General features: G+C 35.0%; 10 protein-coding genes and 1 non-coding gene across 16 annotated transcripts; 4 read left to right on the plus strand and 7 right to left on the minus strand.

Moving 5' to 3' along the window:
* Nucleotides 1–1444: 1444 nt before the first annotated feature.
* On the plus strand, nucleotides 1445–4896 carry arr-1 (Beta-arrestin arr-1). Its single transcript, NM_075782.8, has 10 exons — nucleotides 1445–1502; nucleotides 1571–1662; nucleotides 1979–2262; nucleotides 2346–2446; nucleotides 2498–2642; nucleotides 2693–2850; nucleotides 3212–3355; nucleotides 4228–4381; nucleotides 4449–4528; nucleotides 4583–4896. Exons 1-10 carry the CDS (start codon nucleotides 1471–1473, stop codon nucleotides 4698–4700), a joined length of 1308 nt encoding a protein of 435 aa, NP_508183.1. The 5' UTR covers nucleotides 1445–1470; the 3' UTR covers nucleotides 4701–4896.
* Nucleotides 4897–5637: 741 nt separating this feature from the next.
* On the plus strand, nucleotides 5638–8425 carry apm-3 (MHD domain-containing protein). The gene is made up of 10 exons (NM_075783.7): nucleotides 5638–5694; nucleotides 5754–5832; nucleotides 5891–5996; nucleotides 6063–6175; nucleotides 6223–6504; nucleotides 6943–7056; nucleotides 7101–7174; nucleotides 7226–7328; nucleotides 7381–7626; nucleotides 8187–8425. The coding sequence occupies exons 1-10, from the start codon at nucleotides 5660–5662 to the stop codon at nucleotides 8277–8279; spliced, it is 1245 nt and encodes a 414-aa protein (NP_508184.2). The 5' UTR covers nucleotides 5638–5659; the 3' UTR covers nucleotides 8280–8425.
* Nucleotides 8426–8543: 118 nt separating this feature from the next.
* chil-10 (GH18 domain-containing protein) lies at nucleotides 8544–11231 on the plus strand. Its single transcript, NM_075784.8, has 7 exons — nucleotides 8544–8790; nucleotides 8835–9131; nucleotides 9833–10005; nucleotides 10055–10121; nucleotides 10198–10254; nucleotides 10401–10510; nucleotides 10933–11231. Exons 1-7 carry the CDS (start codon nucleotides 8590–8592, stop codon nucleotides 11141–11143), a joined length of 1116 nt encoding a protein of 371 aa, NP_508185.2. The 5' UTR covers nucleotides 8544–8589; the 3' UTR covers nucleotides 11144–11231.
* Nucleotides 11115–13934, minus strand: ncs-1 (Neuronal calcium sensor 1). Its single transcript, NM_075785.4, has 6 exons — nucleotides 13802–13934; nucleotides 13685–13758; nucleotides 12649–12738; nucleotides 12503–12581; nucleotides 12281–12447; nucleotides 11115–11425 (listed from the first exon to the last, which is right to left on the minus strand). Exons 1-6 carry the CDS (start codon nucleotides 13863–13865, stop codon nucleotides 11324–11326), a joined length of 576 nt encoding a protein of 191 aa, NP_508186.1. The 5' UTR covers nucleotides 13866–13934; the 3' UTR covers nucleotides 11115–11323.
* Nucleotides 13935–19736: 5802 nt separating this feature from the next.
* On the minus strand, nucleotides 19737–20933 carry C44C1.6 (Neuropeptide-Like Protein). Its single transcript, NM_171621.7, has 2 exons — nucleotides 20702–20933; nucleotides 19737–20042 (listed from the first exon to the last, which is right to left on the minus strand). The coding sequence occupies exons 1-2, from the start codon at nucleotides 20802–20804 to the stop codon at nucleotides 19894–19896; spliced, it is 252 nt and encodes an 83-aa protein (NP_741713.1). The 5' UTR covers nucleotides 20805–20933; the 3' UTR covers nucleotides 19737–19893.
* A 312-nt stretch (nucleotides 20934–21245) lies between these two features.
* Nucleotides 21246–25511, minus strand: vps-45 (Vacuolar protein sorting-associated protein 45). The gene is made up of 11 exons (NM_171622.6): nucleotides 25323–25511; nucleotides 24733–24931; nucleotides 24621–24685; nucleotides 24271–24446; nucleotides 23205–23700; nucleotides 23068–23157; nucleotides 22454–22546; nucleotides 22298–22404; nucleotides 21824–21946; nucleotides 21628–21777; nucleotides 21246–21438 (listed from the first exon to the last, which is right to left on the minus strand). Exons 1-11 carry the CDS (start codon nucleotides 25413–25415, stop codon nucleotides 21387–21389), a joined length of 1644 nt encoding a protein of 547 aa, NP_741714.1. The 5' UTR covers nucleotides 25416–25511; the 3' UTR covers nucleotides 21246–21386.
* On the minus strand, nucleotides 25404–25424 carry 21ur-15445. The gene has a single exon (NR_070370.1).
* Nucleotides 25512–26187: 676 nt separating the features above from the next.
* abhd-3.2 lies at nucleotides 26188–28671 on the minus strand (the record flags this gene model as incomplete). Of its 2 annotated transcripts, NM_001029287.7 has the most annotated exons (7): nucleotides 26188–26566; nucleotides 26830–26896; nucleotides 26945–27092; nucleotides 27381–27554; nucleotides 27605–27934; nucleotides 28375–28541; nucleotides 28588–28671. In NM_001029287.7, 7 exons carry the CDS (start codon nucleotides 28663–28665, stop codon nucleotides 26403–26405), a joined length of 1128 nt encoding a protein of 375 aa, NP_001024458.1. The 2 variants fall into 2 exon arrangements, with proteins under 2 accessions (NP_001024458.1, NP_001024459.1); NM_001029288.5 differs by lacking the exons at nucleotides 26188–26566; nucleotides 26830–26896; nucleotides 26945–27092 and having other exon boundaries at nucleotides 27377–27554; nucleotides 28588–28665.
* Nucleotides 28672–31438: 2767 nt separating this feature from the next.
* Nucleotides 31439–33693, plus strand: C44C1.1 (G protein-coupled receptor). The gene is made up of 6 exons (NM_075788.5): nucleotides 31439–31559; nucleotides 32004–32141; nucleotides 32187–32255; nucleotides 32307–32388; nucleotides 32442–32560; nucleotides 33290–33693. Exons 1-6 carry the CDS (start codon nucleotides 31458–31460, stop codon nucleotides 33596–33598), a joined length of 819 nt encoding a protein of 272 aa, NP_508189.2. The 5' UTR covers nucleotides 31439–31457; the 3' UTR covers nucleotides 33599–33693.
* Nucleotides 33694–34565: 872 nt separating this feature from the next.
* On the minus strand, nucleotides 34566–42119 carry dgk-1 (Diacylglycerol kinase; the record flags this gene model as incomplete). Of its 5 annotated transcripts, none has more annotated exons than NM_001392723.1 (17): nucleotides 34566–35501; nucleotides 35855–35953; nucleotides 36001–36084; nucleotides 36490–36636; nucleotides 36683–36808; nucleotides 36853–37185; nucleotides 37903–38312; nucleotides 38364–38511; nucleotides 38879–39222; nucleotides 39272–39395; nucleotides 39596–39714; nucleotides 40144–40303; nucleotides 40349–40480; nucleotides 40977–41065; nucleotides 41119–41301; nucleotides 41742–41898; nucleotides 41977–42119. In NM_001392723.1, 16 exons carry the CDS (start codon nucleotides 41896–41898, stop codon nucleotides 35298–35300), a joined length of 2859 nt encoding a protein of 952 aa, NP_001379646.1. The 5 variants fall into 5 exon arrangements, with proteins under 5 accessions (NP_001379646.1, NP_001367480.1, NP_001367484.1 ...); NM_001380901.2 differs by having other exon boundaries at nucleotides 34568–35501; nucleotides 40150–40303; NM_001380904.1 differs by lacking the exons at nucleotides 39596–39714; nucleotides 41977–42119 and having other exon boundaries at nucleotides 35298–35501; nucleotides 40124–40303.
* Nucleotides 42002–42037, minus strand: C09E10.3 (uncharacterized protein; the record flags this gene model as incomplete). The annotated part of the gene is made up of 1 exon (NM_001361782.1): nucleotides 42002–42037. One exon carries the CDS (start codon nucleotides 42035–42037, stop codon nucleotides 42002–42004), a length of 36 nt encoding a protein of 11 aa, NP_001348791.1.
* Nucleotides 42120–52920: the final 10801 nt, after the last annotated feature.

Here is a 52920-nt window from a genome sequence, read left to right on the forward strand (position 1 = left end):
TTCAAAAAGGAAGTTATAAAGAAAATGTTCGATGTAGAAAAGCAATGTCAAAAACAGCTCAATAACAATGCCAAAATCAATAAACAAACCGGTTAAGGTGGTATTGAGCAACAAAAAAAAGAAGCGAGAAAAGTAAAGTTAATAGGCTGTTTTTCGCGTATTCTCTCTTTCTCTCTTTGCCTATTTTTCCAAACAGAGATACAACGAGAGAATGAGAGACGACACAATTGTGACATAGACACACACACATACACAATGAGATATTACAAGGGATAGAGAAGGGAGGAAGAGGGGTTTATGGGTGCATTGGTGGGTGCTCTCTCCCTCTCTTCATCTCACTCTCTGTGCGGTGTCTCAATCCGCCCGATCATCCTCACCGGTTTCGAGAAGGAGGCGTACGCAATGTGTCGTCGTTTGTGGCGCAATTGCGGACGCCCCCGACCGCATCATTTGTTTTCAAATGAGGACTCCTGGCCAAACATACATGCTAATTTTTTGCTCTCCATCTCTCTCTCACTGCACACATTTTTTCGCTTAGACTTGTGGTTTTTGAAAGTTTTAATTAAGAAAAATAACTTGAAAGTACTAGAAAGTTTAGAATGTAAGCTTCAGAACCTAATTAATAACTAATAGCTATATCGATTCATGTCACATTTTTGTTGGCACAGAGAAATTGGAAACCAGATAATAACGAGATTGGGAGTAGGAAAAATTGAAACCTATGTGTACATATGTACAATACCTAAGAAGGTATTCAATTTAACTCAATTAAGATAATTTTAATAACTAATTTTGGTTTTATTATAAGAGTAGCCAGTATGAAAAGGTCAAAACCTCAGCTAAAAGTTAATCTAAATTCATTCAGATCAACTAATCTAGGTATTTTACACCTGTTATTAAGGAGTAAATTATTTTCAAGTTTTATGCCGCTCTCGAAATTAAATCTTATATTCAGCTGTGAAACACTTGCCATATTTTTTGCACTGACCAACATGAGCAGCATTAAAATAGCACTGACCAACTTGAGCATCATTAAAATAGCACTGACCAAGTTTTCAATGTATTAGTCAACTTTTCCGCCACATACAAATTTTACAGTGAACAATAAACATATGAATCTTCGATCTTTTTTTTATTATTATTATTTTCAATAAAAAATAGTTGGAACGTTTTAATAGGTTCAAATGGTTCGCTTCATATTTTAATTAAATTATTTTTATTACGTCAGCAACTGGCAACACAGCTACTGCTATCGACTCCATATCCTTTGTCTTAAATAATTCTTGCTTCCTCCAATTTTATCCTCGAATCCAGAATTCAATTCGTAACGCGTATGATTTATTCAAAGTTTGACGCTTATTCTCGCTACGTTTTTCTCTTTTTCTCTCTTTTTTTTGCCTAGGTGTCATTCATTTCTCAATTTCGTTCACTTTTCAATTTTCAGCTCGATTGCTAGTTTACTAGTCAACAATGGTAGATGAGGACAAAAAATCGGGCACAAGGTTGGTGGAACTGGGAAAATAATTTTTTTTTAACTTTAAACGTATATAAAAAAAGACAAATTTTGCAGAGTGTTCAAAAAGACGAGCCCAAATGGAAAAATAACCACATATCTTGGCAAAAGAGATTTTATCGACCGCGGTGACTATGTCGACTTGATAGGTGAGAATAAGGGCACCGAGCCACAGAATGTGGGCTTTATACTGACTGGTTTATCGCGTGATTTGGTTTAGAGCGTTGATTGGTTTTTTGCGCGTTTTCTGAGTATGGAAGTCGGTTGGCAGAAACCTCGCAAATTTTCTATTCGACGTACAAAATAAGGAAAACGCTTTTATTGGTCATAGCACTGACAAAAAATGTTATAGCACTGACCAAAAATGTTATAGCACTGACAACATAGAAATGAACGCAATTACTGAATAGTGCGACTAAGACGGGAGTAGTCAAAAAATTTTACCCTATTAAGAATTAATTTTAGATGGAATGGTTTTGATCGACGAGGAGTACATCAAAGACAACAGAAAAGTGACAGCCCATCTGCTAGCAGCTTTCCGATATGGCCGAGAAGACCTCGACGTGTTAGGGCTCACATTTCGAAAGGATTTGATATCAGAGACATTCCAAGTGTATCCACAGACTGATAAATCAATTTCTCGACCGTTGTCTAGACTGCAAGAACGGCTGAAGCGAAAACTTGGTGCAAACGCGTTTCCATTTTGGTTTGAGGTTGCGCCAAAAAGTGCAAGTAGTGTTACTCTACAGGTTGGTTTTGTTTTTTTGTGGCCTGTTTTTTCTTATGAATTCAATGTTATGAATTTAGTAGTTAAAGCCTATCAAAATTTCAGCCAGCCCCCGGAGACACCGGCAAGCCATGTGGAGTGGACTACGAGCTGAAAACATTTGTGGCAGTAACTGACGGAAGTAGTGGAGAGAAGCCGAAAAAGAGGTAAGTATTTAGAATAATATATGGATTACAACAACGGAAATTAATTTTTAGCGCACTTAGCAACACTGTCCGTCTTGCCATCAGAAAACTGACCTACGCACCATTTGAATCCCGTCCCCAGCCAATGGTCGATGTATCCAAGTACTTTATGATGTCCTCAGGACTTCTCCATATGGAGGTCTCCCTGGATAAAGAGGTACCTCGAATTATTTTAATTCAATGTTAAGATAAACGTTCAAATTTTAGATGTACTACCACGGCGAGTCGATTTCAGTTAATGTGCACATCCAGAACAACAGCAACAAGACGGTCAAGAAGCTGAAGATTTACATCATTCAAGTTGCTGATATTTGTCTCTTCACAACTGCTTCGTATTCCTGCGAGGTTGCCAGGATTGAGAGCAAGTAAGATTTTTGTTTTACTATAATACATTTGATTCGAAAAAGTAGTACATCAGTTCGCATTCTGCCCTACTAGCGCTACACTACTCTTACAACATTCTAGTTTTCCACAGTTCACTGTCATTTCTAGAACGGAGGTACAGGAGATGCACAATTGATTGTTTCTTGTTCCCATGTAGCAAAATTTGACGTTTTAATACTTCAATTCTCTTCGTATCCCCTAAAAAAAGTTTCAGTAATTTTCATTTTTCTACGCCTCATTTTTTGTACAAAACAATTCATACATAAGTGTCCATCTCTATTTTAATATTCAATTCCTCATTCCACAATCTATTTTTGTCCTCTAATCCAATATTTATTTCAGCGAAGGATTTCCAGTCGGACCAGGCGGCACTCTTTCAAAGGTCTTCGCAGTGTGTCCTCTATTGAGCAACAACAAGGACAAGCGAGGGCTCGCATTGGATGGACAACTCAAGCATGAGGACACTAATTTAGCTTCAAGCACAATGTGAGTATAAAGTCGATAGGAAAGGGAAAGAGAGGGCGCGCAAACATATATATATATCGGGATGCCGAGAGAAGAAAATGGGGGGAAAGGGAAAAGAGAGGGTAAACTTCCGCCATTTCCTTACTCAGAAGGTTCAATTTCCCCCCGTCTCCTTCTACAAACGAATTTCGCCAGTTCTCCATCTACTTAGATACACTTTTTATGTTAAGCAAAAGAGTTCAGGAGAGTGGGGAACGAATTGAGATGTTTAATTGGATAACGTTTTGGAAAGAGGAATGTATGTTTGGAATGCATATCTGCTCACTAATGGAGAACCGGGGGGTTTTTATGAACAAAAAAATTGTCGATTATTTTCAATGGAAATTTCAAAGGATATTCAGAAACAGTTGGATAGGATGTGAGACATTTATTTATCTTTTTTTAATATTTAATTAGCACACTAAAGAACCACTAAGAAATGCTATATGTACATTGAAACGATACTGCATAGTTCAACGAACTATTTACAAGTTGGCTGCCGAGACCAGGCTACCGGCAAATGGGCAATTTATAAGTTACAGAACAAATATATCGTCAATGTTAAGTTTAAGAAAACCAAAAAATCCTTCCAATTTAAAGGATTGATTTGAAAAAGGAAACTAGAAATTTTCTACAATATGTATCAAGCTTGCTTACCATTCGACAATTCAAATTATGATAAATTTTGTTGGTATTCACTAGCCAGGCGATATGCGTGTATATACAAAAAATTTTAGTTCAAAAATGTGTTATAGCATGATTCTTAGTTAACAATTGTACGTCAAAATCCAAGACAACAATGATATGAGTTTGAGCAAAAATATTTTGGCAATCAAATAATTAATTTTTTGCAGATTGGACTCTAAAACATCAAAGGAAAGTCTTGGAATTGTAGTTCAATACAGAGTGAAAGTTCGCGCAGTTCTTGGACCACTAAACGGAGAACTGTTCGCCGAGCTGCCGTTCACATTAACACACTCGAAGCCTCCAGAGAGCCCCGAGAGAACGGTAGGTTTTAATTTTCAAAATAATTTTTTTACGAATCAAATTTTGAATCCATATTATTCAATTTCAGGATCGTGGCCTTCCATCAATCGAAGCAACAAATGGCTCCGAACCAGTCGATATTGATCTCATCCAACTACACGAAGAATTGTAAGTTTTTGATTAGAGTTGAATGATTCAATTTAATACACAATGATTTTTCAGAGAGCCCCGCTACGACGACGATCTAATCTTTGAGGATTTTGCCAGAATGCGTCTCCACGGAAACGATAGTGAAGACCAGCCATCGCCAAGCGCCAACTTGCCGCCAAGCCTTCTATGAATCTGTACAATTTATCACATGATATTGTGTCACTCTGTCATTCAACTTTTCTACGTCTTTTCCACCTTTTCCCCATTTTTCATTGTTTCTTTGTAAGTACATCTTTTTGTCTATGCTTCAAGTCAATTTTTCTGTCAAATTGTCACCTTTTTCGTTTTCTTTCATTTCATTTTTTCTCATATAAATCTATTTTGCCAATTTATTTTTAAAAATCAGATTCAAAGGTTTCAAATAATATTTCAATTGTTGTTGTTAATTATTGGAATGCTATCAGAAACCTTCTATGTAATTTTCAGATTGTGGGTCTGAATTCAACGATAATCTAGAAAAAAAAACTAAAACATCTATAAAAATACAAAAAATCATTTAATTGACTAAATAATATGTGTATGAAATCAATTTACAACTTGAAAAAACTTATGAGAAAATTTGAAAGCAAGTAAGTTGAAGATTTGTTTTTAATTGGCCAGTGCATTCAGAACTTTGATCAGTGCATTCCGAACTTTCGTCAGTTCATTCAGAAGTTTGGTCAGTGCATTCAGAAGTTTGGTCAGTGCATTCAGAAGTTTGGCCCTGGGAATTTTCAAATTCGATTAGTCCATTTTCAAATTCGGTCAGTGCATTTTTCAAATTCGATATGTGCGTTTTCAAATTAGGTCAGTGCATTGTCAAATTCGGTCAGTGCATTGTCAAATTCGGTCAGTGCATCATGTTTCCAAGTGAAACAAAGAAAATCGATGATGCCCAACGCCGGACATACAACGCGATTAGATATAGTAGTGGACCTCTCCTCTTCACGCATTTGACCCGTCCTCATTCTCGTCCTGTTCTCTTTTCTTTATTTCCCTTGCCGAACGACACTCCGAAATAACTCCCTGCGCGTTGTTTATTAGCTGTTATCTACTGGAGGAGAAGGTTCATCTCGTCAAAACAAACTACTTATTTATTGGATTTTAGTTATGCTGAACAGTCTATTTTTTGTAAATAGTAGTGGGTGAGTGATTTTTGATTTGAAATTATAAAATTTTTTTGTATTACTTTTCAAAATTTCAGTGATGTATTACTTGAAAAGCATTGGAAATCTGTTATTCATCGATCAATTTGCGATTATTTCTTTGATATTCAGAAAAAGGTTAGCTTCTAAATTTTGTTAAATTAAACTGGTCTGACCAAATTCCATACATTTTCAGAGCATTCACCCCGAAGATGTGCCTCCAATAATTTCAACTCCACATCATTATTTGATAAACGTATATCAGAACAACTTATTTCTAGTCGCAGTTATCACAGTTGAAAGTGAGTATTTTTTCGGAAAAAAAAATCAAAAACCTGACCACACGATCCTACTTAATTTTTTTCCAGCACCTCCCCTCATGGTCATCGAATTTTTACACAGAGTAATTCAAACCTTCACACAATACTTTGATGAATTTTCGGATTCTTCTATGAAAGAAAATTGCGTGATGGTTTTTGAGGTGAGCTTTATAACTTCAAAATTGAGGCTTAACATTCCGATTTCCAGTTGCTCGATGAAATGCTGGACAACGGCTTTCCACTGGTGACGGAAATGAACATCCTTCAAGATTTGATCAAGCCGCCCAACTTTCTGCGCAATATTGCTAATCAGGTCACCGGCCGTACAAACCTTTCTGAAACCCTGCCAACGGGGCAGCTATCAAATATTCCATGGAGGCGACAAGGAGTGAAGTACACAAATAATGAAGCGTATTTTGATGTGATTGAGGAAATTGACGTGATTGTTGATAAGCAAGGATCCACTGTTTTTGCCGAGATTCAGGGATATGTGAGTTTTGAGTATTTGAAACAAAAAATCAAATTATGCCTTCATATTGAACATACTATTTTGTCCTGTTTATTAAAACATTTTTGTAGAACCAGAGGTTTGCGGACCTTTGTAGTAGTATTATATGCCAAAATCTTTTAAACTTCAAAACTTAAAACGTATTTTGCGGAAATAAAGCGATTATGGCTACTGATAATCTCTATCAATTTGTAATTGTAGTGAATATCGGATTGCAAAATTGTTTAGTTCTGTGCACCTCTAAAGATTTAAATACAAAATTATAAATAAACCAAATGAAAATATTTTAATAATATAATACTTCACACCACCAAATTTGGGTGCTGACGTTTTGAACTAGCATGTGTTCTGGAGGTAAAAATTCTGAAAAATATTTGGAAATATTAAGAATATATTCATCTTATCCTTGACAAATTTCAGGTTGACGTTTGCTGTAAACTGTCCGGAATGCCTGATCTCACAATGACCCTTATCAACCCAAGACTTCTAGATGATGTATCCTTCCATCCATGTGTCAGATACAAGCGCTGGGAGGTAAACCGCTCATAACATTTATATCTTAATCACAATTTTTTCAGAACGAGAAGGTTCTTTCATTTGTTCCTCCAGATGGCAACTTTCGTCTGTTGTCCTATCATATTGCTGCACAAAAGTAATGATTTTCATTCTACAGATAAAATTTCTATAACTTAATTAATTTCAGTATGGTTGCCATTCCAATCTACGTTAGACAAGTGATCTCCTTGAAACCAAATGCTGGAAAACTTGACCTCACAGTTGGACCAAAGCTAAGCATGGGTAAAGTGGTGAGTTTTCGAAGATCTAAATCACAATCCCTCTAACAAAAACGATGTTAAGCTGGAAGACGTTGTTCTTGAAATCACAATGCCAAAATGTGTACAAAACTGCAATTTGGTGGCGAGTCACGGAAGAATCGCGTTCGACCCGACGACTAAACTATTGCAATGGACCATTGGAAAAATTGAAGTCGGAAAACCATCAACACTCAAAGGATCAGTTGCTGTGAGCGGAACTACTGTTGCAGAGAATCCACCAATTTCACTGAAATTCAAAATTAACCAGTTGGTTCTGTCCGGATTAAAGGTTAGCTTTATCAGCTTGAAGTGAATACCCCTATACTTGCAAAGTAAAAACATGCAAGTTTATAAAAAAACAAATCAAGTAATCAAATTTTTAATATGACTAGGAAAACTCTTGGTAGTGGTCCTAAAAATCGTCAGATATCAATTTGAATGACCAGGAATTATACGGAAAAATCATCCAGGAAATGTAAATTCTTTTTAAAATTATATTTGTCTATCAGCGCTGTGCGGCTGTTTATCCGACTTTTTGGAGAAGTGAGATAGAATTTTAGTGAGATAAAGTTTTAAAATTTGGAAACTTTCATTCTTGCCCAGTCTCACAAAAAGTATATTAGTAGAATTCAGAAATTGTCTATGTTTTTTAAAAACTTGGGTAGAATAATATGACCGTTCGACCGTTCTCCAAGTGATCAACAATCCTGTACCTTATTGGTTGCGGTGTTACCTAACCGACTTTAAAATTTTTTTCTATACATACATTTTAGTTAAAAAAAAGTCATATTTTCAAAACTATCTTCAAAATAAGCATGCTGAAACGCACAGACATCAATTTGTTTCCAGGTCAATCGTTTGGATATGTACGGCGAAAAGTACAAGCCGTTCAAGGGTGTGAAATATATAACGAAAGCCGGTAAATTCACAATTCGCACTTAGTCTTCCATCAACATTCTCTGTATCTCATCTTGGTCTCAACACTGCTCTTTCAACCAGTTTACTTAATTTATAAAATGGCATTACTCTTCTATTTTAAGGACTTTTTAGTTTATTGATTGTTCTTAAAATAAAATTGTTTTATTGTTTGCAAATCTTATCGATATTTCTATAATTGCACGTTTTTGTTGTTTGGTTTTGAATGCCAGGTTTATTTACTTTTTTTAATTTTTTTTTTTTAATGTTTAAGTCTAAATTGTGCCGTAGCTTTCAGGATAAAACGTATCGGGTATCATAGCAAAGTTAACAAAAAATGATTATTATACTTGCCACGTGGATATTGATATCTGGAGTCAGTGCTCAAGCCACTGGAAAAGAGCTTATCGAAACACTGAAATTCAAGCCAGAATCAATTTCCAAAGCGTCGATTATAAGAGAGCACGAGCAACTCAACGATCAGTTCCACATTCCGGACAACCGAGAAGGGCTCACTCAGCTGGCGTATATTACACCGGTTATTGAAATTTTACATAACAAAATAACTGTATTGTGTTTCAGTGGAACCGGCATGGCTACGAGTTGGCGGAGAAAACAGCTCACAAGCTGACTCACGTCTCTCCGGTTTGGTTTCAAGCCAAGGCATTCAGTGAAAACGGGAAATTGGATGGCTGCAAGATTGAAGGAACACATGAAATTAACCGAGATTGGATTGAAAAGCTCCGTGAAAAAAACGAAAACATCGCGATTGTGCCTCGAATTCTGTTTGATGGTTGGAGTGCTCAGGAGATGAAGAACTTGTTGATGGATGCAAAAGTTGCAAGACATTGTTTCGAGGATATCGCCAATTTTTACAGCGTTAGTTCCATTTGAAATAAAGAATTACCGTATATTCTCTATTAGTGCGGCATGCCGCACTAATTTCCGAGCCTTCCACGACTTGCGCACTATTAGAGACTGCCGGACTACTGGAGACTGCCGTACTAATTTTCGATAACTAATTTTCACTTTGAGGTTACTACTTTCGAGAGTAGTAACCTCAAAATTCCCTCATAAAAGCTCATATTTTATGTGAAAAGTAATGAAAATTGTGTATTTTGCCACCAAAGACTCTGAAATGCAATGTTTACGTGAAAATTTATGAGAAATTATTGAAGAATGAACAAGGATACCATTGTAGAATCCGAATATTTGAGGTGGCTTTCGCAACCAAAAAGAAGGGGTGCCGCACTATTAGAGACTGCCGGACTACTGGAGACTGCCGCACTAATTTTCGAAAGGGCAGTAGAGATGCCGCACTAATAGAGAATATACGGTAAATGATTGTCTGTCATTCAAGCTGAAGGGTCTGTAGCTGAAGCTTCCACTGGGCTAATGTTAAGCCTCGCTTGAAACTTGGACTGCGGCCGGTAATCCAGTCGTGGATTGCTCCACTTCTCAGTTATGGACAAGTGGACCCATCGGGATAAAGGGCTTGAACTTGACTCAACGACATAAAAATACCGTCTAGACTATCCCCGTCAGAAACACAAACATAAAAATCACCATCATTTTTCCAGAGAAACCAGTTTGAAGGCGCTGTCGTGGAGCTCTACATGCAAGCATTGATCTCTGTGCAGTCTCTAGAAGTAAAGGAGTTTATCATCGAAAGTATACAAGACTTGTCGAGGCAAATGAAAAAGTTGCATATGCAAGTGATTCTAACAGTTCCTGCGCCCCTGGAATGGAATAAGTAGAAATATTGGTGATAAGAAACTTGGGAAAAATTAACATATTTTCAGCCAACCCAACAATCTCGTGACTCCGGATGACTTTAAGAAGATCACAGCTGTTTCCGATTTTGTTCAGGTAAGTGGGAGGAATTTAAGTTGTGTAGTTGAAAACAACACTGTAAGAAACTTCTGTGAGATTGTCAATTTTTCAGATAATGACCTACGATTACCGGGGAAACAAACCAGCTGGTGTGGCTCCATACGACTGGGTTAGTTTTCAAAAATTTTATTCACTAAAATCCAATTTCTTGGGGTTCTTTAAGAATTCAGCAAGATTCCAGCAAACTTTTGAAAAAAACTAAGAGAGAAACACATTAGTTTCCGTGGAATTCTAAAAAAAATTATCTCATTTCAGTTTGAGAGCTGTATCTTCTACTTGGGAGGTGGCCACAAAACACTGGCGGGACTCAATTTCTACGGCTATGAGTTCTCCAAAGGCAATGTGGAAGCAATCACTGCGGATAGGTGAGAATTAAGAAAGAAAAAAGAGTTGTGCGAAAATGGAAAGTCTTATTATACTGTTGAGCTACATAGAAAAGAAAATAGAACAATGTGGAAGAGATTTGCAAGTTTAACAATTGTTCACTGGGAATTGGGATGGCAAACCGGACGTTCTTTTTTTTTAGTTCAATTTTCTAACTTTTTTTTTCACGTTCCAAATCTTCCAGATTCTGAACAAGGCCACCTTTGTAAAGTTATTGTAAAAATTGTGGAATCCGGAAAATATTTAAAAAAAAACAACTGTAATACAGAAACTGGATTGTCCAAAATTCGGTAAAGCCAAACGTTTGACATAAAATATTGCCAAAGTTCTTAAATCATTTCTTAATTTTATATATTGACAAATCAATAGTTAATTAAATTACGACAAATTAATTATCTTTCAGATACTTGACACTATTGAAATCTGAAAAATCCAAGTTGGAGTTTGACGAAAAGTCAATGGAGCACAGAGTAAAGACCTCTAATTCCATCGCCTATTTCCCATCACTCACCTCGCTGGAACTTCGCATCAATATGGCTCACCGCTACGATGTCGGAATTGCCATTTGGGATTATGGACAGGGACTCGACTATTTCACTAATTTATTGATTTAATGTTTCAACTTTTCACATTTTTCAGCCTATTTCATTTGAACATTTTAATCTATGGAATTTGATATGTAAATAAGAAGACAAATATTATACTAAAGATTCTTTCATTTTGACGAAAAAAGGGGACATAACGCTTGATGATAGTGTTTGCAATTTTGATATAAGAAAACATATTGAAATGCGTCAAGAGGAGAGACCCTCATACAATGAAAGAGCATGCACAATTGAGGGGTCAGCTTTGGCTCCTTCTTTGAATTCTTCCAATGTCAGTTGAGCATCGTTATTCTGGAAAAATTTGGAAATTATTTAATGCTCTAAAAATTTTGAAAGTGGAATTTAGTCGATACCACAAATTTGTTACTAAAATCACCAAACAACATTGTAAGATTTAAAAAAAATGGAAAAAAAACTCAGTTTTTAGTTTCAAAATTTTAAACATTTTTAGTTGCGTTTTAACTGTATAAATTTGTACATTGTAAACGTTAAACTGTGCAGAAAGTCTTGAAATGTTTAAATAATAATTTTCAAAATATCTGGCAGCTTAATACTTTGCTTAAAATGATAAAATCTCAAAAAAACAATTTGAAGTGTTTTGTTACGATGTTTGGCCATGTTAGATATATAACTTTTAAAGAAAATTCTTGTTGATGATAAGCTGTTTGAAGTTTAAAACATGTTGAAAAATTCTTTATACTTTTAATTTTTAACTTTTAATTTTAATTTAAACGGTGTTTTTTTGATTTACGAAAATCTCGAATTTTTTTCGAAAAATTTCCAGAATCTGTTCAGAAAAAGTTTTTATCGGATTTTTGAGCCAAACTAAAAATCGAAAACCGGAAAACCGAACAACGTAAAATGAAATATTTACGGTTTTTGAAAAATAAAAAATCGTCTAGCTGTAGTGTCGCCTGTGCGGAAAATCGATTGGCCAAATTCCACATTTTTTTCAATAAACTATGAAACCAGTTTTTCAAAAAAAACTGTGAAAAAAACGATGGTATTTAGGTTTTTGTTCAAAATTCCCAGTCAAACTTTGGCAAATTAAAAAAATATACAAATAGAAAGTACACTTTTTTCAAGTGAGTGAAAGCAATTTTTCACATTGAAAAAATTCTAAATATCTCGAACCCAAACTCATACCTTATCCATCATTCTAAAAATCCGATCAACTCTCTTCTCGGGCGTATTCTCTTCTTCCGGTAACTGTACACTACTTCCCACCATTTTATAAATCGAATCTACAATCGACAGCATTTCATTTCTCGTAATAAATCCATCTTGATCCAAATCATATAACTTGAACGCCCCTGAATCATATTAATTCTTGTGTTTGGTTCCCAACTTCTATAAATCTTTGCTTACAATGAAGTTTTTCGTCTAGATTTCCACGAGATGTAATGGATAAAGCTCGTATAAACTCATGAAATTCTATAGCACCATCCTGAAATCATTTTTATGAGCACATCAATCAAACAAATTGGACGGAAGTCATGCCAGGTACCACTCACCTTATTCTCATCAAAAACTTTGAAGACGAATGATGCGAAGTCTGATGGATCACCTTGTGGGAAAAATTGTTTGTAGATTTTTTGAAAGCCCTGGAAGGAAGCATTAATATGAGTAGTGCATTTTGCTAGTTATGTGGAAGATTTTATGTACTACAAACCTTCAGTTTTCCCAGGTTAACAGCCAGAATAATTATAATTTAAAATCTTCTTACAAGGAATTTACTTTAGCATACAATTACACTTTCAAATTAAATCTAAGTCATTCAAAAGGTGACTGACCTTCTATATAGACCCCTACAGAAAATTAGCTGTAGAGGAGTATATTGAACTAGAAAAAAGTAGATTTGAAAATAAGTCAGTGCAATTTTTCACTACTTCAGACGCCAGTGAAGTTGCTTTAAAAATATTTTTTGAAGATTTTTAGGGGTGATTTTCAGGGGTGAATTAAAAAAAATTATATTAAAATTTGTTCCACACACAATAGTGTGTGCCTTTTTTATTCCAATTTTCAATTAAAAACTAATAATCACCAATTCAAATTATTTTCATGCTCTATGTGATAGCAAATGAAGCAAAACATTTTTTTTGCCATAAAGTACAAATCATACCAAAAAATACTCCCACGGTTCACATATAAGTACATTTTTCAGGTTTTCATAACAGACATGCTCACATCAGAAAAATAGAAAGTGATGTTATTTGATAATTTACATTATGTGATGTTTCGATGGAAAACAGGACCAAAACATCGAAAAATGGGTCCATACACTTTACAGGCCTACGGTAAAAAAAGAAAATTTTTGTCAAATTTCTACAAAATATCAAACTCTGATATGTCACTTTTTTCTGGTACAAAACATTTCACCGTTGGTATGTACAGTTCAATCTTTAAAATTCATATAGTATTTGAATACAAACAATTTTAACATACATACTTAAAGAATAAAAGTTGTAGAATAATTATTTTTGACCGACTTTCAAAATTTTTGACTGCATTAAAACAAAATTATAATATGAAAGCTGAAAAACCACTAACCGCTTCTGTTAGCATTCCATTTGGACAATCACGTACAAATCCTTTATACCATTGCTTGATTTCTTTTTCGGTAACTGTAAATAATTTGTTCTATAATGTTGAAAAAAGTAAACTCACAATAAGTCTGCTCAGCAAGATCTCTTATTTGAGAAGATTTCAACTTGCTGTTCCCTTTGCCCATTTCTTCGCAACAATTCTAATAAAATAATTTTGATTTGCAACTTGATTCTCTCTTTTTTGTTATCTGAAAATAAAAATAGTAGCAACGTTCAAATACGGAAACTAGACAAAAAAAATAATATAGTGAAAGCAGATTGGGGGGTGTGAGAACCAATAAAATGACATTAATTGAATAAAAACGATGTGTTTCGGCGGGTTCTCAATGGTATAAAGGGGTAGAGAAGTGGTAAGAATATAAAGAAAACAAAGTGTAGGGAGCACAATCAACTAAACTCCAGGAAAAAAAGAAAACTAAATCTTCGAAAATTTACTTAGGTTTTGGAGGATAGGAGGCTTGAGTGGAATACATTTTTACCTGGAATTGAATTTTTTTTTCAGTTTCTTGGGTGTTCAAGCAACCGTAAACTGGCAAAGTATTTTAAAATAGCAGTTGTATTAATATACTCGGCAACTTAAGAACAAATAAATAACATTATATATTTTGAAAGCTGTATCAAATTTTGATATGCTTTGGTGCAATAGGAAAATAGTTGATATCTGAAAGAATATTGGTCGGTGCAGAATAAAGTGCTAAAAATGTTGGTCAGTGCAAACAAAACATTTTTGCTATTGCTTAAAAAATTTTTGGTCAGATCTAAAAATTGGTCAGTGCAAAACGGTAGTCTTGGTCAGTGCGCTAGGACTTGACTATTTTGTTCCATCATCGTAACTAACTAGTTCTTCTGCAAATCTCTGGTAAAATAAGGGCAAAAATTTGATGAGCAAAATGAAGGGGAAATATGAAGTTTATGCGAGTTATCTCTTCTTTTTTCCAGTCACTCAAGGCCATAATTCCAAACTTCCTATAGGGGAGAAGAGCCGCCTCAAACGTCACCAGTAAGCTCCGGATGCCCATCAGTTTATCCGTCAGAGGCACACAGAAATGGTGTGCGGAGCGAGGAGAGAAAAATGAGGTGCACGGCGGCCGGCAGTATATAGATATCAAAAAAAGGGGAAAACCGAATATGTGAGAAAATACATATGTACATGAGAGCAAGTGTGCACGAGATCCATAGCAACCCAATCACTGGCGTAGCTAGGATTAGCGATTTTGCTCCAAGGGGAAGGCAGAAGAAAAAAGAAGACAAAATCATGGTGCAATACAATTTCTATTTTCTCTACGACTCTCTAACTTTTCTCTCTAGATGTATATTTCATTTTTATGAATAACCACAAAATGAGTGTGCATAAAGGGGGAAAATATCTCACGCACGCGCAAACAGACATATGGTTTTGGAGGACTCTAAAAATAGAGAAAAGATAGTTGAGTTTACATGTTTTGGATTGGAAGAAAGTCGGAGCAACCGATGGAGTAAGAAGTTTTGATGAAGTAGCATTACTCGACAAAATCTTGATAAAAAGTTGAAAAATTTAGAAATTTTACGCAGAATTATTTTATTTTGAATTAAAACTGCTAAAGTAAATTATTTTTGGGTGCTAAGTCACAACTAACCAATATCAAAGCTATGAATGTTTTTGGAATTATTCAGATCTTAAACAAAACCGGAAATCAAGATGAATCTGTCATATCATTGAAAGAGAAAAAAATATTTTAAAGTTTACTATTAAGAATTATCCCCTATCACGAAATCTATTATTATTACCTGATTAGAATTTTTAGGTGACAAACCTATTTTCTGAAAACGGTCAATGACCGATTGCCGGAAATCGCCATAACCAAGCCACTGCTGGAATTTTTTTGGGTGCTTGTGTAATATACCTGGTTTTTTCCATTACAACTATGATTAAACCTATGATTTTTCATTAAAACTATGATGTGTAATTTTTTGAAAACAGCCAGTCAGTAGGAATTTGAAATTGAGAAATTCCTTGAAGAAATTCCACTAATAGTAAGATGGCAAATGAGAGGTCTTAAAACTTTCAAACACTGCAAGAAAACTTCTAGAAAAAAAGCAAAAAATTAATATCTTCCAGACTGCACATTTTGGGTCAGTGGCTAATGGCTCAGAAAACCCTCAAAAGTTCACATTGTGCATCGGAGCAACATCAATTGTTTCACGTGAATAAGAAATCAAAAAGCAGTTTTAAAGAGAGCAAAGCTCTGGAAAATGATCAAAATTTTTTTGGGGATTGATACTTTTTTAGATGTTTTTTTTTACTTTTATCTGGGTTGGGAAAAATGCATCAAACTTTGCCCAGAAGATTACCCAAATGCGTTGTGCCTACCTGATTGTGAGTGTCTACGTAACATATTATTTTTTACGATTTTATTTTTCTGATTATATTTTAATTATTGGAATACGAAAAAAAATAGAAATTACTCTGTCCTTATAAAAAAAAAACAAAAAATTGGAGCAAACGAAAACGTATTTCCTCTATTAGTAAGGTATGCAAAACTAATTTTCGGACACCTAATTTGATGCAAAACTAATGGAGGTGCAAAACTAATAACGGCGCCTTACTAATAGAGGATATACGGTATCCCAAACTTTTCGAAGCTCTGACTGAAAATTTTCAACCTACAATTTTTTTAAATCTTATAAAATTGAATAAAATCTTTAAACCAATTTTAAACGTGACTTCCAGTAAAAGATTAAATTAAAACAGCAGTAACATAGACTGAAAAGTTTTCAGGAAAACCCAGATAATTGGGAATGTTTCTTTCATCAAAAAAGAGCAAATAGATCATGTTTCCACTTAACGAAATAATGATCCACACAACTTTCGCGCAGATTTCGGCGACAGATCATGTTTCTACAAATTAAACATTTACAGAAATTCATGATTTTTCACAATACTCGGTACAAAGTAATAGTTTTTTTATTGATAGAATATACTTTCTTGAAATTTGTTCCGTGTTCCGTGTAGCAAGATTAATCAGCTATTAACGTCGCTTTTCTTTCCTCTGCTGGTCAAGGCAAATTATTGATTTTTTTCAAAAAAGGCAGAGCTAATTTGTTGATTGGTTCACAACAGGCGGAGTCAGTTGCTCATTGGTTTAGAAATAGATTGACCTAACTGCTGATTGGTTTGAAAATGAGGGAAGCTATCACTACATGGGTTGTTAACAGATCTAGTTAAAAGTAGGTGGAGCTAATTGATGATTAGTTCAAAAACAGTAAAGCTTATTGCAGATTGGTTTGAAAATTTAAGAAAAAAAAAATCAATCAATTTTCGATGTGATTCCTTTTTTGTCTTTGTAGTTTAAATTGTTTCTAATTTAACCTACTATTAGCTGAACCAATGGCAACAAAACTCCAATTAGTAAATTTGAAAATTTGAAGCAAATTTCATTTTAAATCAAAGTTAAATGAGTACTAGTAAGCCTCTGCAAAAATTAGAAAACATTTGTGACTATTCAATAAAAAACAACTGTACAACTAGATACCACCAAGCAGTGAATGAAAAATTAGGAAAAAAAGAGCATAATAATGTTAACTGACTAATAATTCATCGAAGACTTCCTATTCCAAGCATTGCAAGAACTCAGAGAGCACAACTTGAAGAAAGAATAAAAGCTTGCAAAATAAAATGTACAATTTTTGTAAAACAGAACATGGAAAACAATCTTGAAGGGAGAATGTGTGGGGGGTTTTTTTTTGAAGGATTAAATATAACTTTTTTTTAAATTAAACTTTTTCAAAAAAAACAGTTTCCGTTAAATTTCAGTTGGAGTTTTAAATATTGGTAGGAAGCGTGAAGTTTTTGAAAGCATGAATTTTAATGAAAATTTGTTCGCAGTAATGAAAAGTGTATACATTTGTAAATAGTTTGCAGGAACCAAAAAATTATACTGCATTGCAGGATTCACCGTAATAGAATTTGTGATTTGTAACATGCATCAAAAAGTTTTGGTGTTTTACAAATGACGGAACATCCGAGAAACCATAAAGTTAAAAAACTTCAGTGGGAGTACTTGAAAAATCATACAAAAATTTTTAGACGAAAAAAGAAAATCATCTTAGATTTTCAAGTTATAAATTTTGAAAATAAAAGATTTTAACGTTTTTGAATAGAAATTCCAGTAAAACGAAATTATTCTATTTCAATTTTTTTCAAAAAATTTATTTTTGATCTAACTGGATTCCGATAACACAGTCGCAACAAAAAAAACCTACAGGCTAGGTAGACCAAAAAATAAACTTTCTTACCCATGTACACTTATAATTTTTCTAGAATACAAAATCCGGAACGCTGAAAATTAGGCATTTCAGAACATCAAAACATTTCGGAAAAATTAGAATTATTTTTTTTTCTGAAAATTTCTCAATTTCAAGAACGTTTTCAATTTTGCAAATCTAGAACAACATTCATTGAGGATGCTTAAAACTTTGAAATTGAATTAAAAGTAATTTTTGAAAAAATTTCAAACTTGAAAAGAATGGGGGTTTTGAGCGTAGAAAAGCAACAAAAAAGAGAAAAAGAAGCAACGAGAAATAAGAAATAAAAAATAGGAATAGGCACATACAAGGACAGAAATAAGAATAAATTTCAAATTTCAAATTTCAAATTGCAATTCAATTCTTCACACCTCTCCTCGCTCTTCTGGGCACGGCTCTGGAGATATAGAGAAATTGAAAACTGCTCTTTGCCTGCTCACACTTAAGCATCAGCAGCACAGAGAGAAAAGAAAAGTGAGACGGAACAAATTATTCATCAGAAGTAAACACGGTTGGAAGGGGGGATAAGTTTCATCTCTTCGGGAGGCGGACATGGATGCTCCCTTCACGCCCGCTTGACCTTTGATTAAAGTGTTTGGGGTGGCGGCTCTGCACACGGTCACCGCTTCCCTTCTTAAGCTGCCCTGCGGATTTAGTATGAACAACAACGACAACAATAGTGGTTTTAGAGCTGGAGTGTGGCATCGAGAAACACTAAAATCTATGCATACTTTGATGAAAATTCAAGAGCCAGAGACTTTTGGTGTTTCGATGGTTCGAGCACTTGAAGAGACTAAACAAAAAATCCCAAATTCTAAGTTGGGACATGTGAAAGTTGAATTAAAGGTAAAGTATCGTCAGTGAGAAAATTGATTATAGCCACTTATAAGTTGTTAAAACTACCAAACAGTACAGTACAACTTTTCAAAAAATTTTAAATTGTTGGGATTTTTTATGCAGTGAGCTTCTGGTGAAAACTTTGTTTCCACTAATCAAACATTTGGAATTCGACCAGAAAATGTTTTTGAAAGGTTTTTTGTGTTTGAACACTTGAAGGGTAAAATTTCACTTTCTTAGAAAATTAGGCAAAATCAAAACTTTGCCAGAAATTTTAGAAAAATTCAAATAATTTTTATTTTTTAATCATGGTATTTGGTCACTTCTTATAGGATTACATTTTCGAGTGTCATCTAAAGTTATGACATCCCGTGATGTAAGGCGGGAACGCTTGAAGCCGAGTCCCCTTTTTCAGACCTAGTTATCATTAAATTTGTGTTTCCATTTTGATAATTTCTAAGTTTTAGTTCCAGAAAAATAAATTAATTTGTTACATATACCTCTTAACAAAATGCGCTCAAAAAGGGTTTGAATTGAAAATAAATTAATCGCACTAAAAAAAAGAAACAAGGAATGCTTGGTAAACGTGCCAAAAATCCACATGCTCTCGTTTTTCTCACATTGCTCATTTTTCTCCCGCCAGCCTGAATCCGTGAGAATCTTAATCCGTAAAATGTAATTTTGCTCTACTAGTTAAAAAATTATGGAAATTCATTGGTTGATTGTAATTACGAAAATCTGAAGTTGGGCTTGAGACTTTTTTTTTGAATTTTTAAATTCTTGCATAACCATGAAGTCATCTCGTTGTCATGGAGATACCACGAAATGGGCTCTTTTTTGTGCAATATAATAACAAAAGTCACAAGACAGAAGTTGAATGGAAAATTATTATTTGGTTGAGACAAAAGTGTGTACGGGGAAAAAGACGTAGGGAGACGCAAAAAAGACAAAATCCAAATTAAAAATTCAATAAAATTACAAAGATCACACATTTCGAAAAAATTTACAAATTGTTTCAATTCAGAGCAACTATCAGCGCTCTTTATCCTCCATTCCGAACTTTCGAACTCCGAGAGCCATGCCTCCGAACAGATTGAAATCATCATTCTCTGTGTTTTTTGATGGAATCAATTCTTTGAGGCGCTCCGAGTTGCCATGTGTTATTGCGATGACGGATGTTCCTAAAAACTCATTTAAAAACTCAATTTTTTGCGTGGGTTAATGAGGGACTGGTGTCTGAGTTTCATGAGTACATTTTTTTAACCTGGTTTTGATTGAGACGACAAAATTGATATTATCCAAATACACTGATAAAAAACATTGGCACTGACCGAGTTGAAAATTTGCACTGACCAAGCTAAATCCCTGCACTGACGAAACCAATAGAACTGACACAAATTTATCACTGCACTACAAAATAAATAGTACTTCCCAACCTCTGCACTAACCTAGAACATTATGCTATGAACAAAAAGGCTTAACATTATGCTCTAGCAAAAATTTGCTTCGGTCAAACGGCTTCCACATTAATTCGAAAAATCATCTATGCACTGACCAAAAATCTCTGCGCTGCCGATAAAATTTGCACTCACCAAATCAAATTTTGCACTTATCAAGAATATTTCGTGTATGTCTATTTAATTTTTACACTCACAAAAAAAATGTCGCACTAACTAAATTAAATTTCGCGCGGGACACGTTCTACACTGAACGTTAAAAAATTTCACAAACCGCTTGGCTAAAATTTAAAACACTCAGTTTTCATGGGCTGATTGCAAGCTTGCAATTTGATCAATGCTCAAAGTTGGTTTCAAAAACTGTAGCAGTGCATTAAACGTACCATTAATACTTCCTAGCGAAGTCTCTTCAATGGGAAAAGCCTGCGATTGGATAGCCAAAATTACGATAAAAACTACAGAGATAAGTTTGAAGTAGTAGTCCATTGTTCAAGTTGAAGTCAAGTGATAAATCACACTAAAAAGGTTTTTCGAAGGTGTTTCGCTTTAAGGTTTTGTTTCTCTTGACGAATGATATCAAGAATTTTTGTTGTCTTGGTCAGCCAGTCACGCACCACCTAACACTACAATTCACTGACAGTATAAACGAAACGGCGCCAGTTTGGTTAGCAAATTAGCGCATATATCTGTTATTCACTATTGGCAAAGGACACACACTATTTTTGGGTGTGTTTGGGTTTTCAAAACGACACGGTTTTGAAATGATAAATTCACGTATAGGAAATATTTTTGAAAAAGTGTTTCTTTGTAAATGCCTCTGGTAAATTCGGTTGATCAAAAAGCTTCCAAACATGCTTCAACTTACTCAAAAGCCAAGCGGTAGGCCTCTCCACGGCTTAACAGCGGCTGAGCCAATAGGGAGACCGTTAGTGGTGGCACTGTACACAGTACATATTCATTTTAAAAAAAGCAATTTCATAAAGAAGCTCAATATATCACAAGAAAAGATGACAATTCAATTAAATCAATAAATAGACTCTGCGAGAAGTTTTGAAACTTTTGAGATATTCAGTGAACAGCTCCCGTATTTTTGTCGACGTTGGCAAACTCTTCGAGGAATCTGTAAATTTAACTTATTTTCCATTCACTACAGAACCATAACAAATGCAATAGCCAATTGAAATTAGTATTATAGCATTAAGTATACCCATTAATCGAAAAACGACAGAATTACTGCTTAATGTCTGCCCGCTTAGCCAAAACATTTTTTACCGGGGACGTGGTTTCATTTTAAAGCCTGTATACTCACGATTTTGTATTTAGCATGCTACTCCCAGCTAGAACAACAGCAGGCCCTCCGTATCCTTGCATCCGCTTTTCATTCAAGCTTCTCACATAAGCCGCCTCCTCATATGTGGCTCCACCCACAATAAACACAATAATATTATCCATTCGGTCGCTGAAAATTGAGTAGCTTGAAGCATTATAGTAGATCTAGAACTTACCATTCATTGCTAAGAAGCGGGTAGTTGTCAAGCCTCCCACGCTGGCAAGACTCGATCATGTTCTTGAGATACGGCGAATGCTGGGTGTAAATGTTCTCAACTCCTTTGAGTCCTTTGATGAACCTGAAAATTATAGGTAGAATACCATGTACCTTTTGTAAATCTTGAGTCTTTCTTTAGTGCTACTAATGTTCAGTCAGTTTTGTCAAATTATTAGAGGTGTCAATAAATTTCTGGTCAAATGAATTAATATTTTTTGTTGCAAAACTCATTTGTAATTCTTTTATAAATAAAGCAGTTTTTAATCGCTAAATTTGCTTACTGTAGACAAAAATTAATTCGAAATTCTGATTTAGACAACTAGTAACGGATAAAATTGAACCAAATCAGAAATTGCTGAAGCCGCCAAATCAACCGAAACTAAGCCCAGATTTCAGCCCAAATATTTGATTACGCTGATTCACTGTTGCTCACCTCTTCGTAATGTCAATAGTCGATTCACCACCAAACAAATCGGCAGGTCTCCTTGAAAGTCCACCATATTTGAGCAGCGTCGACACCGTTTGATGGATTTTTGGATGCTGAAAAAGCATGAAATTTTTTTAAACCCAGAATACACCAGTTGCCTACCTGTGGTCTGAGTTGACTGATCAATGAGTTTAATTCGTTGCCGGGTGCGTTTTCGAAACGAAGAGCGTAGAGAAGCACAAGACGGATGATGTCCTGAAAATGGGTGTACTGATCGTGATAACTAAATTCAATTAAAAATATAATTATATACTTCTATGTATCATTTAACAAAATAAATTTTTTAAAAATATAGCACACACTTCAGTGTTGTGTGCCTTGAAAAAAAAAATTTGCGTATGCACTGACCAAACTTATGTTTGCACTGACTAAATGACCAGCTATTTTTCCTAGTTTGTTGAAGCTGTAGTATCTAATTTTAAAGTAGCTAATGAATTTACTTAAAATTATAGGATACAGGAAACAAAATCCTTTCCTGAGCACCACGTTGGCGAAAATATATACCGTATTTCATCTATTAGTCTTGCAGCCTCTATTAGTCTTGCACCCCTACGGACCAATTGAAAATTAGTTTTGCATGCAAGACTAATAAAGGAAATACGGTAATTGGTCATTTGCGATAACAAATCTCAGTATTTTCTCGTGTTTGTTTTGGCATTCAGAATCTAAAAATGTTCATTCCGGATTTTTTTGCGGTGTATGTTACTGTTACTCACCACTTCTCTGGTTTTCGTATTTTTCAGCAGTCCTCGAACAAGATTGATACATTTGCCATGATCCCCATCTGACACAATTGCCTGCTCTACCTGAAACCACTTTCTACGTTTTGACACGTTTTTTTAAACTGTATTACCTCTGAGACTCCTAATAAATTATGCTTCTGAACAAGATTACTAAGTTCGCCTACAAGGCTGACGTGTTTCGACACTGTTCCACTGATCTTCTTAAACTGTGGATAGTCTTCCACAAACTTTTTCATATCCTGAATCGACTCCAAATTCTTGTTAATATGCTTTTTCTCCTGAAACTCGCTGATCAACGTCTTGATATTTTGCCCGATTTCTCCAAAGTTGGCAGTAATATTTCTCGCAAAAAATTCATCGTGAAGCTCGCTGAGCACAATGTTCTGATCAGTACATGTGCATCTGTTATTTGTCAATGTGAGCATTTCATGGATCATCGCTTCATACGTCCATTGGTTGAGCAGAGGAGTCACCGCGTCCTGGGATCTTTCAATAATCAGAAGAGTGGTGTCAGCTCTAGAGTTTTCGAAAAGCCCGTTTTCCCGGCGAATGAATTGTGCTACATCATCGGCCACTTTTTTGCAACTCGGTGAAGACTTTTGGTATCTGAAAAAAAAACATTGTAAAAGTATGCAACAAAGTAGTGACAATTGCATACAGTTTTTCGCATGTAGCAGCTCCCAGATTACAATAAAAACAAAACTACAGCGTGTTATGTCTAACAATTACAAGCATTGCCAAAAATTTCTGATTGCAGCACACTTCTGCTCAAGCGATGTAGTGCCAATTTTCAGCTGCGCGATAGTTATGATATGTATGTATATGTGCAAATTAATTTATCATACAATCGTATTGTTGGGGTAAAGACTTCTTTTTGTTTAGAACAAGGAAATTGGGTACAAGACGAAAAACAAAAGCAGTCACGCAATTGGATACTACTTGTAGACCAAAGACAAAAACAAACGAATGAATTTTTTTTCTCAATCGTATATTTTAGGGATCAGTTTTAGAGAAATTGAATCAATCTTTAGAATTAAAAGCTGCGAACACTCTCTAAATTGAGATACCTTTATAAAAAAGCATGAACATGACTAATAAATAACCAAAATTTCAAAAAAAAGGTCAATGTCCGCAATCCTTTACCAATTTTCAAATTAGAAATTTCAAAACTCTCACCGAACAGCTGGAGCCTTTTTCAACTGCAACAATAGCGCAATAATTCCGCACTTGATCCTTTCAGCGGCTTCTTCTTTCAACGTGAATGATGAGTCGAAGATGTGTGTCAAGTTGAGAGTGAACAAGTCTTTACGAATAGGAACTCCATCTAGAAACACTTCTTGAACCTCACGCACCTGGAATTTGTTGAAAAATACACTATTGACATATCCTATAGCGTATTAGTATTGCTTAAAAGTTTTTTGCATCGTTAAGTTATTGTCGGAAAGCAATAAATCTTTTTCTGATTCTCATAATTTAATCACGCAGCTTGAAAATTAGTTCTGTCCATAATAAAAAGTACTACTTACAGTCTCATTTTTGTCTGCTTCAGCCAGCCGCTTCACATCATATTTGTTGATTGTGTTTGTAAAATCTGAAAAGCATATTCATTGAAAACTAGTATTTTTTCTGTAAACTCACAAAGATAGTACTGGCTGAATCTTGGCTCCTGGAGCTCTTTCACCAGTCGCTCAATATTTTTGGGTGTCGGCCGGACGAATACCACGCATTTCAAGTTTTTGATGTTTTCAGATGAGGTCTTGTTCTCAATTCTATCGAATATATAAACTTCTTTTTGCATCACCTCCGACTGCGCAAATGCGCATGACACTGTTGGAGTCTGGAAAAAAATTTAGCGTTGATTTTATTTGAAAACGTGTGAAAAAACTACTCATCATTTAAAATTGTATGTTTATATGATTTTTCATACTAATCTAAGCATTAACTTTATTAAAAATCTATAGCTGATATAAATTCATAATAAACATTTAGGCTATTGTGAATATACAATACGTTTTGCTCATTTTTGGATTTCCTCTATATTTTAAGTGTTTATTATATTTATTATTTATTATTTTGTTAGATTAAGTAATTCAAAAATAGACATAAATGTTACTGAAAAATTTGCAAAACGTGTTGTTAATTTACGTTTTAGTATAACTTTTTGACACAAGTTTTAATTATTTTTCCTAACCGAATAATTACATTTTTACACTTTCAAATCAACTCACTGTTTCCCCATCCATAAGTAGTAATTTCATCTGCGAGCCGGCAAGTTGGATCATGTCCTGTATCAATTTTCGGCTTGACTGCACGAGATCCATGGTTGATTAGTAGAAAGAGCTAGTGGCCAACGTGTATAAAAACATATGGTAAAAGAAAAGAAATGGAGAACTCTAGGCCGCGGCCGTCTCTGTCACCGCGTCGGGTGAGTGTCCAGTGCCAGCATCGATTTTGAGAGATGGCTAGGCTAGTGGAGACGTAGACGGAGGAAGGCTGTGGAGAGTGAGGAAAGATGGAAAAAGTGGAAAAGTGGAGCAGAAGTAGAGCAGGAGAATTTGCATTCTGTCGGAGAAAATCTGAAGAAAACTGAATCTTCTCCAATTTTTCATTATACTAACTTGGTCCTGAACAAAAGTCTATGAAATATGTATAAGAATTATTATCCGTATGCGTGATGTACTAGGACAACAATTATCATTTACTATATATAAAGCGCGTGTCCTTCTGTCCCTATGTAGTTTGATCTCCGATCAGAGCAACGAAATTTTGGGAAACCTTATGCTAAATGCGCAGCAGACATCGATCGAGGTCCGCGATAGACACCGTATATCTAATGTGTTTTCTCAAAAAAGTCGGGGGCCGCGCCGTAGGTGCGGTCCACGGCTGGTACTAAAATAATTAACTCGTATCAGAGCTTTTCAAAATTGTTCCCTGTACTTATGGTAGGGTTTTACCAAAGCTCCAGCTTAACGCAAACTTCACAGATTTATGACTATTCAATGCAAGGTGGCTGGTTCTAATTTGAAGGACATAACACAATTTTTCGTTCACATGAAACTGCAGCCAAATATTAATTTTACACTATTTTCAATTCGTGTTTGAAGTTTTTATTTGACAAAAAAAGAGTTTCATCTAGTCATATCTGCAACCATTAACTCTTTGCACATTTAAAAAATTAAATTAAAATCACAATAATAATAAAAAACCGGGATGTACTGAAAAACCTGATATTGTTCAAAAAGTGTAATAGTCCTAATAATACAAAAATAATACGTATAATTTGAAAACATTGCACAATCCATCAAAGCTCATGAATAATCATGGAAGATCATATTTCCCCATTGCGAGAGCAACTTTTCCACCATTCCGCGCGCATTTGGATCAGCAGACTCCATGAAAGCAGTATGTCCTCCGTGATTGGTGATAATACCGCAAACGTAGTCGCTCTCCATTATATCTAATGTAGGGATGCCTAAATAGGGGAAATGTATGAATAATTATTAAATTTGGTATTTTGTTTAAAAAATGTAATTAGAAAACTAGCTTTTCAATTACATATTTAATATATATTTCATAAAAATTCCACACGTTTTATAATTTTTTGCAACCCGCAATGTGTCGGTTGCTGTTATTACCGTAGAGCAAACACGTCTAATTATGAACTAGAGAAACGTAGCAAGCACTCATGTTTGTATATGAACATTAGTTTTCAAAGCTGTTCAAACCAAAACTTACATTCCACCGGGCTGAAATAATCATCAACAGAATTCAGTGTTACACATGGAATCTTGATTTTGTCTACCTGGAAATTGATTTTTCAAATTTTTACAAACCAAGTTTCAAATGTTACCTTTGTCGCCAAAGTAGCCTGTCTGTAATAGTCATCGCAACTCTTGAACCCATACATGGGAATCACAAAAGATCGATCAAACCCTCTAACCGTATTGCATCTGCACACTTCGTCAAAATCCACCATATCTTTGAATAGCTCGCGGTACCTGGAATTGTGGGAGCTACTTATGAACTCAGGGGTTTGGTTCATTAATAGCTTAGCAGGAAATACTAAAAATTTGGGCGTAAAGGAATTGCTTCAAATTAACGCGCAAAAACCAATCACTTAATGAGAAGCTTGCCAGCTCTTTGAGCACAGGGCCTGCTCATGTCTCCTCAAATTTTCTCAATGCCAATTTTTTATACCAACTACGTTTGTTGTTTAAAAGTCATCAGATTTAAAATATTAAAAATAAACACCTTACTAATATAAACGAAAAAACATCAAAACTTACGGTCTCACCATATCTACCAAGTTCTTTGCAATAAAGCTGTTGAAAATAAGTTGTGGAATAAAGCATTCAATAGAATCAGAAGCAACAAGGGGATCCCACGGAGAAGAAACAATCATGCCTCCGTCCAGATCTGCATTTTCTCCAGTCATCGCTAGATAGTTCCAGAGAATCATTCTGAAAATAAGCGTGTTGCTGAATCTTTTTAGCTCCTAAACTACACTCACCCTCCCATGGAAAACCCGCATCCCAGCTTCTTTGCATCCGGATATCTTTCATTAATCATCTTAGCAATGAACGCAAAATCATGTGGAGTGGCGGCATTGTACGTCCTAGTAGTTCTCAGCTTAACACCACCAAGTCCTCGTGGGTTCACGACCACACACTTCCAGCCCTTATCTCTTGCTTCTTTGACAGGATGGAGAACGTAGCTGCTGTCATGAGTACTTCCTGTGATTCCCGGCAAGAAAACGACAATTGGGGTGGTGTCATCAGCACCTTCAGGGATCAACCAGTCTATTCCAGCTGCACCACCATCGTCGAACTCTACTATTTCTCTGGAAATAGTTTGATGAAATGACAGCGTCTCCGTTTTGATATGAATTAACGTACATCAAGTTTATGAATCTATGAAACAATACATAGTTAAGATTTTCAATTATTGTTGTTTTGGCTATTAACTGTAAATATACCAGTTGAACCAACTAGATTCTAAATCGATTCAGCTATTCAAATTTTTGCTCAATTGAACTAAACTGTTTCTAAGCACTAGACTCCACAGAAATGACTATCACATTTGTTTCTAGATAAGACGTGTGTTTTAAGCTCGGTTCAATCGACTAGACAACACATTTTTGTACTGAATTTTCACACCCTTACGTCCTATATAAATTCAATTTTTGAAGTTCTGAACTCCAACTGAATATCTCAAAACTAGTAAACAAATTACGGTATATTAAATACAAAATATATACTTAACACTTAAAATTGAACAAACCTTGTAAATGGTAGCGATGGACAATCCCGGAATATCTGTCGTACTACGGTTTGAGTCGTGCCAAAGGGGCACCACCAACTAGGATGGTACTTTTGCTCCAAAATCCTTAAATTCGAATGAACCTTCTTTTGAAGCTTGGTACCAGGCTTAACATAGTGCTTCGGTATCTGCAATCTTATTCTCTTAACGGGATATTTACAATATGAAACGTACTGCTGAAATGTACCAGGAATACATCCATAAAAATATCGGAGCAACTATCACCAAAGTCAAAATCAATGGCAGAACCATATTGAGCTGAAAAAGTAAAAAACTGATTTTATAAAAATTTAAAGCAAAATTGCGCAGTTATGGTGCAAGAAAAAGCAAAAGACTCTAAAAAATGTATACTTTAGCAAATTTTTTTGATTGCATCAAACCTAAGACTGCTGAAACATTTTGGAAAAATTGTTTCCTGGGTGCATATTTTGGTTGGTAAGCCGAAAATGCTCTATTAATAAAGGTAAACAGAAAAAAGAAGTTAAAAAGTTAAATCTTTGAGAAATGTTAAATTATGAAAAAAAAAACTGAACAGAAAACCAAAAACCTTTCCGAACAGAGAAAAACCAACTTTTTTCGCTACCAATTCACAATTCAATAATTTTCAATGAAATTGATGGCGCAAAAGTTAATGGTTTCGATAAGAAAAGTTCATAGAACGAGCGGTGCAACATTAATCAGCTTTGCATGTACTTGAAGATCTGATAACAGTGCCGTTTTGTACTAAAAATGCCTTGTTATCACCGAAAAAACTCAAGGTTTTTGTCTGATAAGAGTCATCGCAATTTTTTTGACAGATCAGGCCAGTTTTAGTGAAAGCGTTTTTTTCTGCGGCGAGAACAAAGTTGAAAATTTTTTGGTTTTTTGGTAATGATAGACAGAAAAAATAACCGGAGGGCAACGAACATTTTACTATAAAAATATGAGTTCAAAAGATATTATTATACAGCTGCTTAGAAGTTTAAAAGTACACGAAATACCAAAAACTCTTTTGAATGGAAAAAGGATTTTTCAAAACAAATGTTCACAAAATCTGTAACTGAATTTTAATTAATCCATCCTTGAACTACAGAGCTGTGAAATATGTTCGATCTATTTTTTGCATTTGTCACTACATACGAAATTTGTGTATTTGCAATCAGAAAACATTTTGGAAATTTTTTTGTAAAACTTTTAAAAAAATCTAAAACATTGAAAGTTGGCAAAAACTTCATTTGAAAACATTTTGCAGGTCTTCAAAGTAATCAAAATACTCTAAAATTGTAAAAATAAAATTAAAACTGTGAAATTTTGCCTAATTTGCCGAGCGCGGCCAAATGCGCATTTCTTGAATAAAAATGAAAAAAAAAACACGATGCTATATTTTCTTTCATCAAGTATCTTATCGAAACCATTAGTTTTGGATACAATTTTTATTTAAAATTGTTCATGTGTGCAGCAAATTTGGCGAGAAGTAGATTCGGCAAACGGCAAATAAATTTGTAGCATATGCCACTACATACTCACAAATGTTTTATCAAACTACATATGTTTTGTCAGTTAATTGTATTAGTATATCATTTCTATTCCACTAAAGTTTTCAAGCTGAAATAACAAACTATTGTAATCTGTATTTAAAGTTCACGTTCAGGGTACATATTCCAACGAAAATATAAGAATTCTAATTTGCCAATTTACTGGGACTTTGTTGAAGAATAGCTGTATTTCATTTTTCATTTTAACAACAAAAGTACATATCGCTCACATCACATCAGAACAGAAGATGTTTGTCATCGAATTCCTTTCTTTCGAATCCACTTTCAATGATTGCCACAAAGATTGCGGCTTCAACAAACTTTCAGTCTGCATTTCGTACAGTTTTCCTTTGGCAAATCTTCAGATATTATAGATTGTAGTTTCGAGTTCTTTATTCAGCTTGCAAAAAACTCTAGTAATCATTAACAATCAATAGTTCGTCTTGAAATGAGAAAATCTGTCGTTTTCCCTCTTATGAAGAACATTCGTCATCTGTTTTTGCCGTTCCACTTCAAAAACCCAAAAGTATTTCAATAGACCACTTTGGTTGATGCAATAATAAAAACATGCAGAGAACTTCATTCTTACAATTTTAATCTGCTGTAACAGATTTTACTGCATTTCATTTATAAAAATTGTTGTTTATTTCGAAATTCAAATTTCCAAATTGTACCAAATGCACTGAGCCAAATTATGATCAGTTTAAGATTGCACAATACAGTAGGGATTCGAGCTAAACCATGTTCAACACTATGTGTTGCACTGACAAAATATCACATTACGTTTTATTGCACTGACCAATATTCACACTAGCACTGACAAAAGTTCACATCACGTTTTGATTGCACTGACCAATATTCACACTAGCACTGACAAAAGTTTACATCACGTTTTGATTGCACTGACCAATATTTACCCCAGCACTGACTAATTACTACATTGCACTAACAAAATTAGAACTAAATGTTTTAGTTTCACTGTTTTCTTTTAAATAATCGGCATTGTCCGTCTGTTACACTACAGTTCCTGAATGTAGGTGATACGTTCACCTTCTAACTAGTGATACAATTCCTTTCTCTTTTACCCTTGCTTTCTTCTTCAAAGTAAAAAGTATTGCCATTCTTAGACAGATTGCGATTGGTATAACTCAAGGTCGAGTCTTGCGGCGGCAAATAGTGCGTTCTTTTCTTGCGTGTCGTCTGTCGTCAAATCCATATAAACTGTGTAGATTCCATCATGCACTAGTCCCCTTCCGTCCGACACATACACACATACATCCCTACCCGAAAATAGGCCATCGGTACGGTGTACCGTCTATCTTGATTGTCTTTTCCACCTCTATTGTACGCATCCCTTTTCTCCACTTTTTTGACGTACTTCAATTTTGCCTTATAATTTTTATTGGTCTGTTCTACGACTTTTGAACACATGACAAAATTAGAAATTTATTTTTTGAAATTAAATTTTGGTTCGAAAAATTGTGAATTCACAACCTTTCCGAAAATTGCAGGTGTTAAATCAAATAAATCATGGGAGTAGTGAACTTGGCTTTAACATTTGACGCAGTTTTCGCAGCTGTTTCCGGGCTTGCACTCTACTTCTTTCCCGGAAAATTCGGAGACTTGTGTTTTGTAAGTTTATTGTAATATTTAATTTCTAAAGAGAGATTATTGTGGTCAATCTGTCAACCGAAACTGGAAAATTAATCCGGCACATGGTGGTATCTTCTACGTAGGAGAAAACAGACCACCAAATTTTTCTCGGCCACATAGAAAAAACCGTAATGTGGCGTGTTGTTTCAATGATTTTAAAATTATCTACTTGTTTCCTGATTTATTTGAAGAACAAATCTAGGTGCCTTGGAAAATTTGCTTATTTTTCTTTCTCTGTACTCTCGCAGTGTAACTTTTGAACCAAACTTTCAAACTATTAGAAAATGGTTTTTTCTCGATTTTTGGGAAAAAGTGATTTGCAAAATGGCATCAAATTTTTGCAAAATTTAATCAATTTTTGAAAAGATCATCAATTTTCCAAAGCTCTGACTCTTTACTGCAAACAAAATGGTATTTTTTCAGCAAAAAGAGACTGATGGTGTGCACTGGCATCTTATCCGTTGTATCGGAGGACAAATCTTCGCCTCCTGTCTGGTCTCCCTCAAGTTTCGAGGATCTAGTCAAACGAGCCAATCAGTTTGTCATTTTATCCGATTAATTGTGAGTAACTTCTTGATTATCAGTAATGATTTTCTAAAATTTCAGCCATCGATTCTCATTTTAATGCTGGTGCTTCAAATTCAATCGGTGACGCCAAACTTGGTGGAGCCAACGGTAAGATATCAGAGAATCTATCATTTATTTTTAAGCCATTTTCATTATTAGATTCTGAAATTTTTTAAATACCTGATGATCTCTACAATTACGCTCCATGTCACACTTCTATCATTTGCCGGATGGAAAACAGGTAACAAACATTAATTTTAACAAAACAAACATTATTATAAACTTTTTTTACAGGAACAAGATTGCTCCCAGGAAACCGATTTGGAAATTTCTTGTATCAACTAGATGCACTCGCATCAATTTGCATTGGAACTACCTGGATGACTTTCCCAAAATGGCTTCTTCATCGACAGGTACCGTAATTTTTGAAAGTTGATGTAACATTTGTGATATGTTTTGTTATAGTAAATTGAAACAGTGGAATTTGAAAAAAATTGAGATTTGGTTTTGAAACTTTAAAAAATGGAATTTTTATTTTATACTAATTTTATAATACAAATAGTTTTCACTAGTATATGTAGAAGCAGTTAAAATTGGAAACATGATAAAATTAGAGTTTTAAGGGTACATTGATTACTGTAATATTATTATTTGAAAAAAAAATTCTCACCACACGTGGGTCAATTTTCTTAAGCGATTTCTTAAAATGAAAAATTGTTTTAATGCTTTAATGAAATTTAGTATCAGAAATAAAATATTATTTGGCATTCTGAAGTTGGCTGCACGGTAGTTTCAGAATGTTGAAGTTTAGGAAAATTTTGTGCAGTTCTCCTAATTTATGTGAAACATTATTCCGTATAACGAAAATTCAATTTTTCTTTGGCACAAACAAAAAAAATTAATTGCACCCACAGACCTTCAAACAAGACAAAAAAATTTTGAAAAGAATCGGTACTGAAAATTTTTTAGCTGCAAAGATTGCTTAAATTTCAATCAGAAATCGTATCCTTTTTCTCAAAAAATGACATACTACATACTCCACCCACCACTGAGCTGTTATCAAAACTCGTATCAAAATTGGGTTTTTTAAATTTAGATAGTTTTTGAGAAAGTCCACGAAAACGTATTCAATTCCTATCCAGGTCCTTGTCGAGCTTGACGAGTCTCATGAATTCCTGGGAAGAGTCATGGGAGCTAACTTCATAGCGTCGTACATTGTCTCAACTCATGTTCTCCACTGGGAATCCGAACAAGACAGAAACGTGGCAGTTGACGGACGTGTCATTTGTTGCATTTCAATCCTTGGCGCCCAAATCTGGTCACAGACCTATGCCCACTGGTCCGGAAACCACTGGGTTGGAATTAGCCTCTTCTCCACATGGACTGTCATCTCCTTGATCTACCGCTCCTACCTAGTGTGCACCAAGAAAAGCCATAATAAAAAGGAATAATTTCTTAATTATTTTTTTTTCTAATTTGCTGGTTCTGTTTATCTCAAGCTTTCTGTGTTATTGAAGAGAAATCAATAAAAATGCATTACAATTTTATTATAGAAAACATCAAATAAAATAAATATTGAACTGTTGTAAAAAATTAAATTTACAATCAAGAATGGAGTAGCACCGGAAATGAATTTTTTTGAAATTTTCTGAAATTTTTTTCAGAAAGTGCAGATTTTTGCTGCTGAAAATTCTTTCCCGCTGGCGCTACCCCACCTTCAATTTTAAAAAAATAAAATGTGTCCAGGCTCATCAAAACGTTAATTTTGATATGAGATCTAATTTTTTAAAAAGTTAAATTCTGAAAAATGTAAAAACCAAAATAAATAAAACTAGAATCTTTTATGATTCTTTTTTGCGAGTTTCACTAAAATATTCCGTTTTTCGCTCAGAAATTCTTGTTCCGGGGATGCCAGCGGAGCTTCGTCGCATTTTGATTTACTGCTCCCTAAGTTGCTGGACCTTCTGAAATTCTGTTCCTTTTCCATTTTCACCAACAATTCCCTTACCTATGTGTTGAATTCTTGTGGTGAGACTCTTTTCTGTGTGCCGAACTTTCTCTATTATTCGGTTTGTAGAGCATTTGGGCCTGAATACATATTTTGTAGTTTTTCAACACATTTCTGAAATATAAAATTCTGGGTGTTATTATTTTTTACACAGACATTTTGTAGTAAAATGAATCTGAAGACATGTGGCACAGGGAATTCAACATTCATGAAATTTTTTTAAGGAGCAAATTAATTCCCATTTCGATGCCAGTAATTGACATTCAGAAAATATCTCTAGTTAGCCACTCATATCTCGTTAGATGTCAGTTTTTTGTTTCTTTTCCCATTTTTGATGAATTAATTTTCTAGACTCTGAAAATGCACACATTGCTCACAAACACGAAAGACAAAAAATTGACAAGAAAACATTTTTAATTTAAAAAAATTTACTAGTTGTTTCATGATGATGAAAGCTGAACTTAAATAATAACATACCAAAAGAAAAGAAGAACATCAAATTTACGACAATGCCAAGACAAATACTATAAAAAAGTTGTGTGGAAAGAGATCATGATTGCAATAATTTTGCTTGAAATAATAAAGAAAAAAAAAGTTTTTCTGCGATTTGTTTCACGAGGTTCTGAATATAAGAACAAATGGAATGGAGCAAAACGGATAAAAATTGGGACTATTTGATTTATAAATATTCAAATATTCTGATCATAATGATAAATTAACTGATTAAATTTATAAGGGCACTGACCAACTTCATAATTGCACTGACCAATATCATAATTGCACTGACTAATTTTATCAGTGCACTAACCATTTTTATCATGGCACTGACCAAAATAAGAATTGCCATGGACAAATTTATCATTGCGCTAACTAAAATTATTAACTCATTGACAGTTTTTCAAGAATTTTGAAATCATAAGTGTTAGCTTAAAAATTAATAAAACTTCCGTGGCTTTGAAAACTTAGGGTCACAACAAAAATAGTGTTGAAACTTTTAAAATGTATAATTAGATACCCGTTTTTACCCGTTTCGCCCACATTTGCCCGCAAAAAACGCAATGGACAGGATGAAAATGATTGAAAGATTGAAAGAGAGAGAGAGAGAGAGAGAGAGAGAGAGAGAGAGAAGAAAGAGTATTCATTCAGAGAAAAGCGTCGCCTTCCTCATCAGAATCCGCAGCTGTATTGTCGGGCGTCGTTTTGCCATGATTTGGGTCGCCGAGTGTTGATGGCACTCCGAGTGGTCCTGACATTGACTCGGATGTCTCCGGATGCGGATGAGTTAGAGATGTGGCATTTGTGGCGCCTCCGCGTCGCGACTTTTTTGCTTTTTTCAACATTTGTGCCTGTAATTAGACTCAATTTGTACTGCACTAAAGCGAAGCTGATAAAAATTGGGGTGGTGTCAAATGGAAGAAAAAATAATATATAAAATTCGATTACCACGATTTTAGAGCAGGGTGGTGGGGGGAAACAAATTGCGTGAATGCAGCGCAAATTAGAAAATTTAAAATATTCACAGAGTCACATCAATAAAATAAGACAATATGATGACGTCACTAGGACATGGAGCCGCAGCGAAATAATAACATGTCAAATTATAAATTGTAAAGAAACTTAGTTTTAAAACAAAATGCCCCAGGTTATTTTTTTTTGTATTTTCAATTTTTTTTTCGTTAGGAAAACTGTTTAAACGTACTTTCAAAGCTGATTTCAATATTGTGATAGTTCCCGGTGGCTGGATATGAGGTTCGCCGTCAACTTGAACCGGCCATTCTTCATGTGTAGTAATTCGGATCTGGAAAACTCAAAAAATAATATGCTGGGGAAAAGTGGAGAACTTACACTTCCACCTTGAGCTATCCTAATTCCCGCGGCGAGCTTGGATTGGATGAGTCCCAGGCGTGATACATCGGATATTCCGACCACCTGAATTTAGAGATTATTAAAGGGAATTTTTAGAGAAAGGTTAAGTAATTTAATTGTCAAAGGATATATAATAGTTATTGCTAATGACTGTCTTCTTATTTTTCCGAAAAATTTTCTAAGCCTCTGTACAATTTCACAGTCGTCTACAACAGTTGCTTTAAAGGAAATTAATAAAATTACAAAGTTTTTGATCATATCAGTTCACTTCTTTCATCCATTGGTAGGCTGTCATTTATGAATGCAACATATATGTAAATTAGAAAATTTTGATATCAGTGTAGGATTTGTGGCATTATCTCTCTGTGTGTTCCACAATGTATTTTTTGATCTACATAGTTTTAAAGCTTTTATTTCAGATATCTTCTTTTTCTTTGACACTCTAGAAATACAATCACTTCAAATTACCTCTAGCAATCCATCATAATGAGTAGGCTTTGAAAAGTTGCCCTCCTCCTTCGATGTACCCCACGGATTTGCACCACTTCCCCAACTGAGCAAGTTCAGTACAACAATCCCTTCGATGTTTGGCAATTCGATTATACGACCGTCAACCTGAAAGTTTTATAGTTTTATTTAGGTTTTTTCTGGTAGATCATACCTCTAATTCGATACGTTTCCATAAATCTTTACATGTCCTTTCGAAGAACATTTTCTGAAGTCCAATTTTTGCATATTGTGTTTTGTTAAATAGTCGAGATTGGAATTTTTCCGGATTCGCGTCTCTCTGAAAATCAGAACATTTTTTTACTGCGACCTTATTTAAAGAACCTTGTTATGAAATTTCAAGCAAACATCTGCATCAATTCCAATTCCAAAATAATTGTTCATGATAATCATTGAAGTTTGATCCTCCGGATTATTCATCGTCTGTTCGTTCATTTCCGTTTGATTTCCAGACGAAGTCGGCTGATTTCTCTCTTCTTCATGGAACACTACAGCCCATCTGTCTAGTTTCACAGTGTCGGCTTCAATCACATCCTTGAGAATATCCATCGGATTTTCTTCTCCGGTATAACCACCACCCCACCGGAGAACTCTTGCCAAATCGTTTCCAGTACCAAGTGGAACGATTCCACACGGCGGGGAAAAGCAAGCAGCATCCTGGAAGTTTATAACTAGAGCTTGATGCCCTGTTTCAAATTAAAAAAAGTCTAAGCATTAGGGCTTCCATGCTAGCGCCAATACGCCTACCGCGCCTGCCTTGCGGCAACCTTCACCTGCCTCACGCCGCGAGCCGCACCCCTTAGATAGTGCGGCGCTGAACCCGAAAAGTGTCGGCCGCTGCGAAATGACCCCCTTTCGCACAATGTGGTGTGACTTCTCGCCATAGTGCATAAATAAGGCAAGAGGCTGGCTGAAGGCGGGCAGATTGGAGGCCGGAAACCGCGTCTTCCTTGGAAGCCTTACTAAATACTAGTGCGCCCAGAATCTGTAAAAATGTCAAGTGAAAAAAAAATCACTACTGGGCGAAAAATGAAAAATGTAGTTCAGATGCGGATTAGGTTAACACCAAGAAATTTGCAGGAAGTAGATAAATAACTTTGAAAAATGTACGCGAAAATTTTTTTTACTGAACAAGAACACTTTAAACATTCTGACGATTTTGAGATTTTAATAAGGTTTTTGAGAAATTTTAAAAGATAAGAATTTTCTCCCTCCTTCACTAAATTGTTTAAATTCTCAAGTTAAATAAGTTCATAGACTAAAATACGTAATTCCATTAATGATAGGTATCGAACAAGCTATAATGAATAGGCACTAAATTACAGCCTTCTCCTCTAACCACCAACTCATCAACTGAATACCCCCTTTAATTACCTGTTTAGCAATATCTAAACATTGCAGTACCCATCCAATTGTTCCATCTCCACCACATGCAAGAATTTTGTATTTTGGAATGTTGCGAAACACGTATAATCCAACCAACGGTCCTCCATTCAACACATCAAAAACTTGAAATGGGTTGAGGAGTTTGCGGAAAGATTGTATTAACTCGGTTCCTTGGCAACCTCCTGACTTTACATTAACTAGCACAAGGAGTGGTTCAACGTCTTTTGGAATCATCTGTGGTTGAACATTTGGCAGACATAAAACTATCAGCTTCTTTTCCTCGTATATTGCAGATTGCAGCTTTTGAACAGCTGCTGTGGCGGCCTTGGGTGTGTTGAATGTGATAATCAAACTACCGTATTCAAAGTAGATCGGCCCGATTGCAGTAAATGGTTTTTCTGGAAACAATTACACATGTCTAATAAATTAAGTTTCCCAGGTATACTCACCTTTAGCACCTAGAAGTTTCAGAAGAATTCGTTCATATTGACGCTGTGCGAGTGACACGGGTAGGTTTCCAACAAAAACCGCATGATCATGAGGGTCCTCTTTTTCTTGGACATAAAACCGAACAACGTGGTAGCGCCGCAGGGAGTCCTAAAAATAAAGCATTTTATATTAAACTCTCATGGTGTTCAGACTGAATATTAAGCAGGTATAAGGATGGCGAGATATTGATCTAGGCCGTTTAGAGCTTGGTTGTAAAACTATGTGATGTAGAACATTTTCTACGCAATTTTGAGCTCAAAGTTACTGTTCAAACCGATTACTTTAACAAAGTAGTTCTTAGTCCTCAGCCGATAAAAAAAATTCAGAGTTAGCTGAAAGGTCTCGTTGGAAACGAATGTAGTCTACAAATTTGCCTACCATGATACAACTACATTGAATTGAAATTTCAATTCGAGATTTTGCAAGTTTAAAAGTTTGTTTCTACTGTCAATATAGCAAATTGTCTGCCGTATACCTTTCTCAAATTTCGGACCAACTGAAGAACATTCTCTTGTGGATTGCATGTTCTCTCAGCAACTCCTCTATCGAGGGAGACTTCTATGAGATTGTACCGATTCCAACACGAACCATCAAGCCCGAAGTGATACAGAGCATCAGTGACCAAATCCTGCACAACTGTGTCCTTACTGACCGAGATCGCGCAGAACGTGACTGGAACTTTACGCAACCACCCTCCGTACACTTTCACCTCGTCTTTATCCGGATCATCATAATATCTAATAAATATTTGAGCACGTTTTCCCTCAGGACGCTTTACATTGCGCAATGGGACCGGGTCCTCGAGGATTTCCTCCTCAACTGAAATGAATTGAATTCGAATAAATTATTCGTACGCGGTCAGGCTTACCCTCGCCGACCACTTGAGTAATATAATATCTTTCGGGTGTATCGTTGATGTGAAACCGGCGGAGAGCAGCGTCGCGGACTTGTTGCACCGACACGTGTTTGGCAACTACGATATTGCGCGAAATCTAGAAATGGGGGAAACGTTGTTGGAAATTGGGAACAGGATGTTTTGTTTTTTTTTTAATTGTGGTCAGTGCAAGAAACAATTTGGTCAGTGCAAGAAACAATTTGGTCAGTGCAAGAAACATTTTGGTCAGTGCAAGAAACAATTTGGTCAGTGCATTCATTAGTGAACACATATAACTTTTTCTTATTGTACGCTTACCTGCGATCGATATGAGTTGTTCCCGTCAAAAACTCGAATAATCTCAAAATCTTCCCGTTCTTTGACGTCTTCTCCAGAAGTCGAGACGTCATCCGCTTGAATTTTTGATGGCGATGATACTGAATAAAAAAGAAAATGAGTCAGAATGGGATAAGACGCGGGAAAGTTTGAATAAGAAAACAAAGACAGATCAGAAGATAGCATCTAAAGATCCGGAGTTTAGTTGAAAACTTGGGATAGTCAAAGCAATTCTGATAAAAAAACAGAATTAAATCGTTTTTATCTGCTGAATAATGTTTTGACGAAAATTAAAACTCGCAATGGTAAAGTTTTTGTTTTTTTTCTTTTTAGAATTTTTACAGTGTCATGTTTTGTTTTAAAACAAAACAAGGACAGGGTGAAGTCACAATAACAAAGGCTTTTTGGAGAAAGTGTGGAAAAAGTGTGAGAAATAAAACACAAAAACAGCTACACTATCCAATTCCGGTCGGCCTAATAAATACGTGGCGAATTATTTTACCGACAGACAGGATAGTGAAAAATCTGACCCTTACGAGACTGTGGCTGATCATGAGAGGAGATATTCAGAAGTTGCTCCATCGGCAGCTCGGTTCGAGGTATTGTAAGGCACATTGGTGGTAGCATGATTTTCCGTAAAACTCCAAAGTCACATTCCTTGTCCATTTGTCGATAGCAAACCGCGTGAGCCTTTAAATTTCTGATGTCAGCAATAGAAGTAAGACTGAAACTAACCGTCTGACCACACCATTCACATCGCATTCCGGCAAGGCATTCCGTTGAGAAGCACGTTTTTCGGCAAACAATGCACTTGGATTCTTTTGGAAGATTTCCTTCGCGCATGTGGTGGTACTGGACAGTGTTTGCCTGGATTTGATATTGTTAAAGATCTGGCCTATTTTGTGATTACTTTTCAGTGTTTCCTTAAGTATTGTTAAAACAATTATTTAAGTTTGAAAATCTGCTAGCAGTTCATATGGAAATCGAGTAAGTTGTTTTAAGAACTTGTTCTATTAATTTTTTTGGGAAGAAAACCGAATTTTTTTTGCATTGTGGGTACTATTTTGGCTTTCATCAAATTAAAAGTAATAGCTGATTTCAAAAGTACCTCACTCAATGTCAAATAACATAGTTTTCGTGAAAAATGTGTCAAGTAAACTATTATACCATAACGTTATGTGCCTTTTAGAAAATAATCTTAATAATTTCCTAGGTACCTAATTTTAATGACTTTATAAACAAAACAAAAAGGTTTCATTCCGGCAGGCAGCCATTTTGAAAAGAGGTTAAAAAACTACATTGTCTTTTTTCTTAATCAAATATAAAATAATAATTAATTTTTTTTAACTCCCAGCTGACTTACACTCTCCATATTCGCAACATATGTCGCCGCTTCCTTGCAATCCGACACAGCAAGATCCGAGCAGTCAACATGAACGTAGTACTCGCAAACTGAAAATAATTCCCCCACTATTACCATTTCCTTATATTCTTCCAAAAAATACCTTCACACTCGACGGACAACGCATCATCGGTTCGTTTTCGGCAAACGCAGCAGTACTTCCTTTTAATCAAACAGGGAGCCGACCACGTATGTGCCACCGGGTTTTTGATCAGTTGCAACGCTACACTGCTGCAGTAGGAAACAACGGTTCGCAGGCACTTTTCGTGACAAACGAAGTTGCACACTGGAAAACGAATTAAGTGCAAAATAACTTTCTGGTCAATTTTCCGAATATTTGTTACATATGTTTTTGTCCCAACCGATTCCCATATACCAGGCTTAAATTAGACTGCATTATTTCCTGTTACTCTCCCTCATCCCATCCTGTTTACAAATTGTAGGGTAGATGTCAGAGAGCCGCGTAGAAAATGTGTGTGTGTGTGCTCTTTAATTAGACTGGTACTGAATAATCTGCCTTACTCTACACCCCCAGCTTCATTATGCTAATCAAACTGTACCACCACCACGCTAATCCATTTGCAAAAAGGGCAAATAGCAATTGAGAAGAGTGTTTTTGTGCTCTTTTTTTGAGGCTTTTTGGTTTGGGTTCTTGGGTGTACTGCTTGGACAAAAAATGGAAAAAATAAAACTAAAGAACAAAAAGTTCCCAATGTATCAACTCACTTTCGCAGCTGTATCCGGTCGTCAACATGCCCCATATTTTGTCACAACAGTGATGGCAATAAGCTGGCTTTCCGAACGTCTTCTTCACAAAATAATGACCATGATTTGGTCGCATGTCCACCAGATTTGCATCAACATTGTGCCCCTCAGCTGCCATCTGGAATATCTCTTTTGTACGTAGAGGAATTTATAAATAAAAAGTGTTATCCAACATTGCATTTCCCTTCAAACTTACGGCAGAATTTTGATGTTTTTCGCTGTCAAATGAATTTCAAGTTAGCATGAGTACATAACATTCGAGCCTGGGGAATTGAAAAACACTATCCAACAAAAACGGGATTAAGGAGCCCGTGAAAGGTTCTCAACTCAAAGTACTCTCTGAAAGTGGGTAAGAGTTGGAATTTGAATTTCAAATTTGAAAATTGCGAATTGGAATTTGGAATTTGGAATTCGGAATTCAAATTCAAAAACGAAAAAAGAGCGATTTTTAAGTGGTTAAAGAGAAAAAGAGAGAAAAATGATGAGTGGAATTATAAGTACACTTATGTTTGAAAAATAGTAAGGGAACTCATTTTTTCTGTTTTGTCTATCCATTTGTATGCTTATTAATTCAATAACGTATATTTATACACGCACTTTGGGTGGGAGGCGCGTTCACCAAAAAAGGAACAACTGGTCAGTTTCAGCGGCTTCAGCTTTAACAGATAACATGTAGTAAAGTTTATCAATGTGGTAATTAAACCGTATAAAAAGTAGAGATTTGGTGAGTGCAAACTGTTTTTGGTCAGTGCGAACATCATATCAGCAAAAACAGATTGACTTTTGTGCAGGACACTTGGCCTAAAAACTAGTTTTGATATGCACAACTTAACTTGGAGTTCTTCATTGAATAAGTAAGAATATTTTGGCACAACCACCCTCTGTTACAGTAGGACCGGAACCTAGATGAATTCACGTGACTCACTCACTAAAATGCCAAAAAGCCCATAAAAATTTGACAACCCAAAAAAAAAGATGAAGAAGAATAAATGAGGAATAAAGAAGTCGTCGAATTTGGGAAGAGAAGACATTCCAAATTGGCGGCGTCACATTTTTAGAAACGAATTTTTTGACGAGCGAATATGGTAAATATACTGTTAAAAAGGAATTGCATCTAAAAAATGTTATTAAAAAAACTAAAAATTTTAATAGTAATGAATTTTAGATCTTCAAATTGTTTCTAAAAATAAAAAGAGATTAAGATTAAAATCATTTTGAAAAAGTCAGAAAAACGTTGTACTTAATCTCATAAAGTTTAATGAAGACACTAGGGAGATTAGTGATTTCTGCGATTTAGAAATTTGGATTTTCGTATTTTTGACAAAAAAAGAATGGCAAGAAGGCAAAGACATGGGAGGGATGTGAGAAGAAAGAAGAAGGAAACGTCAAAAAGCTTGGGCGTAATCATGCAAAAGTCAAGTCAATGTCGCTAATTTCTTGTGGTTTTTCCTTTTCTTCGGGCTCTTTCGGGCTCTTTCGGAGCAAAGTGATGAAGGGAATGGAAAAAAATGGAGGGATAAAGTAGAGCAAAAAAGGGAGCGCGGTGAAAAGGGGGAGGTGAATACTCACTACTTAAGACTCATTTTGTTTCTTTTTATTTTTTCTTCTTTTTTCTGCGTGAATAATTTTTGCTGCAATGTTCAGAAGGGTCCCTACGGCAAACAAGCAGCACCTAGAGAGACGGAGAAGAAGCAAAGAAAGAGAGCAGGAGCATGTCTTGCATCCACAGGTAAGAAATACCACGTGAATTAGAGAGATGGAAAAGCCCCCAAGATGGAAAACTGCTGTGGCAGCGGCTCTCTCTCTCTCTGCGTGGCCACAAGCGTAAACAACAAGATGGCAACGAAAGACGCCTTCAGTAGCAACAAACGACGACGGCAACCGAGGGCCCCGCAGCGACGACGACGACGACGGCAGTACGGAGAGCACGGAGCACGGAGCACGCAGTCAGCTCTCTCCTTCTTGCCCCTACTCTTCTCTTTCTTGATTCCCTCCACACCACACTCCGAAACGCCGGAGAGAAAACGCACAAAGAGCCGATGGGGAGTGGAGAAGGAGGCGAAGCTAACTGAAATCTCCCTGAATGACATGCTATTTCTCATGGGGGTACATCGAAGGGGTGCGGCGGGTGAGGGAGAAGGCCCCCCTCCCCCCGTTGCCTATATCTGGACTTGAGCAGTAGGAAGGGATAGCGAGAGATAGAGAGAGAGGGAAGTGAAAAAACATCTTTGATGCAATGTGCCGAGCCTGACGGAGAAGGATGGAGAATTGCGGAGAATCGCGGAGAATAACGAAGGGAAGAAAGGAAGAAAAATGCAAAGAAGAAGAAGAAAACTATTCAACGAAGGGAAGAGAAATAAGAAATTTCTCGCTCTCCCTATCTCTCTGTCCCCCGGCGAGTTAGTTCTTTTTTTTTCGAATAGGATAGGGAGTTGGGGGGGGGGGGGGGGGGGGGATGGAGAAGTTGTGAAGAGGCTAGTTAGTCGACTCTTGCTGAAAATGGATCCCCCACCCGACTGATTTTGTCTTTTTTCCTCTTTTCATGTTTTATATACGAGCCAAGAAGAAAAAAGAGGAGAAAAGTTGGATCTTTTTCAAGAGAAAGAAAAAGAGAAAGAGAGAGAGAGAGAGAGACAGCGGGACCCGGTATCTGAAAACTTGTTTTCCATGAAGCCGGGATCTCTGATGACGTCTTTCAACTATTTTGAATAGAAATTCTTTCCAGATCCCACAGATTCTTCGTTTGTCTGAGAAAATGACTCCATAACTTTGGAGAGGTGCCAATAAAGATTGAGAAAATGTTAGGGGAAATCTATTGTTTCCCTAGATTAATTGAGTCGTTTTTGAGAGCAACTGAGAGCAAAAAGGCAGATTTATCTTCTCATGATTTCATAAAACATCTTGTTCTTTAGGGAAAGATCACAACAAAATTACCAAGAAATGTATTATGATTAGTATGGTAGTCTTGGAGTTTGAGTAACTCTGCCAATGTTCGCTAAAACGGTAAGAAAATATGAGTGAGACGACATTCAATTTGGTAAAAAAATGAAATGGGCTAAACTTTTTGGATAGAAAATTGTCGGAAAATGATGATAAGTTGTTCACGGTAGTTTACATCAATCTGTACAAAAATGTACATATAGCTTGTAGTTTGGGATGTTCATGTGCTGTTAAAAAAATACAAAAATGTACTTTAATTTACTTTTTGGCCTATTTATAAACTATATTGAAGAAAATTTCTGAAAAATTCATCAATTTTTAATATTTTTCGATATATTTTTTTCATTTTTTAAAAATAGTTTTTATTATTTTTTCAACAGCGTAGATGAGCTGAGTCTGAGTGTTCCATTTCAGTTTAATCTACGTAGATCTACAAAAATCGCCGGAATTCAAGCGCAGACTTTTCAACTGATTCCTCATAATTAAGAGCGTGCTAACGCCACACTTTTTTGTCAAAACAATTTCCGCATTTCTTGTAGATCAAACCGTAATGGGACATCCTGGCACCACGTGCCCTGTGGCAAGACCATGCGGTCGTAGAAGTCGTAGAAAATATCAAGCTTTTTTCCAAACTTGTAAAGTGTGAGTTAGCAGACTTTCAATCATGGAAACAGGTGGTATAACATAAAAACTTTTAACAAGAATTTCTCAAGTTTAATCATGTTTTTCAGGTGTTAATTAATAGATTTGTTGGAAAAAATTGTCATGGGCAGTTCTAGGAAAACAAAATATGTACATCCCGGTTTTGAACTTTCAGTATTTTTGAAGTTTTGGAGCGAAATTGGTATAGTAAACTTTTAAAGGAATTTTAAAAATTTAGAAGACAACTGTAATATTAACAGTGTTGATTACATCTTGAAATTGAAACAATTGGAAGTACAGAAGTAGGTATGTTTTTTTTTTGGTGTTGCCTTCATGCCTACCTGCCTAAAATGCAGACATAACTAATTGGTAAGATGCGAACTTTGTCATATATGATTGTGTTTTCTAATTAAATTAAAAATTTGTAATCTGAGAATATAATTCAAGTTACAATAAACTTTTTTAAATATAATTTTTTGACATTAAATTTGCCCCAAAAGTTTTCAAAAAAAACCTGAACTAGACTACAATACTTAAATTTTGAACTTCTTTTGGAAAATCTTCAGATTTGTCAAAACCTCGCATTCACATTAACAATAAAAAAATCTTACCGAAAACTTGACAGGTTGAATAAGAATTCAGAACTAACTATAAGAATGAGAGTCTGCGGCTTAAAAACTGAAAACTAAGCAGGTGAACTCACCATTTTATGAAAATGGAATATAGCACGCGGTACAAACATGACGTGATTGGAGACCAGAAAGAACATTTTTGAGAGTTTCAGAACAAATTCGTATACTTGGAAACGTTTTTTTAAAAGTTACAGTCAAAAATTGGTGAAGCTCATATTTTGACGTATTGGAAAGTGGAGTATTGTCAGTTTAATCAAACAAAACTTCTCAGAAACTATTTGAAATTTTTTTGTCAATTTTACAGAAAACTCCGTTCTCGCTTATCGTAATTTTGAAAAATGACAAAAAAAGTTTTTCTACGGAAACTGAATTTTAACTACGTATGTTTTAGTTATTCGTATTTGAACGGCTCGGAAAAAATGGATGATTGTTTTTTGAAAATTTGCCAATTTACTAAGGCTTTTACTAAAAATTTGTGGTATTTTACTGTAATAAATCTACTTGGGCTGAACCCCTACTGAGGATACGGCACATTACAAAAAAAGTAAGTAAAACTTGAGGAATTCAAGAATTTAGAAAAAAATGTAAAGGGTCAACAAATGCTTGAAAATGGTTTAAAAATTCTAACTATATATTTCAGAATTCTTAGTGGTCAATTTTTGGGAAACTGAATATATTCAAGATACATATGAGCTGCAAAAATTTCAACTAAGTTTCTTGGAAAAAACTTCGTTTCCAGGTATACTTTTTATTCTAAAACCCAAAATAAAATCGAAAAGATTTTTTTTCAATAGAAATTTATAAAGCTTCCTTGTTTTCCATCCAATCTCCTGAACATTTGTTCCACCCACAATTTGATTCCAGGCGCCCCGATATCAAGAACTAAGTACTACAAACGAGAAATGAAATACATAAAAAACAAAAAAAAACAAAAAACAAAACAAAAAAACGCTTTTCCGAGTTAGAGTTCTGCGGGCAGGCTTCAACCAATTTCCTGGACCTCACACAACATAAATCACAGGCTGGAGGAGCTCAATGAGCCGCACTAAAGGCTTTCTTCCGGAGTGGTAGAGACGATAAAGAAGAAGATGAACTGAATCGGAATCTAAAAAAATGAAGAAGGGAGGAAATTGGAAAACGACGGAGTGGTATCAAAGTCACCAATCTCCAAGAGAAAAGAGAAAGGATTATTACGTCGGATTTCTATTTAATTTTGTATCCAATGGCATAATGCAAAAATTTGTAAATACTTATTTTTGTAAATACTAGTGCAAAATGCAATCTAAAAAGTCCTAAATATAGACAGCAAATTGAGGATTTTCAAAATTGTTCTTCAGAAAATTTAGATTTTGCATATGTGCACTTCATGTGCTAAAACTTTTAAATATATGGAAAGAAAATCGTGAAAAAAAATCCACGATTTTCATAAGTGGCTGATAGTGTCTGAAGTATTAAAACATGTCCTAAATTTTTCAATCCACACTGACAATACTTTTTCAATGTTTCAAATTTTTCCGAGAATTAGAACAATTTGGCGCAAAACTGCCAAATTCTTCAATTTAAAAGGTCTTAAATGGAGACAAGAAACTGCAAAATCTAAAAAAAACATTATTTTAGAAAACCTGTTTTTTTTTTAATTTTAGTCGAAGAATTCGAAGATATCTTTTCATTTTATAGAGTACTTTTCAAATGTCAAATTCAAAAATCGTTCTGAAAATCGAAGAAAAAAAGTTGAAAAGTGCAAGTCAAAATGGCGAAAACGTACAATTTAAGAATAATTATTAGTATTGGAATACGAAAGAGCGTTGCACTTCGAAATCCCATATGTAAGGTTTGAACTTTGTGATAATTTTGCAAAATATGCTATGCCAAGTGCTGTGCCGAGTGGAACCCATAAAATGTCGGGCGCTGCTGAGAATTTTCAGTTTGCAGGTATCGGACACCTCTTTAGGGTTTTCAGGTCCAAAATGATATTGAAATAAAAAAAAAAAGATTTCTGAATTATAAAAATAGTTTTAGCTTACTTGTGGGCCTTCTTCCGGTTCTTGATTCAAAACTTGGCATCCTTTGAAAAAGTTGTGAAGTTTAGAGTACATGACTTGTGAAACTATACAAAAATAAGACAACTTTTGCGCAGATGGGAGGAGCTGAGTTTCTATGAAACCACAACTTGGATACCGTTTCTAATGTCGTCATTTGCAATTTTATGCTTTCAAACAGAATTATTTTTAGTCAACATAAATCTTTGGGAAAAAATGTTGTACACTTCATTTTCACGGAATTTATGAAAACGAACCTTTTTTGGAGTTTTTAGAGCCTTTTTGTGAGAATTTTTTCAACATCAGGATAGAAAATTGCAAACTAATAAAAAATGTGTTATTTAATCGAAAAAATTAATAGAAGTTTCTATTTTGTTAAATAATTTTTTTTTCTATTTTCAAAAAAAATTCGAAATATTTTAGATTTCCCGTGTGACGTCACTTTAGACATTTTTTTTCTTTGATTTATAATTTTAAAAATAATTTTTCAAATTTACAGACATTCTTCCGTTTCGGTATGGTTTTCTTACTGGTTAGCCAGTTTTTTTTTATGGAATAACACCTGATAAAATTGACAAACTGTGTTTCAAGTGATGAATCAAATACAATTTTTTCAAAAAACGAATAAGTATCGCCGGAAAACGCAAAAATATTTTAAATGACGTCACATTATTGCGTGTTAAATTGAAAAAGTGAAAAAAATATTTAAAAATTATTAGGAATATTGAGACTCTGTAATATAGGGCAAAAACCGACAGACTTTTGTTTTAAAAAAGTTTTTTAAAAATCTAAAAGCGAAAGAAGAATTTTCAGATCCGGACTTTGGGAATATTTTATCTATCCCTAGTAACACTGTTTTAATTGCTTTAAATATCCAGAAAATATCGGAAAATTATATTTTTATTTTCCCGCCAAGTCTCTCTGTAGCAAGTTGCAGGGAAAAACTTAGTACTTCACAAAATAAACAGAGGTTTTGAAATCTTAAAATACAAGTTATTGTACTGAATAATTACTTATGTAAAAGGTTGATAAAGTATTGAAACAAAAAGTTTGAAGCTTGAAATCAACAGTACGAAAAATAATTTTGTGATCATCGAAAAAACACCCGCACCTCTTATTTAAGCTGTAGGATTTAAGAAGTCTCCTTGAAGCCACTATAATCTTGGATCAGAAAAATTTTGAATCATTTGAAGAAGCAAATTGATCATACAAAATTATACATAAAGGCCATAGATTTCTTGTTGTTTTTGTAAGGCTCCATACATTCGACAGCTTATTTCACTAGCATTTTTGTGACTCGTATGAAAACTCATATGGCACTGGTTTCACAAATTTTGGTACTTGTGTAGTATAACGTCGTATTTTAAGAAATAATTAAAACAGCTATCAGGTTATCGATTTTTTATCAAACATGATATGTTCATTCATTATTAAGCTAATAAGCAGAGTATTTCAGCTTACAGTGCTGAATGAAATCTACAATAAAAATGAATGAAGATCTTCAAAGTAGGCCACTACAAAAAATTTAACTGCAGAAGAGCACTTTGAAGTCGGAAAGTTGTGCAGAATTTTTTAAATGGCTGAAACAATTACAGACTAAAAAAGAATGCAAAGAGCTTCCAGAATGTTTGCTTGCTCTTAGAAATCCTAAAAATCATCAAAAGTTTTAAAAATTAATATTTGTTGCAGACAAGGCTGCTTAAAGATTATGTAAGTTTTCCACACCAGCCAAGATGCTTACACCTTTGCCGCGACCAAACTTTTTCATAAATTGAAAGACCTTCGAAATAAGAATTTCCTGAGTAGAGGAAAATGGGTTTTTGCCAAAAACCCGAAAACAAGTAAAAACGTGAGCCAGACATCTGACAAGTCAAAATTATTTTTTTATACCTCTATAGTAACTGTAGCATAACTGTAGCTCTAATGGATTTTTTTGCTCTAAGTTTTGACATAGCTTTTAAAAAAACGTGTTTTTTTAAAAAAAAAAAGAGTTTCATTTCTTAACTTTTTTTTTCGAAAATTTCCACAGATTATTAGAAATGAAAATTTAAAATTCACGTCAAAATTATAAAAAGCGGCAAACGGCAAAGGCGAAGGCCGGCGTGAGGCCCGCATTTCGCGCCTCACTCAGCTGGGAACGCTACAATTAGCTTACCTTAACTGAATACTCAGAAAATGATTTTTCTTCACGCAAAAAAAAAAGTGAAAACTATAGAAAACTTGAATGCTGCCAAATTTGGATTTTGAATAACAATGTGATGAGAAATCTGCACGCCTTCTCAAGAAAATATATGAATTGAAGTAAGTGTGAATTTTGACAAACAATTGAAATGGAAAAGAGAAAAGGGGGGTCTGTTGCTACAGCTACAGTATGATAGTGTAAATGAAATTATTTTGTTGCAATAACAATATTATGTAGATTCACTTTTGAATGTAAACTTCTTTACGCAAAATTGCCGAGAAAATGTGTTTTTTTTTATTTGAAACTCCATAAACATCCAGTTAATTGAAAAAATTTTATTGATTAATTTCAATTCAGTGACAGCATTTGCAACGTGCCCGACAGTTTGATGATGTCAAAAATAGTCTAGCTAGACAAATTATGGTACGTAACTTGGCAAATGTTTAACAAAATTGAAGAAAACCAATTGGTCAGACTTGACATATAAAATGCCCGTGGCCTGTGAAATTTTCAATGCTTTTTGAAAAATTTTAGTTAATCAGATCCCTCAGTTCAACAGCTTTTTCAAAATTTTGAACGCTTTAAAATCAATAATTTTACGGGACACGCTCTCAGGGGCCAGAGGGAAGTTTGAAAATCTCAGTGGCTGCTAATTTTTTAAATGTGAATAAGAATACGACTTTAAATGGAACTGCAATTGTGTCAGCCTCGTAAACCTCCTTCATGTCCAATCAATATTGACATAAATCCTTCCGACCAACATTATTGGAGATGGCAAAATTAAAGAGGTACCTACTATGCTGGTTGGTAGTTGGCACACCGCCAAAGTTGGTACGTACAATTTCTACGTCACAACATCTTGACTGTTTTTTCTCTCTACAAACTTACAGGCCACTCTCTCTGGGAAAAAACTATCCAGATGTTGTGACGTAGAAAGTGTATGTGCCAAGTATGCTAATGTTACGTACACAGTTTTGGAATACTTAATTAGGTCATTCTTATGTAAAACAATATTGTCACAAATTACAAAGAACACAAATTTTGCAATGGCCAAAAAAATGAGGAAACCGTCATTTGCCCAATTGCTGGAAGTTCTTCTGCAGTTTTATGAAATTTCGCGTCTCGAAATTTGCCAAAATTTTCGAATGTATGTTTTTAAACTTTTATTTTTCTAATATTTTTAGAAAATCTAGGAAAATTCATAGAGTAGCTACGATTTTGCAGTAAAAAAATAAAGAAAATCAGCAATTCGTTGATTTGCCGGGAATTTTACAACATTGGCAAGTTGCCAAATTTGCTGTTTTCCGAAATCAATTTAATGAAATTTTTAAAGAAAGTCTTCATAAGGTGCGCGAAATTTTGCAAAAATTCAAAAAACGTCAACTTTCTGATTTTGCCGTTATTGAAAATTAATTATAATTTTTTGGCTATACAGGTATACGTTATATATGTATCAGATGTATTTACAAGGCTTGATCCAATACTCACAATCATGAAAAATGCCAGCTTACCTTAAACATAAACATTGCTGCTCAGTCACCTAGATACTCTAGATGAATGCAACCCAAATGAGATATCTGAAAGTAATCGTCTTGAGAAGAACAGCTCAAACGGCAATGAAGAAGCACGGAATTCTGGCAGGCGGGCGCATTTGCAATTACTGGGCGTTTGTGCCATTGCGCGGGGGGGGGGCACAATTTCCTTTATCGCGGGCATGTCAGATAGCAAAAAAAAATCAGGAGATAGGTCCGACTTCATATCCGAACTCTTTCGATCATTGCCCGTGGAAAACAAAATATCCACATTTCTTATTATTTCCTAGGACAAAAGTCGAGAACACATGACGTAGTTTCGAGCTCGTCGAAACTGTTGAAAATTTCTCTCAAGATGGACTGTCCTAGGATTTTTGATTCAAGTTTAAAAAAAATTCCCACACACATACAGAATGTAAGTTACAGTATTAAATTGAATTTTTGGAATAAGTAACCCCAAAAACGCGTTTCGCAAAATGTTTTTCTTGTTTTTCAAAGGGAAACAACAAACACTTGTGCCATCAATCGAACATCTTACAAAGCAGCCATTTTTTGACTTTAGAGTGTTATATTACATATAGTTGGATCATTCTCTTAGCACTGTAAATCAACTAGTTTTTAAGAAATTTTGAGTCAGGATTCCAGCTTCTAGGTGACGGTGGGTGCTTGCAAATTACTTTACGCGGGAGTTCAACTTTTATGCATTATATTGCTTGTAAGTTGATACTATTCTAAATTTTTGTTACTGTATTTTATTTTTCGAAACTAAATTTGTTCTTCTTCAGATTTCTATAATCTTTTGCAGATTACAGTTTTTATAGTACATTTGAATAGATAACTTTTAAATTAGATTAGCTATTCAAAAGTTGAGTGCTTACCTGTGAAATATTATTTTGTTGATTTTCTGAGAAAACTGAATTTGAAAATGACTGAGCGAATATTTTTCAAAATTAAACTAACCATGAGAATCCAAAACGTCTTCCGGCGAGTCTCAATGGGCATGACCAATGTCGGCAAATTCTGGCTCCTATAATATTCGGAGCAAAAGTACTAATGCACGACAGGCGCCGCAAAACAGCAGCCAATGTCTCCTCCCCATATTATTTTTCTTAGCTTCATCTCGAGTCAGAAACGCTGATATTTTGTATTTCCCCTTTATTCCCTCCATGTACG

The sequence above is a fragment of the Caenorhabditis elegans genome, chromosome X (assembly GCF_000002985.6).
Source record: "Caenorhabditis elegans chromosome X".
Lineage (NCBI taxonomy): Eukaryota > Metazoa > Nematoda > Chromadorea > Rhabditida > Rhabditidae > Caenorhabditis > Caenorhabditis elegans.

Coding starts and splice junctions, on each gene's coding strand:
- arr-1 (NM_075782.8), top strand. CDS start 1,471: ATGGTAGATGAGGACAAAAAATCGGGCACAAG. Junction 1,663..1,978: donor TGACTATGTCGACTTGATAG/GTGAGAATAAGG, acceptor AATTAATTTTAG/ATGGAATGGTTTTGATCGAC. Junction 2,263..2,345: donor CAAGTAGTGTTACTCTACAG/GTTGGTTTTGTT, acceptor TCAAAATTTCAG/CCAGCCCCCGGAGACACCGG.
- apm-3 (NM_075783.7), top strand. CDS start 5,660: ATGCTGAACAGTCTATTTTTTGTAAATAGTAGTGG. Junction 7,175..7,225: donor TATCATATTGCTGCACAAAA/GTAATGATTTTC, acceptor AATTAATTTCAG/TATGGTTGCCATTCCAATCT. Junction 7,627..8,186: donor TGGTTCTGTCCGGATTAAAG/GTTAGCTTTATC, acceptor ATTTGTTTCCAG/GTCAATCGTTTGGATATGTA.
- chil-10 (NM_075784.8), top strand. CDS start 8,590: ATGATTATTATACTTGCCACGTGGATATTGATATCTGGAGTCAGTGCT. Junction 10,006..10,054: donor GCGCCCCTGGAATGGAATAA/GTAGAAATATTG, acceptor ACATATTTTCAG/CCAACCCAACAATCTCGTGA. Junction 10,122..10,197: donor CTGTTTCCGATTTTGTTCAG/GTAAGTGGGAGG, acceptor TCAATTTTTCAG/ATAATGACCTACGATTACCG.
- ncs-1 (NM_075785.4), bottom strand. CDS start 13,865: ATGGGCAAAGGGAACAGCAAGTTGAAATCTTCTCAAATAAGAGATCTT. Junction 12,448..12,502: donor TCTAGACGAAAAACTTCATT/GTAAGCAAAGAT, acceptor AATATGATTCAG/GGGCGTTCAAGTTATATGAT. Junction 11,426..12,280: donor TTTTTAGAATGATGGATAAG/GTATGAGTTTGG, acceptor AAATTTTTCCAG/AATAACGATGCTCAACTGAC.
- C44C1.6 (NM_171621.7), bottom strand. CDS start 20,804: ATGGACTACTACTTCAAACTTATCTCTGTAGTTTTTATCGTAATTTTG. Junction 20,043..20,701: donor TTCGCTAGGAAGTATTAATG/GTACGTTTAATG, acceptor ATGAGTTTTTAG/GAACATCCGTCATCGCAATA.
- vps-45 (NM_171622.6), bottom strand. CDS start 25,415: ATGGATCTCGTGCAGTCAAGCCGAAAATTGATACAGGACATGATCCAA. Junction 24,932..25,322: donor TACTTATGGATGGGGAAACA/GTGAGTTGATTT, acceptor ATTTTTTTCCAG/ACTCCAACAGTGTCATGCGC. Junction 24,686..24,732: donor ATTCAGCCAGTACTATCTTT/GTGAGTTTACAG, acceptor TATGCTTTTCAG/ATTTTACAAACACAATCAAC.
- C44C1.1 (NM_075788.5), top strand. CDS start 31,458: ATGGGAGTAGTGAACTTGGCTTTAACATTTGACGCAGTTTTCGCAGCT. Junction 32,256..32,306: donor CAAACTTGGTGGAGCCAACG/GTAAGATATCAG, acceptor TTTCATTATTAG/ATTCTGAAATTTTTTAAATA. Junction 32,389..32,441: donor ATTTGCCGGATGGAAAACAG/GTAACAAACATT, acceptor CTTTTTTTACAG/GAACAAGATTGCTCCCAGGA.